The following is a 71,496-nucleotide window of genomic DNA, read 5'->3' as shown; positions in this document are numbered from 1 at the left end:
CGTGAATACCGTGCAAGATATTGAGGCAACGGTTAGAGTCGGCCTTTAGTGAGTGAGTCTATAACGTGAATACCGTGCGCAGCGATGACGGGCGCGGCGCCGGTGACGCTGCAGGTGGCGGGGCTGACGCTGGCCGGCGCGGGGCCCGCCACCGAGGTGCTGTGCCTGCTCAACATGGTCACGCCCGACGAGCTGCGCGACGAGGAGGAGTATGAGGACATCCTCGAGGACATCAAGTCAGTACATCAACACTTTATACTCATTTTATAGCTCTATCGGTCTGGTACGATATCACGGCTAAACCACTTAGATTCAACAACAACAACAACAGCCTGTAAAATCCCACTACTGGGCTAAAGGCCTCCTTTCCCTTCGAGGAGAAGGCTTGGAACATATTCCACCACGCTGTTCCAATGCGGGTTGGTGGAATACACATGTGGCAGAATTTCTATGAAATTTGTCACATGCAGGTGACAGGTTTTCCTTCACCGCTGAGCACGAGATGAATTATAAAGACAAATTAAGCACATAAATCAGCGGTGCTTGCCTGGGTTTGAACCCGCAATCATCGGTTAAGATGCACGCGTTCTAACCACTGGGCCATCTCGGCTCCTACCATCCATACTACACCATCTACACTTTATACTCATTTTATAGCTCTATCCGTCTGGTACGATATCACGGCTAAACCACTTAGATTAATTTGATGAAATTTGCTTCGAAGCATGCTTACACCGCAAGGTTACGATTTCAAGACGCAAGTTTGTAGGCAAGCATTATTTGCAAGTTCTTCTTTTATAAATATAAAAATGTACAAATACAATTTATGTAATAGTGTTTAGCTATTGAAATAAATACAATAATTCTACTATTCCAAAGGGATAATGTATATTAAGGGCCACATGGTGTTGCTATACTTGGTCAAGAATGAAATATTGACACTAAATTATTAAGTGTTTCGGTACAAATAATAGCCCTCAATCAGGACAAAACTCAAAAAAATTAGTAGTTTCAGTTTTCTAACATACATTTATATAGAAATTCAACAATATTTTTTTTCTTAATAAATTAGAATAATTAAATGTGTCAGTAATCCCAAGCACGGCCATTTTCGTAACACTGGAGCCATAGTCTTCTACACTCGAATAATGTTGCTTCCAAACAATTTTATCTATAATTTAAGTAGGTATGTATTATTATAATGGCATCTGATTTTCGTGAAGAGCAGAATTTTATGCGGCTGAAACCGCAGGTTTAACTATTATAAGTAGTATATTAGCTAGTCAGTCCCATGACTTACAAGCCGTACATCTTGGACCTAATTTCGTTGGTGGGGGAGGGAGTGCGTGGTTGAGTCATGTCCCGAAAATATCACAAAGAAACTATAGGACGGATTTGTTTAAAAATTATAATAGGAATAGTAAGTGTGCAGATTCTCGATAATAGATTCTCATAATTGAAAGTTTCTTCTAATAATATTAAATTTTAGGTTAATTCAAAAACCCTTATAATATATATTTAAAGACTATTTATTTAAATTTTCCTTAATAAATATTTTTTCGTGATTTTCAAGTTTTTTCTAGGTGTTCTTGTATTTTAAGTCAACCAGGCTTCATAGTTAGAACTATACCAGATTATTTTACATGAATTGTACCCAAATTTCAAGAATTATATTAGAATTAGTTTTTTTTTAATTGTGTTAAATAGTTGGTACAACTAAGGTTAGAAGCGCGTTCTATTTTACACAATTTTCGGATGTCATGAAAATTTTCAGTTAATTCGGGTATTCGTCGTATGGGTAACTTAATATTATTAGGCGAATAAATATATTAGTAGTGATTGTAGCAATTCTATGATGTTTGGATTGTTAATTAATACTTATTAACCTTTTATTTGTAATTTCAGGGAGGAATGTAACAAGTATGGCTGTGTGCGCAGTATAGAAATTCCAAGGCCAATTGAGGGCGTAGAAGTCCCTGGATGTGGAAAAGTATATTAAATTTTAATCTTTTAAAATTTTTAGCATTAATAATTATACTTTTTTATAACTTCTAAATTTTGCTTGACAGGTTTTCGTCGAATTCAATAGCATCGCAGATTGCCAGAAAGCGCAACAAACTCTTACAGGTCGAAAATTCAGTAATCGTGTTGTTGTCACCTCATACTTCGATCCCGACAAGTATCACCGCAGAGAGTTTTAAATGACAGCCGTTCTTTAATTAATTCATATTTCACGTATCACAGATTATTAAAAATATCGTAAAAATGACATGATTTTGTTAATGAAGTATCTATTATACTTACATCCAATTGTATTTACAGATAATAAAGATAAATCTAACTTTGAATATTATTTTTATTTCTTAACACAAAAATACAAACAAAATGTTAAAATAATGATTATATTTATAAAATATATTAAACGCTGTTATCGTGTTGCAGAGTAGGCTGGTAAGTATTAAGAGAACCAGTTTCAGATGCAAGCACAATTTTCCTCATGATTCCGTACAGTATGCCTCCAATAACTAACATTCCTATTCCCGCCATCAAACTTATAGCCCATGCAGGTACCGCGTTCCCATCTGTAAAGTGTAAAATTATAATTTTTTGTATGCATGTAACAGGTACTTTTCACAGATTTTTGATTTACCTAAGATCTAGTGGATTCTCATTAGGTATAAGGGCAGGGTAATCGACGACAAAATAGTGTTTTATGAACATGTGCACATTTTAAGTACCTATATAAATTCTAACGTCTACAATATGTTGCCAAAAGCTATACAAAGTTATTGGCTTTAGTAAAAATAAATTGTCAGTAGTTGACTGTTTTTTTTAAAGTCATATTTACAATGTGTATTACATGCCTCGGAAAGCACGTTAAGTTAACGTGTGTTTTCGTTTATACTATAAGTACACTGTTTATTATAATTTTCCTGCGCCATAGCACACAGATACGCCATAGAACATTGTCATTATCTCTTGTCTAATAAATACTTCATATGTTCATTGCTAAGATATTTATATAAAAACAACTAATGACTCACGATAGTAGGTACGAGTCATCACGCGTCTACCCCGAAGAATTTTTCTTCTAGCGTCAGCTTCATGTGTAAGGGTACTTAGAATGACTGAAAATAAATAAAAATTCACATCACTTTTTTGAAAACAATTATGCGGTTTAGGTTATATGTATTTAGCAGGATATTATATACTCTCTCTTAGATTATTTTAATATATATATATATTACGAATAAATCCGAATACATAAATTTCATAAGAATTTTCAATTACAGATAAGTTAACATTGCTTGGTTGATCATGCATTTAACTAAAACGCTTACTAATACTAATAGTACTAAATAGAGTACGCAATACACCACCAATAATAAAAAAAAACGACTGAAAACTGCTTATTTTATTAATTATGTCTAGAAAAGTTATACAGTGATTTCTGACGCACTTACCTAAAACCACAGCGAGATAAAACCAAATTGGTTTCGTTTTTCCCATTTTTAATTTATAATATTCACCACAAACAAGTATCAAAAGGTACACCCAACTCACAATGTAATGCAATGTAGGTGTGTTATTCAGAGGTTGAAGGCTTATCTTTTGAAGATAAGATAATGATTACTAACACACGGTAAGTAGTTCATAGCTCGGAACAAAAGGTACTGTGAATAATCTATAACAATTTTTCAAATTGGTAAAAAATCTACTTTTCAATATCCTGCGGGCGTTTCAATATTATAGATTAAAACAATTAATACAATCCTTTATACTTAGTTGATGCATACTATTCGCTGCCCTGAATAGCTGATATCACGATAGCCTCAGCCTGTTTATGTCAACAAGATAACTAATTTCGCCATCAAATCTGTTAATATCTCATAATAATATAGGTACTTTTCTAAATATTGTTTCAGACAATGCTTATACGCAGATATGCTTATTTACCTATAAGTATTTAGGCGTTATAAGTTATTGATTTATTTCGTAGTACCATGTCCAAAACACAATAAAGAAGATTATTTATTTCTTGACTTTTTCGGAAACAATGCGTCAAGAAAAAAGAACTGCAATATATTTAATTAATATAAACACCTAATTTCTGTTTATTTTTAAAACATTTTTAGCTAGGATTATTCAAATGTTTAAAGTATATCCAGAGAGAGAGTTCCATAAATGTGTGGCAAGAACACTGAATGATTAGAAGAAGTTATAGGAAAAAGGCTGTAATCTCAAGGGATGTATATGAACTTGCGAGTTATTCTCTAAGAAGACGTGCTTGACAGTATTCATATAAAAATATGATTGTCATTATGGTTCCCAAACACAATTAAATAAAGTATAAATTAAAGTCCGCCATAAAACCACTTTTTTATTTTGATAAATCTAGTTTTTAATTATTACAATTTATGTAAAAACAAATAAAATATACACTAACAATCTAAAGGTACCTAATACAAATGCAGACATAGTCATTATCTATTCTTTGAAAATATTTTTAAGATTGGCTTCATTTAAAACTTTGGAGGACACGGAGTCGGGATTCATCGTTGTAATTTTCGTAGCTTCCATTTGTCGCTCACTACCAACAGCTGCGACGCATTTTTCAATTAATTCGTCTTCAGTAATACTCTCAGATTTCAATTGCTCGAACTTTTGTATCAGCTTCTTCGTATATGTTTCATTTAAACTAAACATGTTCGAACTTAATCCATGTCCTTTCGCATGAAATTTCCTTTGTGTAAAGAAATAAGCAGATATCAGTGCATAAATTCAAAACGTATAAAATATTGGGTTAATATTTTTACTATTTAGTATACATACGCTCTGAGGATATCTTCTTTATAAAGAATTTGTTTAATAGGCTTGTTTTCGGGTTTTGGTCTTGCAAATTTTGGTTCCGTTGTAGGTGGAAATGCTTTGTAAATATCGAACCATAATGGTCTATCGTCTGGTTTCATCGCTCCACGTAAAAGTAGGCCCTCAGTTCTGAAAATAAAGAAAGTAGTAGTTAATGATTCTGCAAAACGACCATAGGTAAAAATAATGCAAAGAAATATAAATAAAAAGTGCCTAAAATTTTCATGATCGTATTTTTTTATCCATATTGATTACCTTGTTTTTATAAAACCGTACGCAAGTGAAGCAGCCGAATAACAGCCAGGGGGGTTACTATTCGTAATTTTGAATACGAATATATAATACCTATACTCTAAATTTAGCGGTGTTGAATGTGTAATAGTATATACAATACCTACAGTATGTAAGTACGTAAGTAAGATCTCTTATCTTACCATACCGTAGGTATAATTAGTACCAATGTAATATTTTCCACCAATTTCCAATATTTTATTAATGAGTATGTATCATTTACTTCATAGGACTTCATTAGTTTGTGTAAAGTGTACTGACGGTCTTATTGTAATCGACACTTTCAATAAAATCAATGACATATGCCAATAGATTTGTGGTAGTGTATATACTCGTATCAGACCAAAACCATGCTGCTGCCAGCCCTACCTCTTCCTAGTTTCTTGAAAAATTATACATAGATTAAGCTCTCAAAGATCTTGGACATATAGAAAAAATGGATACAGGTCTATAATTTGCGATACTCATAAAATTTTTATCTTTACATATTGGTACAATCTGCGCTTGTTCCCATTTTTATAGAAACACATACGAGAGTTCAAGGATGTGTTAAATCTGAAACTAAACAGGACGGCCAACGGTTCTAAACTAACCCATCATTACTTAACCGAAGAAGATTTAAAAACTGTTTTACATTTATCTATTGAAGTTAGAAAAAAATGGCTAAAAATGAATTAATGTTCGCCATAATTTCGATGAATAGTGATACCAGAATGCCAGTATCGCGATGATTTCATTGGGTCTGTAGTTCCCTTGACTGGGATGATATGTGAGTATTTTACGAACTAAAGTGAATATATCATTATAAAAATGCCATTTCTTCTAGGTTTAAAATTATTTGATTCTATTTCATTAAAACCGAGTCTGAGTCAAATTAAAGCAAATAAAATGAGGAAATTGAAAAGGATACAAGAAATAATAACAATATAGAATATTTGTACTTAACATTCTTGAGTTTTTATTTATTAAATCTACATTAATCGTGTTCCATTTTGTTTCGTTTTAATTCATTGAAAGCAATATCCAACCTACCCCCCATACAACAATTATATCAAAAACAATGTTTTATTCTGCAAACTTAAATGTTAATAAGACCTTGTTGAAGATGAATTGTACCTCAATTTATGACATAACATCCCTGCAAGAAGTATACCTCACACATTAAACTGAAAAAGTGCATAAGGTGATGAAAGTGTGTAAGATGGTACAGGTGTGCCATCATAAGCTGGAAATGAAATTTTCATTCTATTTATGAAATGTTAAACAACAGCATTTTTAATGTTTGTTTTATTTTTATATAATTAGTAAAAGATAATTTAATTTAAAGTTCAATTCAAAGTACATAACTTATTTTTATCATTAATCAAACAGTAACATTTTATCAAAAGAAACTTTAAAAGTCATTCTGCATAGCTTGGAGGAAAGATCTTCTTAAAGTTTCCCATCCACTACGCTTGGTTTCTGATATTAATTTTTGTTTTAACTTATTAATATCCTCTTCTAATTCATCTCCTAGTTTATCCACTTCAGCTTTTTGTTCTGCTTCCATTTCTTCACATCTAAAATATTAATGCTCAATAAAATTTATAACACATTAAAAAATGATAATTCATAAAAATAAAAACACTTGCTCTTTTTTAAAGGTGGAATGGATTTCTTTAAAAGCTCTTAGTTTTTGTTTATGAGCAGCAGTGGCTTGTTGTATACATTTCATAAATGACCCAGTAAGATGTTCTATCTTCTGCTCATTTTCTTTCAAGGCATTATAATCTGTCTCAAAGTGAGTAAGAACTTCGGACAAACTTTTTAATAAATTTTCATTAATTTGTTTTCTGAAATAAAAAATATTAAAATCAATATGAGTGTGAGAAATATTATTTAAAAAGGAAATATTGTAATAAATTTTATATAGTCTCACCTTGATTCCAGTTGATGACTCATTACATTGAGTATTTTTTGCCTCGACTCTCCACATGCTTCAACGCCTTCATTAATTTTTTTCTTTTTAATAACACTTGCATGAAGACTTAAGTTAGCAGTATCTTTTTCAACAGTTTCATTCCGTTGTCTTTTCTGCTGCTTTTTAGTTTTTGGTGAATCGTTTAAAAATTGAGACTCATTTATAAAATCACTCAAGTCCTCTGATATGAACTTGGATTTCGCGGACTTTTTAAGATTTGACATTTTTAATAGTCAATAATATTCGATATTAGAACTTATGAATGAGTTGTTTTTTAAAAGTTTATATAGTCAGGACGTATTAATAAATAATACAAAAGCATGTATGGAATAAGTTCTATTAACGTTACTAATATTTTCCCGCTTCAAATTATTTTTAAAAAGAGAAACAGTTATTTATAAATTGTAATCGGCCAAGGTAATAACGCATTATTCCTGAATTGTTTTTATAACTTACCTGCTAAAAATAGTCCCAATTCGTTCTAATCGACTGGTTGCCATTGTATGCTGTTATTATTTGTTAACTAATACAGTTAAAACAATAGGTTATATTTTTTGAAGATGAACAATTTATTTCCTAAGTAATGTCATAATATGACAAATGTCAAATAACACTGCATTTTTATATGTCAAAATCGAAATAACATGTGATATTGAGATTTCACACAGAGTATTTATAATATATATAGTACATAACATTTTAAATTAAGGTGTCCTTTTCATGATTAATGAGATTCATTATTTTTTTTATTAATACTCCTATTATATTATCTTAATAAAACGAATAAGAGAATATAATATTGAATAGAGTCTATCTCTTATAAAGATCCATTTTTAACATTTATGTTCTGAAATTTAATCATAAACAAATTAAGAAGTTCAACTTCCATTCAAAAGCTACATTTTTTTTAAATATTGTAAATCTAACAATATCTAGACATTAATAAAATTGCAAAAATTAACCTACTGCGCATTTCCGATTGTAGCTTAAGCACATTTGTATTCTTCACCCCCATAATTGCTGCCTGGACAATTATTAGACGGACTGGTTTAAGATGGATTACAGGATCAACAGCCTTCCAAGCAAAAGCACAATACTTCTGCAACATACAGGGACTGAAATGCAATTTGAACTCCATTCGGCGGCGTTATACTTAACAAGGCTTAAATTTTGTAGTACTGTTGTCTACTGTAGTGGGATTTCCCCAGTAGCAGCTTCATCCGACTAACCACCTCCAAAGTATAGCGGTACAAATTGTAGACATTCAAGCTCTTTCCTCTTCTTTCCAAATTCTATCTGGAAATATAATGGAAATACACAATAGCTAGACAACTTATTTTTTGGCGGTTTTTCTGAACCGATATGGATTGGGCTCATCAAAGCTTACTCATGCCGCAAAGCCAACGCAGAGCTTGTACGCAACTAACAACAAGCTCTCCGTTGTTGAGCGTGTTAGTGGATGTTTTATTATAGGTGATGGTATTCACATTCCATCAAGTGAGCCTTCAAAAACAACCATAGCTTTATCAAGCTTCTCCGTGATGTAACTGAAGCTATAAAATTAAAAGTCCAATAACTTTTAATTTGGTTTAAGATATTTTTCAGATAGTTTCATTTAATTTAAGTGAATAATATGAGTATTATTCACTTAAATTAAATGAAACTGAAGACTTATTAAAAAAATCGATTTCAACATCTATTTGCTGTTGAAATCGAATTTTATAAAACATTCGAAATTATTCTTTACTTGCTGTTGTAATAGAAAATAATAAAGTAGAAACAAATAAATAATATTAACTAGCGACTTCGACTTCGCACTGGTGCGACGCTGATACTAAATACAGGGTTACAGGTTAAGTCGACCGAAATCCTTTAAGAGAGGATAGATTCCATCATTCCTAACCGATTTGACTATGGAACCCCATATCCTAAACCTAACCCTTCTCAAGTTATTGGCCTTTGAATTTTTTTTATAAAAATTACAGATTTTTTGTCGATTGCCCCTTTATTTTTGTTTTGTGTCCCAATTTTGTATTCTTTTTGCTAGTTTTGAGTAGAGGGTTAGTTGCTTTATTATTTTAAGCTACAAAACTGCCAGTAACTATACCAAATGAGTCGTAGTAGACAGTCAATTGTTAAAAAAAATAATTACATTTTAAAAAAATATTTTTTATTTGTAAGATATCTTTAAAAAAGTCTATGACAGATGTACTGCAGATGTGCTAAAAAATATCTACGGCTCTTCAGCTTTTCGATAAGGTATAATAACATAAGGTATTATTAGAATTCTTGGAAAACATCTTTAAACAAAGACGCCCGAGTAACAAACGTTAAGCCGCTCGCAGCGTCTATCGTCCTGCAATGATTGCGAGCGGGACATTTTTTAATGTAAATAGGTACGAGAGGAATAGGCAAAAAATATTTTGTTGTTATTGTGTGTGCTTTTTGGTAATTCCTTAATTCCTTATTCAGTCTGCTTACGCGATTCGTCCGTGGTAGATGCGATACATAGTGCTCTTGGTTTTTTACTCGATTTGGCTTGTTTTCTGGACCGTTTCTTCCTATTCGTGACTATGCTTGTAAACTGGACCTTGATTTGTGCTTCTGATTTGGAACTGTTGAAAATAATGACCTTTACAAATTAAAAATATGCTGATATTCTGATTTGTTATGGGTACTGCAACTGTGTATCTTCACGAGCCCGTGAAGAATACATAGCACTTTATCCTGGCCGCCGTATACCGAATATTTGTGTCTTTGACAGAGTTTATCGGCGAATTAGAGAGACTGGCTCTGTTTCAAGACGACGAACAGACGTAGGTAGACCACGAATTCATGATGAAGACGAAGAGCAAGATAATGAGATAATTCGACGATTTCGACAGGATCCCACTACGTCAACTAATGTTGTTTCTCGAGAACTTGGACTCTCACAGTGGATAGTGTGTTTTACAGTGCATACTGCTGATATCTACTCCTGCCATTACACGCCAGTACATATCATCAAAGAAGGAGATCCTGCGAGGAGACTACACTTCTGTAAATTTATGCTCAACGCAGATTTAGAAGATCCGTTGTTATTTAGAAGAAACTTGTGGACTGATGAGTCAAAATTCGACCGTTCCAAATCAGAAGCACAAATCAAGGTCCAGTTAACAAGCATAGTCACGAATAGGAAGAAACGGTCCAGAAAACAAGCCAAATCGAGTAAAAAACCAAGAGCACTATGTATCGCATCTACCACGGACGAATCGCGTAAGCAGACTGAATAAGGAATTAAGGAATTGCCAAAAAGCACACACAATAACAACAAAATATTTTTTGCCTATCCCTCTCGTACCTATTTACATTAAAAAATGTCCCGCTCGCAATCATTGCAGGACGATAGACGCTGCGAGCGGCTTAACGTTTGTTACTCGGGCGTCTTTGTTTAAAGATTTTTTCCAAGAATTCTAATAATACCCTATGTTATTATACCTTATCGGAAAGCTGAAGAGCCGTAGATATTTTTTAGCACATCTGCAGTACATCTGTCATAGACTTTTTTAAAGATATCTTATAAATAAAAAATATTTTTTTAAATTGCAATTATTTTTTTAACAATTGACTGTCTACTACGACTCATTTGGTATAGTTACTGGCAGTTTTGAAGTTTAAAATAATAAAGCAACTAACCTTCTACTCTAAACTACCAAAAAGAATACAAAATTGGGACACAAAACAAAAATAAAGGGGCAATCGACAAAAAATCTGTAATTTTTATAAAAAAAATTCAAAGGCCAATAACTTGAGAAGGGTTAGGTTTAGGATATGGGGTTCCATAGTCAAATCGGTTAGGAATGATGGAATCTATCCTCTCTTAAAGGATTTCGGTCGACTTAACCTGTAACCCTGTATACAACAGAATTTTTATTTACAATATCATGTTAGAAACTTCTAAAACTACCAATGTTTCTTTAACATATTGTCCATGTATTATATACAAAAAACTTTCCTCTCGAATCATTCTATCTATTAAAAATCCGTATCAAAGTCCACTGTGTAATTTTAAAGATCTAAGCATACAGGACACAACACACAACACCATACATAAGGACAGACAGGGGTAAGCGTTAAACGTTTTATTTTGAAGTTGTTATTTGTTGTTAGGTTAATTCTTTGGCATATGGTAGCCTGCCCATGTAGGTCAACTAAAGACAAAAGATACTACATCATCTTAATTACCAAGGACGATTAACGATGCAAGAATTGGTTAATATTTCATATAGTGATGATGTCTATAATCAATGGTAGCCCACTTACATCATCAGATTCAATATTTAAACAATACATATTACAAAAAAAGAAAAATATTTAAAAAATACATGGGAAATAATAAAACAACATATATTCTATCAATCAATATTATATTACATACGAAATAAGTATTATAACATCACAACACAAATTACATATCATTCAAGGCATTTTTCAAAAATAGAAAAGTCTGACATTATTTTATCTTCATTAAATGATATATATCTTTACACTATTTACAGACAATAAATTTACCTATTTTTAAAGACTACATTAAATGTATTCAACAACCACAATAGACTCAACTATTTATTAGTTATTAGGTTCACAATTCACATCAATCAGAATTGAATGTAACATATGATGTAAACAATAATCTCTGTAATTTCATATTTTGATATGAAATTACGATCGTTTTACTTTATGTTTGTGGTTTCTTCTATGTTTCTGCTATGACTGTGATCGATGTTTCCTAAAACATCTCTTGTCAGCTTGACGAGTGAGAATATCGGATACGAAATTCCTGTGTTTGAATACGCGGAGGATGTCTTCTCGTGCTTCTTGAATACCTTCACATACTATGTTACTGCGTTGTTTGTTGCCCTGGAAATTAAATAACAGGTTATATTGTAGTTTTTTACCAGAATATACGATTCAACAGTAAGATACAAACGAAGATATTTGTTTGTGTCTGTTTGTTTTGTACTAAATAACAGGATGGTTTAATTTTATAGTTATATCGGTAAATTGATATATATATTTTTTAACTTAACATCAATTATGCGTTCGAGTTTCAGATACTTGATGCATGTGGTTTTGTATATTACAATTTAATAATAATAAATATGAGACAACATCACATACATTACTCTGATCCCAATGTAAGTAGCTGAAGCACTTGTGTTATGGAAATCAGAAGTAACGACGGTACCACAAACACCCAGACCCAAGACAACATAGAAAACTAATGGTAATCTACATCAACCGGGATTCGAACCCGGGACCTCAGAGTGGCGTACCCATGAAAACCGGTGTACACACCACTCGACCATGGAGGTCGTCAGTTCGTCGGTCGTCGTCATTTCTATACATGATTCATGATATTCCAAAATATATGTGAAAAAGTGTCGATTTTTAGTATTTTCAATGATTGCTAAGTTGCTAACCTTAACGAGTTCTAGCAGCGTGTGCTGCAGGCTGTGTATGGGCGAGTGAGCGCGCGAGGCGGCCGCCTCCAGCGCGCGCAGTACTCCCAGCAGCTGCTCGCCCACGTCCGCCTCCAAAGACACCTGACACGTTCAAATATTAGATATATAATGTTGTCTTAAATTTTCGAGATTATTACACATTGTTGGGTTGTCTGGAAGAGATGGCTAAAAAGCCATAAGTCCGCCCATTGTACAACACTTTTAATGTACTTCTTTTGTTTTGTTTTTTTTTTTTTTTTTTTATTCTTTTTTTGTATTTTATTAATTTTATGTTACTTTCTTTTTTGTTTCTGTTTGTGGTGTGCAATAAAGAATTATGAAAAAAAAAATAAAAAAAAATAAATAAATAAAAAAAAATAAAAATAAAACTAGTTATAACGGATTTGAATCGCGTATATTAATTATTTTTGACATCCCGACGTTTCGAGCACTTTACAGCGTTCGTGGTCACGGGTAGACTACAGTCAAAAATAATTAATATACGCGATTCAAATACGTTATAACTAGTTTTATTAGAAATATAATGTTCTAATTTAATATGTAAAGCCTATTCCAATGGAAGTAGGAAAACGATAAACATTGCTTATAACTCAGGTATATTGTGCACTACTAAGAATTTGTGATTTAGATATCTTTGATTATAATATAACACAATCATTAAACTTAACTACTGATTTTCACTTTAATTTTACTTCCAAAACTCCGATAACAGTTTTGTCGACTATAAAACTCCATAATCAAGCAATTATATCGACAAACATAAAATATTTATTCATTGTTTAATTGTGGATCATTTTTTTAAGGTGTTATATCAATTGCCAAAAAATTCAAAGAGAAATAATTTAGAAATACAAACAGTAATTTTAGAGATAAGGTAACTTGGAACAAACACAGTTATAATGATATACTGACCAGGTCATCCATCTGAGCTGTTAAGTGATGAACTTTCCAGCCCTCTGCGCTAGTGAGCACATGCTTCTGGCTGGCGATGGCTACAATGTCCCTGGTGCGCGGCTCCTTGCGTCGGACGTCGGCCGGTCGCGTGAAGTGACGATCCGTGCTACGCCAACCGCATACGTATGTGGAGCTCAGTGATGGACCTGGCATACCAAAAAAAAACTTTCGAACATGTTCATTTTTTAAATTTAAATCGAAACGTTATTACGTCTCAAGACTCAATGACATATTACAATAAATTTTGACGATGACCATCGAGGCCAATAGCAAAAACATGATGGTAGGGCTTTGTGCAAGCCCGCCTCAGTAGGTACCACCCACTCATCAGATATTCTACCGCTAAACAACAATACGCAGTATTGTTGTGTTCCGGTTTGAAGGGTGAATGAGCTAGTGTAACTACAGACACAAGGGACATAGCATCTTAGTTCCCAAGGTTGGTGGCGCATTGACGATGTAAGGAATAGTTAATATTTCTTACAATGTCATTGTCTATGGGTGATGATGACCACTTACCATCAGGTGGCTCATATGCTCGTCCACCAACCTATTCCATAAAAAAAAAGGAAGTGACTTTAGATGTACATTATTGATTGACAAAAATTTAAATTTTTGATTGTTGAAGTCCAAGAATGTGTTAATATTGTTTAAGATGAATTAGATTCTGGTTCAAATGAGAAAAATATATTTGAAAATGTAATATATCGTTTCTTACTTAGAGAAAAAAAAACATTCAGCATTTTTATTCACCCATTCAAGTCTAATACCATGTCAACTCATGTATACATAAATATATCTTTTTTTAAAGTGGTATTTTCTTTATGGCTATACATATAGACAAACATACGTTTTGGTAAAGGTGTTACAGATGCTGCCGGTGGTGGTGAAGGAGGAACATCTTCTGAAGGATAATCACATTGCCTTACTTCACTACTTAGTCTGCAAAGAAAAGAAACATGCAATCATGAAACATATATATTTTACTGTTACTTATTTATTTGGTTAACCCGATAGCTTGTATATATCTGCTACGCTACTTATTTGAAATAAAGTGTATTTTATATTTTTAAAAAGAACTTGAGCATGTAAAAATTTATCTCATTGATCTGTCAGTTTGTGAGATACATAGATCGGGTAGATTTTAAATTCTTGTTATAAATTTTTCATGCATGTTCAAAGATAGGGCAATCTAAATGGGACTAACATTTGCTTCCTTGGCTTCTTCCTGGGCGAGAGGTCCTGCTCCGGCGTTGGAGGGTCGGGGTCGAGGTCTGGCGCCGGCGAAGAGGGCGCAGAGATGGTCGTGGAACCGGAACCTGCGCCGGTTGGTACGTCCTCCCAACCCGTACCTTCTGAGCGGTACACTTGCCCAACCATGTTGCTGATATTGCCGATACTTCCGACACTACCGACACTTCCGATCGTGCTGACAATTGTGGTCACATTGTTTAATGTCGTCTGTGACAGACTCTTAGTAGGAGACCTGAGTAGAAAAAAGTGTTTTTAATGGCACCTGTTTCTATTATCTAAGTTCATACAACGATAATTTTATTTTTTAAATAAATATAACAATTTTTTAAAACATCACTAACAAAATATTAGCATGCTTAATAACTGAAATAAACACAATTTCGTCGTCTTATTTCCAGGATTTAAAAAAAATATTTTAAAATAACTTATAATATCTACACTGTATTCCTACTAATAGCAAAAGGATGAAAGATAAATAAATATATTTGGTTAGGTTGATATCATAAGGTATTTTAGTATAAAAATTAGGATTTTTTTTAATCATTATTACCCGTCAACATCCCGTTTCCTCAATATAGAAGGTCGGGGCAAGATAGAAGAATTCTGGACGGATGCCGGCGTTTGACGTGTCTCGGGAAGACTTTGAGCAGTATTCACAACACTCACTGTTAAAATAAAGGAAGACAATATTCGTATAAAAAAATTGTACATAAAATATTGATTAATATAAAGTTGTACTACAAAAAATTATATAAAAGTATATGTTCTTAATAAAGTAAAATAATGTTGAACATTTTATATATTAAAAAAAAGACCTGTTACGAAAACATTGTTGATGGACATTCTATATCCTTTATTTACTTTTATGAATTAAACCAAAATTATTACTTAAAACACAATATCACATAATTTACCTTGCGCGGGCTGTGTATGCACATGTGCGTAAGGTGTTAAAGGTCGAGGATGCTGGTGTGGAATTTGCTGTTGCTGCTGGAGTGCTGGCTGATGTTGCTGAGGCTGCTGCTGTGATGATATGCTGTGGGGCGCCGGACGGGGTACTTCATAATAAAGCTGGGGCGGTGCACTGTTGCCTACACCCCGGACCCCTACACTAGCAACTCCCACAACCTACGACATATAAATAAATAAATATTAGACAACATCACACACATTACTCTGATCCCAATGTTAGTAGCTAAAGCACTTGTGTTATGGAAAATCAGAAGTAACGACGGTACCACAAACACCCAGACCCGAGACAACATAGAAAACTAATGATAATCTACATCGACTCACGACCGGGAATCGAACCCAGGACCTCGGAGTGGCGTACCCATGAAAACCGGTGTACATACCACTGGACCACGGAGGTCGTCAATATAAGAATCTTATTAAAATAATGTTTTTAAATTTAATCTATTAAAGTAAACAATAAAAAGAAATTACCTTGGCCGGTTGATAATTTCTCTGAAGCAGCGGCAAGGGCCGAGGTGCGGTCGTCACTGGCGGCGTCGGCGTCGGCGTCCGAGGTGATGGCCCGCGGACTGTACTCGATATCACTCCACTAGCTAATTGTATTTTTAATTTACTATTCAAAATATTTAATTTAAAATAAATACTTCTAATTTGAATAATTTTTTTTTCATGTTATAAGTTGGCGGACGAGCATATGGGCCACCTGATGGTAAGTGGTCACCATCACCCATAGACAATGACGCTGTAAGAAATATTAACTGTTCCTTACATCGTCAATGTGCCACCAACCTTGGAAACTAAGATGTTATGTCCCTTGTGCCTGTAGTTACACTGGCTCACTCAACCTTCAAAGCGGAACACAACAATACTGAGTACTGTTATTTGGCGGTAGAATAACTGATGAGTGGGTGGTACCTACCCAGACGGGCTTGCACAAAGCCCTACCACCAAGTATATTTATAATTGTCACAAAGCAGTGAGGGCCCTAGACAAACAGAAGCGTGAACACCCTAATAATTATATTTTTATGAATTAATTAGTTTTTTTTATTTCAATCAGTAGGCTATGAATTGTTTCGTATTTGTATCGTTAACTTTTAAAATATTAAATGGTAACATTATTATAATTTGACTATATCTCAGTATTTGTTAACTTGCTGAAAACTGTGGCCCCCTCTCATGTGGAGGCCCCAGGGCAGTTGCCCCGGTTGCCGTCCCCTAAATACGTTCCTGATTGTCACTAATATCATTTTGTACATGTAATATGTCTAGGCTATATATATGTATAAACTTACAGGTGAGCACAGTGGTAGTGGGCAGGGTGGCGAGCGCAGTCTGCGGCGGGGGCGCGGGCGGCGCGGCGCGGGGCGCGGGCGAGCGCGCGCGGCAGCCGTACACGAGCGCGCGACCGCGGCCGCCGCGCGTGCCGCTCGACCACGCACCTCCTTTAATAACACCTTTTTGACATTATTTCACTGACAATAATGGCTTTTTTTTTTAACAACATCCACAGGCTCGCAGATGCCCATGCCTTTTTTTACATTTTATATTAAAGATGAAATTATATATAACCAAAATGTAATTTCATTTTGTCGTTTTATATTTTATACTAAACATCAGCAGATCTTCGCTGGAAATCATTTTTGTCGTCTTCTTGGGAGACGTGACCCACACTGATATTTTTTTTTTTTTAAATAATATATAAAACAATTGGACATGAAAAGTACTATCTTTAAAAAATCAAATTCAGCCAGATTACATTTATGACTTCACCGATGTTTTGCACAAAACTAGTTTCTAAAACTAAGGAAGCAATAAAAAAAATTACCAAATACAATTGAAAAATTTAACATTAAATTATTGTATCTTTTTTGTCTAATAATAAGTAACTATATTTACATAGAAGTAACTGACTTGTTATTTTATTGCAACTTATACTATACAAATCTGTAATTTATTTATGTTTAATATTGTGGCATAAACCTTGACTTGCTGCCGGTTGCGGATTAGTGACAGGTCTCACTGCAAGAGAAGCACCAGCTGCAAGGCCACGTGGAACATGGCTCGTCACTCCTTTGTTGACCAATACTCCACCGGTATTGTTCACATTTATGTTAGACAAGACTGCAAGTATAATGTTAAGATTAAACTTAATTAAAGTAATAATGTCATTAAAGTAAAAAAAGCTTTAATATTTTAATTTTAGCTTATTGTAAAACTGTATTTTTAGCTTCAATAATAGATTACAAAAATTACAGATATATAAAATGTAATAATTAATCAATTTTTACATACATATATCCCAAATGTTTTTTTTTCTAATATTAAGTTTTTATCTACTGCTAAATATCTATGTCATTGGTTTAGCGTATACTAAAAAATTTAGTATTTTATATTATTTGCTCTCTTAAAAATATTTAACAATATCATGAGGAACTGAGACAAGCATATATATAGTATAACATATCTCACCTGGTCGATTATTTTGTTGTGGCATAGGGGGCAATACCCTTACACTAGGAGGTATGGTACGTACTGAAGAACTTACTACGAGATTACCAGATCCACTAACTAAACTGCCTACATTCAATAATTGTGCACCATTTCCAGAAGATACATTGCTTGATTGAACATTGGTTGCTACTGTATTACTAGCATTTGTCACTTGAGCTGATAATTGGGTCCCCTGACTGATTATCTGGGTACCTGGACTTAGGATTTGGCCACTAGGTATTAACTGAGACTGAGGTATAATTTGTGAGCTTTGCCCTATCAGTTGTGATCCTTGGCTAACAATTTGCGTTCCTTGTATCAATGGTGAGCCGCTTACAATCATCTGTGGCTGAAAAATGAAATAAATATCATTCATAAATATTATAGCACACTAAAATACTGGAGTCCATAATATTGAATAATGGGCAAAAATTTTGAAATTATTTATAAAATAATAAGTAATTTTTTTCTTTAAGAAACTGAAATATTAACTTGGCATATTATAAAGAAATAAATTACAAATTAAATTAAATTATTTGGTCATTTTGTATATTTCATCGATTATCTTGTTAGGACACATTATTAATTCCCCTGTTTATTGATAAATTAATTGAAATTAATGCATATTATGATAATCAAACCATTATAAAAATTTGTGTTATTATGTACACCTAACCTGGTAGACATTTGTGCAAGCCTGCCTGGGTAGATACTAACCACACCTCACATAATCACAGGCACAAGGAACATAACAACTTTGTGTTTGTATGTTATGTATGGATTTAAGGAATGGCAATAATTTGCTACGCCAATGATTATGGATTGCGGTGACCACTTAATTTCAGGTGGTCCATATGCAGCTTCACTTACCAATTTATATAATAATAAAAACTTAAAAAAAAATGAAAATATTAAATTTTTTTTTTTTTTTTAATTAGTAATGCTTCGATAGCTTACAATTATTCTTTTATATTGAATTGTGACTTGCATGGATTCTAAATTAAAAAAAATAAGCAAATGCCAGTACCTGCGATGCAACGCCAGGAGATATAATTTGAGCAGCAGTACGCATCAAGCCCATAGATCCAGTACTGCTAGTTGTTTTAGGCTGCCCCGATATCAGATGAGCCATTTTTACTTCAGAATTCGTCATACTCTTGACGATAGTTATTTTTTGGGGAGCTAAATCGATTGGATACATTTTTCCAGTTGTGACTGTTCTATCAGTCTCGATATTATTGCTCATTTTGTTACTTCGAAGTATAACTATTATTAAATTAACATTTTATCAAAGCAAATTGCTTAAGTGTTCTTATTTCTCTAACAAAATATGAGTATTCTGAAAAGAAATTTTAGCAATTCGTAAAAATTCGAACTTTCTTGACGGACACAAATCACAAAATAAAGCCTTTCAATTTTTTTAAAGATTAAAAATAAACTATTTGTAGTCTATGGGAAAGCGGAGTTAACCAAAGATATATTGTCATAGACAAATAACTATTACAAAATTTGAAACTTCTGTTCCTTGTTCCACTACGGAATTTATTTCCCACATGATATTGTTACTTAAAATGTTTTTTTTTTTATTGAACTCATTCCTTTCTAAAGAGCTTCGTTTATACATTTTCAATTTATATTAAAATCATCAATAAAATTATATGAATACACATAATTTTATATAAAATTGGCTTATTTGTATTTTACATTTTAAGTATTTAAACTAAATCTCCTTTAAACAAAACTTTAGGAATATATACAAATGAGCTCTGTTATAAAGTAGGTCTATCGAAAGTTGCCTAATAACCATGAGTAACGAAAAAAATAGTTCATACTTTCAACTGGCAACCAGTTACGAAATTGCTTTAGCGTAATAAAACTTAGATTATTTTTTCTATCGGTAAAGAATATTAATTTCTCCTTTGCGTATAGACGAAAAATCACGTTTCCACAAATATGCAGTGCTGCAGAGTTATAACAGCAGTACCTAACAAACGTTAATAAACAAAACAAAGTTTAGTGTCTATGATATCATAACCATGGCGGGTTACGTAGGAGATGATGATTTTTCTAAAGAAAATATACAAAAATTTAATAATGAAAGACGAAGTAGTAAGCAATGGGTAAAATTAAATGTTGGAGGAACTTATTTCTTATCAACTAAAACTACACTTTGTAGGGACCCAAATTCATTTCTTTATCGATTAGTTCAAGAGGACAGTGACTTAATTTCAGACAGGGTGAGTATAACATCACGTTATTCATTGTGTTCCTATTTTGGAATCATTTTGAAGTCAACTAGTTGTGTACACGAATATGCGTGATTATTTTGCAGGATGAAACAGGCGCTTATTTAATAGATAGAGATCCTACGTACTTCTCACCAGTGCTCAATTACCTTCGTCATGGTAAACTTGTGATTAATAATGATATAGCAGAAGAAGGAGTATTAGAAGAAGCAGAGTTTTATAATATTACAGAGCTTATAAGGTTAGTTAAAGAAAGAATATGTTTAAGAGAAAGAAGGCCACTTAAAGATTCTAAAAAGCATGTTTATAGAGTATTACAATTTCATGAAGAAGAACTTACACAGATGGTGTCCAATATGTCGGATGGTTGGAAATTTGAGCAACTGATCAATATTGGTTCTCAATATAATTATGGCACAGAGGAACATGCAGAATTTCTATGTGTTGTAAGTAGAGAATGTGGCAGCTCTTTGAACAGTAATGATATAGAACCCACAGACCGTGCTAAGGTATTGCAACAGAAAGGATCGAGAATGTGAATGTATCTCAATTTTTTTCAGCTGATGGTCTTAGACATTGTGTGGAATGTGTATATACATCATGTAGAGTGAAGTTTGTTGTTCAGTTTTATGATTCCAAGTTAAATGTAATTATTAAACAAGTTTAAAATTAGTCCTGTTAGGCCAATGAAATGGCAATTGATATTTTGATTTCTTGTTTATCTGGAATTTGTTTGTGAATACTCAGATTTTTAATAGGAAAGTGCTAGTTTTCATTTTTAATGTGTATTTGAAACCTCAATGGAGGATAATAAGAACCTTTTGTAATAGTGACAAAATACAAACTATAATATACTAATGTATTTTATTTTTAAGAGAATATTTTATACTAAACAACATTTTTTTAAATTTCAATAAGGTATTAAAATTTCGATAAAGCTGTATTTGTTATTCCTTCCAATTGGTTAAGGTTATATTATATTAAAAGTACAATTTGTTCTTGATACCTTTATTTCACTGATAAAGAATTGACTGAAAACAATGATTTATTTGACACGCTTTTCTTAATAGTTACTAACTTCTATGTTAATTCCATAACTACATAATATATAAATCTGTAACACAATGTTTTTAAAAAAATAAAGATTAGAGCTATTTAAAACTTATGTTATTAAATTACACAATTTATTATAAAATATTGCATTCAACTGCATTAAATACAAGTTAACATGCGAGTATCTATATAAGATACCCTTCTGTATAGATTAGATTAATTATCAAAATACAGATTTTTCACTCACACATGTAAGGCAATGGGGTTTTTATTATTATTAAGAATTATACTAACTTTAAATATAATAATAAATGTATTGAATTCTTTATTTTTAGCACCAGTCTGCCATATATGTAAAGTCTGTGAAAAGTTTATGGTCTGCATTGCTGAGAGGACGGGGCTCCTTAGGTGGCGTCAGAACTGCTGCTTCCGATGTAAACTCACTATCAAAGTTACTCACATCTTCAAGATTATTTATCGTTGGCACAAAGGGTGGTTTCACTTTACGTAGAAGTAACTGCTCCCAATCAACATTGCGGAAAAATGCTTGTTTTTTCACATCTTCAGCATCTCTTTCAGAAGAGCCTAAACGGCGTTCAGGATTTTTTCTAAGCAATCGACGCATTAAAGCAATTGATTCCAAAGATAGAGTTCTAGGATAACGAACTTCATCATTAACAATAGAATCAAAGACTTCACCTTCATCCTCACCGGGGAATGGAGATTCTCCTACTAGCATTTCAAAAATAAGGACACCTAGACCCCACCAGTCAACTGCTCTAGTGTATGAAGTCTCAGTCAAAACTTCAGGAGCTAGAAATTCAGGAGTGCCACAAAATGTTCCTGTGCGATCACCCCAGCCCATTCCTTCTTTACAAAGGCCAAAATCAGCTATTTTAACATACCCATCTGTGTCAAGTAATAAGTTATCTAGTTTTAAATCCCTATAAATTATATTATTTTCATGTAAATACTGTAAACCTAATACTACACAAGCTGCATAAAATACTGCCCTCGGTTCAGTAAATACATCAGCATGTATGTGCATCATAAGATCGCCCCCAGCTGCATACTCCATGACAAAACAAACATGTTGTTCAGTTTGAAAACATGCAAAAAGATTTACCAAAAATGGATGTCTGATTGCATTAGCTACCTCAAAAATTCGCTTTTCGGACAGTAAAGAGTCTACTTCATCTCTGGCGATTATATCACCTTTCTTTAAAGCTTTAATTGCAAAATATTCATTAGTTGGTCTATATTGGGCTAAAATTACTTTGCCAAAATGACCTCGACCTAAAACACTTAAAAGCCTGAAACTTTCCATTGACATTTCTCCCGACTGCCGCCTTGAATCTAATTCTTTGCCCAGAGTTTCTATAACTGAAGAAGATCGTGATGAAGAAATACGCATGTTACTTGTATAGTCAACTATCTGGTCTTCATTACTTGGAAATTCAAGGACTAATTTAGGGGATGGTGATGGTGGATACTCTACAAGGGGAGTGTTACATGATGAAGTCTGTGGTTCCTTTGCAATATAACTATCCCTGTTATAAGAATCTTCTAAAAATGCAAATGCTTCTTGTAATTCTTTTTCCATTCTAAGAGTAGACACATTGGGTGGTGGTTGCAATGGTAAAGTTGGTTTAGGAGGAGGTGCAATAGGTACCTGTGGTGTTGTTGGAGCAGAGGGCAAACCCAAGGGTCGTACACCGGCCATTCCAATAAGTGTGGCGTGTGGATTTTCAACATCTTTATTGTCAGGTTCAAAGTTATGTTGCTGAGATTGAATATGGGCACTCTGGATATTTTGAATTGAAGGTGAAGAACGTTTCAAAAGTCTTCCTAAGACTACAGCAGGTATATGCATTTCTCCATAAGAAGGTCGAGGAATATTCTTGCCCTGTTGTTTAAAAATCTTTCTTTGTCGCTGTAGTTTTGGTTTCCTTGAAATAATAGGATTTAAAAATTTAATTTCAGCAAATAAAAGACCCTGAGGTTCGAGTTCAAGTGCCATTCCATGTCGGATATCGTCAATAAATTCTTCCAATCTTAGAAATTTTATAGCACATAGTCCGCGCCAATCTTTCCAATGAATACCAATCTCAAGTTCTCTGGATTTATCCAATTTAATTGTGAATCTGTAATAAAATTTTGAAATATAATTAATTTAAAAAAGTAATCTTTAAATAAATAGTTAAATAAATCAAAACTTTTAGTAAAAAGTAGTAGTTTAAAGTTAAATTATGAAAAGAAACACTATTATCATTAAACAACATGTCATTAAGCATTTTTCAATATAGAGTTAGATATATGTTAGATATATGAGATACTAGTTTGCTGTAATGTAGAAGTGCTTAGCAATTTTTTTTTCAACCATCTTAGTCACATTATAAATATGTGACCATGTCCTACTGATAAGATAGTATGAGTAATCACACATAAAGAAGTCATAAAGATTAAAATTCAAGGAATGGATTGATATTTTCATAAATTAATGGTTAATTAAATAGATTAGTTCATAAAGTAATCTCTATCTCAAATGCATTACATAAATAAGAATGGTAATTGTAAAGTGCATAATCTTTGGATTTGTTTATGTTTGATTAATTAAATATTTTTTAATTAAATTAATTATACATATTTGCACTTATGAAATACCTTTGATCCCAGGCTTGTTGAGAGCATGGTCTCCAACTGGTTTGGGCTACTGTATGGTTATCCAATTTCATAACAGCCATGATTTCATTACTTGTATCCTCTTTAATGCTGTATGTATATTTCATTGAGTTACGAATGGTTACACCTTTAACAAAAGATTTTAAATCTGAAGGGCTAGCGAGAGGATCTCTTCTACTACGACCCGGCACGTCTTCTAATAAATCTTGACATCCCATCAATCTAACCTCTAAGGTGCCAGTTACTTGAACACAAGGGCTGATCATAGGAGCAGGAGATATAAAATGACTGCGATGTCCACTTGCCCCAGACAAACTAACATAACCAGGGCTGGAACCAGTGCTACGTAATTCATGTCCTAACTCTATAAATGCAGCACTCTCAGTAGGTAATTCTTGTCGGCGCATATCAAGTGACTTACGCAGCAAATCTAATTTTTGTGTTGACTCAAGAAGACTTGTTTGAGCTTCTTGTAATGCTTTCTTGTCTGTTACTTTTTTATCAGTTTGTAATAATCTTATAGCATTTTTGGAACCTTCCACTACTGCTGCTTCTATACGAAGGCGGTTTCTAATTTCGGCAATCCTTTCATCCAGCAAGGCATCAACACCACTGATATCAGTTCCTCTTCCATCACCATTTGCTCCTGCATTGTCACCCTTTTGTTGTTTGCTTAGCTTAGAAATACGCAATTTAAGATATTCAATTTTATCTTTTGAATCTGCAAGCATTTGATGTACTTGAGCAAGTAGTTTCTTGTCTCGAGATTGGTTACTACTGCTTATGCTTTGTATCATATTCTCAGCGCCCTGTTTTACTTTCAATTCAATATTAAGTTGTTTTTCCAATGATGCCAACTTGCGATCAGTCGTACCCTCACCCAACTGACGTTGTTGTTGCGCAGCTTCTGAAGCCAAAATAATTTCTTCATCGTAAGATAAATCTTCTGGTGAAGTTGGAATTGATTGACCGCGTGACAAAAGAAGCTGCGATTCAAGTTCTTGCAGATCAGATTTAAGTTCATTTAGTTTTATATTCGCCTCTTTTACAAGATTCGCTACATTTGCGAGCGATTTTCGATCGGTAGCGACTTCGCGAATCTTTTCGGCACCTTCTTTTATTTTGAGTTCTTTACGTATCTCTTTACGTATGACATCCTTGAGTTCTTCCAACTTAGACGGCAATGCTATTTCTGGAATACATTCCGTTTTAATTCCATACTTGACGCCCAGCTCAGACAGGACACTTGGTCGAATATAATCACTGTGGTAATAACCTGGGTCTGCCATAATTGAGGATGCACAGTCTAACGTCAGTTAACCATAATTATGTGAGAAAATATCACTACTATTGCTTTTTGATCACAATTCGAAATTGCAAATATAATTTACTGCGATACAAAATAGTTTTGAAGCGTTATAGGAAATCATTATGTAAAAACATAGAATATACACTTACTTAATAAATTAAATTACAAAACAATTTATAAACAAGTTGATCGGTCAACGAAACCAACGAGACGATGAAATTCTACCATATCTACAAATTCTACAGTGTCATAGACTAAACAGAATTCTACTGCCTGCTACAAATTTATGTTATTTACATTTTGAGGAAGAAAATTCAAGAAATAACAGAATATATGTAAAACCACAACATTAAATTCATTTTGTTTGTTGTTTTGATTTCAATAATAGCTTAAATTATATTTGCCGTTTAAAATCCTAAAAAATCGCTATTTGTCGCGGAGCAAAAAAAAACGATAAACAACGTTCAACGCGAACACAATCTATTAAAATATATTTTATTTTTTCTCGTAGCTTTTGATTTGAATGTTATGTCGACCTGAACATATAACGTGTCTTTTTAATTAGTGTATTGTTATCTTAAAATGAATTTTCACGATATCAGCCTCAAGATAAAAAATTTAAAAGGAAAGTATATGTATATTAAGTTTTATGATGTTTTACGAAACCTTTTTCAATAATTGGGTGGATACACCATTATTTTACTTTGGGTTTTCTTCTAGAAGAAAAACCTATAAATTAATTGCTGCAATTTGAAGAAAGAGCAGAACAGTAATATTCTGAGAATTATTGTTTGAAAAGATTATTTAAACTCCCGTGCGCTCTATTTCTTACAATAAAATAATGAATATTACTTAATACAGTAAATGGTATCTGGTTTATATATTGGACATTAATTCTTAAATATTAAAATAGTATTTAATCTATTTCATTATAATTATAAAAACAACGTTTATATAGTCTGTCGAAAGTGTGTATAGCTTTCACTTCTAGCAATAAAATTCCAGTAAAATTTAAGTTAACCATTTAAAACTAATTAAAATTACGAAAGTGGAAGACCTATTAGCCCCCTTCAATTATTATGATATAAAGAAATGGAAATAATATCTCACGTAGTTTCAAATCGAATATACTGGAAAGAAACAAATCCAACTGTCATCAGTTTTGAGGTTTACTTGGCTGTGTGCCCAGTATCAATTGTCTGTCAATAACATACTTTTATCATACACAAGCTGGGTCATCGTTTTGATGGATAATAATGCCCGTTAAAGTTGATATTACTCCACCACCACCAGCTAATTCAAAACAACCTGGCGTAACAAAGTCTCTTCTTTACAACGGCTCAAAATTTCAAGGGCATCAAAAGTCTAAGGGAAATTCTTACGAAGTAGAAGTTGTATTGCAGGTTAGTGTTAAAAACAAATACGCAAAAACTGAAAATTAATAAATGACGTGATGTTTGAAAATTTATTAAAGTTCTGGAGAGTGCTTACATAGCAGTTATTATTTAGATAATGTATTAAGCGGTAAAAGTAAAATGGTACAAATATATTGTGATGCGTTCATGGTTGAATGTATTCGTGATATGTGTTACTGTTTTTGATTAAGATTTAGCTATTAATTACAGCATGTCGATGAAGAAAATTCGTACCTTTGTGGATATTTAAAAATAAAAGGTTTAACAGAAGAATTTCCAACTTTAACGACATTTTTTGATGGCGAAATTATATCAGCAAAATATCCTTTTTTGACAAGAAAGTGGGATGCAGATGAAGATGTTGATAGAAAACACTGGGTATATTTACTATAATTGTTATTTAGTTGAAAATCATTAGTCAATAATTATAAATAAACATTATACTACTGAGACAATCAATGTTATCTTTACAGAGCAAGTTTGACCTATTTGTACCATATTTAAAGACATTCAACTCGGACTCATTTGATTATGATTCTCTTGAAAAGGCTGACTATGTGTTTATGAGATGGAAGGAACACTTTTTAGTGCCAGATCATACAATAAAGGATATAAATGGTGCTTCCTTTGCTGGGTTCTATTACATATGCTTTCACAAATCGGCAGCTACTATAGAAGGCTATTATTATCACAGAAGCTCTGAGTGGTAAGTAATATTTATGTATTTATGGAAAAACATTATAATTGAATAGATTAAGTAATTTAACTTTTCATTTATCACAAATATATAGATATAGTAGGAGAATGGCAAATGCTCTATTTGCTGGTAACTGGGGACCCTGGGACTGGTGCTATTAGAAATATTACCATTCCTTATGTTGCCAATACACCACCAACCTCAAAAATTAATTTTTTTTTTGTTCCTTTGATTACAGTAAATTTACATAATTAATCTATAGTTTCCTATAAATAGTATTTTGTTTCTAGTTCCAGAATTAGAAAGATTAGATTAGGTTATTAATTTAATACTGTTGTTACACTGAATTTTATTTCAATAAAAAAAAATCTTTACAGGTTTCAATCACTGACTTTAAGTCATGTTCCAGAACACAGCATCCAAATTTATGAATTCAGATGAAAATGCAGTAGGGATACTGAAATTGGATTGATATTTGTTTCTTATAGTACTTACGTGTTCTTTGAGTCATTATTTTATTTAATATCCTTTACAATGACTATGTCGAGTATCTTTGAGAGATCTCATTATATTATCTGATACCATGATCAATGTTTTATGAACAATAATGTTTGTTTGGCCTGTCTTTGCATATACTTACATGTAATATAACTCATTAAATAGTATGTAAATACTTCATCAATTAATTTAGTCTATTCCTTAACTTTTAATGTCAATAAATTTGTTTAGAAATCATCTTCATTTGTATGATTTTTCTGCACTGCTAATTCTATTGTTGTGATATATTGTACAAATTTCTTGTGTAAGTAGTTTTTTGTTAAATTTGAATGGTTTTTGACATTTTATGTGTTCCTTATTATGTTTAGTTACCCATTACTCATTTTTGGTATAAGTATGTGCAAGCTCAGGTTATATTGTTTAATTAAACAATATTATGTTAATTTGACTACCTGTAGGAAATATCAATTTAAACAGTGTTATTAAGAAAATTTAATATTTTTTTTCAATAAAATCTTGAATGCGAAAAATATTTGTTTTATTTACAATATGTTTAAAGAAATAAAATGAGTAGTTTAATTTCATTTTAAATATTTTATTAACACATTTATATTTACAATAAAATACTGGCATTGATAATTTTCTATGTTTGTTTTTCATCAAATGGAATATTAAGCACATTTGGATATTAATATTTAATAGCTATGTAAGTTAAGTATTCTCTACATATAACTTTATTTATTTTATTCTTACAGCTATTATTTGTACAGTACAGATTTGACACAATATTTTATGAGTAATATTTGAGGACCTTTGCTTATTTATTTTTTTGTCTAGTTAGTATATTTTTAAGTTTTTAATTTGATGAAGGCCCTAAATATTGATGATAATTATATATCAAATATTTGAATACAAAAAGTTTAAATTGTAATAAATACATTACACACAGACGCCGTTTTTGTATTTATTAATTTAAAATGCAATAACACTGGTTAAGAATTAGATATGAGTAATAAAATATTTATGGCAAGTATTTTTTATCACCATGCATCTAAAAAGTCAATAATCATCACTAAATATTTTAAAATATTTTTATCATAAATTATTTACGTGCCTCTTTATATTAATAAGATTTGATTAATCATTTAGCATACAATATTGAGTAAAAAAATACACAAGAATACATTTATCATACTAAAACCCTACGAAAATAGTAGCATTCAATAATAATGTTTCGCGGTTATATATCTAACACTTAAACTAAGCTTTGGTGGGATCAATATATGAGTAATAGTTCGGTAGTAGCATAACAAATAAGAGAAGATAATTTGCTTTAAATAAACCATTTTAAGGTACAGTATACCAGTAGATGTTACAGACCCAATGATAAGTGAAACGAAATATGTGTACCATTGTGATTATATTAGGATTATAGCTGGTTATAAGTTGCAATATTTAAGGTACTGAAGATTCGTATATTCACTTTCTCATTATTTCTTGTAATGCTTGTATTGATTGTAGGTGGGCTTAAAATGTCCGAAATTTGAATTAATTTACTTTCTTGATAAATAAAATGGTCTAGTAAGATATTCTAAATCTAAGTATACTCAAAACAACTTAGGTCAGCTGATTTATCTACATAAGTACTTAAATATAATAAACATCCACATAATCATTATTTAAACAGGCAAACCAGTGCCATGAATTCGTATGGTGTCTCCAGAACCATAAATTTGCAATACGTATGACTATCTCAAGAGTCACGACAACAAGAAATATACATCAAATAAACATAAATTAGTAATACAACAATTTACATAATACAAAACAACGATAATACTAATTGATAAAAATTAAAATTTCAGGAGCAAAAGTTATTAAACGCTTAGGTATAGTGCAAGAATATTTACAAGAACTTAAAACAGCTAACAAAAAATTTTACAAAACTATGACTGTAATATTTGGCTTTAAAATAAATAGGCTATATATATTGAAAGCTATGGCAGATATGACTAACATTTATATTAAGTTATAATATTAGTAGACACGAAATCCAATAAGGGTATAAAGTTTGAATGTGCGTAGAGTACAATTTCCCATAGCTTCCATTATATGACGTCGGGTAACATCCAATTGTCTAAATCATAGCAAAACAAACTATCTTTTCGATGCTCCTTCACTACTAAACCAATGCCTTAAGCCTAGCAGGCTGTACAAGTCTTGGTTGTTAGCGTGAGATCTTATTGGACTAGGATTACGTTCAGCAATCTTGTGTGGATATCGCCGAAGTCCAGGGTAAGTCTCTTGAAGTCCAAGATGAGTTTCAGGATAATCCGCATATGTAGAACCACGGGGTCGAAAATAATGAGGATATGAATGATGATGTCGTCTCGGATTTTCATGCATTGTGTTATATACTCCTCCAATTTGACTACGTCCGGGCCAATAGTCTTGTAGATGTCGAAAAGGATAGTTAGGTGGTGGTGAATCAGCATTTTCACTTGGCCAAGGATATCTGTAGTATACAATATTTTTCGGAAATATTTTTTCAACTGTCGCGTCTCCCTTTAGGATTATATCTGAAGCATGAGTCTCCGGATCTTTTAAATTATCTGATACCTTTGGCTTGTTGCGTCTATATTGTAATTTTGTACGTGTCCCTAATACGCTGTCTTCTTCTGTTGAAGAAAGTTTCTTATCGTCTTTGGCAAAATTATCGTCTGTTGAAACTTCGGCGTATCTGCTTATTAGTTTAATAGCTTCACCAATATCAGAATAATCATTTTCAGGGCTTAATTTTGTATCTTCTGAGTCCTTTTTTAAGACTAATACAGTTGAATTAGATAAGTCCAAATTTGTAGGCGATTTTTTATTATTATCAGCTTTCTCCTTGTCTAATTTTCCTGCGTCTGCCTTATTCGTTTCGGATTCCAAGATAAGATCCTGATTATTCTGAGTTTCTGTATCATAAATTACAGGATCAATATTTACATGGCCAAACACTAGTTCTTTCTGGCCTTCGTCCGTGTTATTTAACTGTGTTTCAATCTCAGTGGAATTAACCATAGGACTATCTCTCTTAGGCTTATCTGAATAAGAGAGCAAATTGTGTAATACGTTATGGGATAGAATATTACTGCCGTCTTGTGAAATAGTATTGTTTAGTTTAGCTTGCTGTAGTTTTAAAAGTTCTAATTCAGCCTCAATGCTACTATCAGTATTATCGCCTTTTTTGTCGACTTTTACGAAGTTCGGCTGTATATCTTGGGCCTGCAATATAAAATATAATGTATAATATTTTATTTAATTTTAAGTTTTAAAAAAGTACAAACTTCTAATATAAGATTGATATTTTTTAAAAAGCAATAAAATGTTTATTTTTGAAAACAAATAGTATCGCGTTACGGTACCTGTATAGACGGATCTTGCGGTGAGCTTTGCGGATCTAGGCCAATCGGTATGGACAATTGCAGGGGTCCCGGATCTTCGTCGCCATAGTCATAGAGTACATCGCCGTTGTTGGGAGCCGTAGTAAAAAGAGCATTTAATTGCTCTAATAAGATGCGTTCATGGTCAGCTTTGTTTACTGTCACCACCTTAAAATGACAAATATTTGTTAAAATTTTATTCTCGAGTAGTGTAAAAAAGCAAAAGATGATAGTTTGATTAAATAATGAATCCTTTGCATTTAAATGTATTTTTACCTGGACGCAAGCAGTTCCATCGAGTCGGTGTCCTTTTGGGCAAACTAGTGGAGTGATGAAAAGAGACTTCGTAGTTATTCTTCTAGGTGGAGCATTTTGATTTCCATCTTCAGGGCTTTGGAGCCAGGTGCGCCAAGCTAGTTCACCCGCTTGCCTGTCGAGAGTGCGCGGCGGTGCGCGGGTGGTAGTGGCCACCGGCTCCTCAGTCTGCTCCCCTCCCACCAGTGCACACGACACCAGCAACGTGATCCACGGAAACCACATCGCAAACACCTGAAAAGACACAAAGAATATAAAGTAAAATATATTTTTGTACCTAACATCAATTGAGTAAGAAGAACGACCCGAAATTACAGACTTTTTATTATGCTTACAATTTTTAAATAAAAATGTGAACGAAATCCAGATGTAAAAATGTAACTAAAAATATAATTTGTATGTAATGTATACACAAATATTAATCGCTTTATTCGAATATGAATCAAATTATTAATTATAAAAAGGTATATAATAAATACAAAACGTAATTCAAATGTAATTTAATAGTACATATTTATTTTCAAAGAACAGTTATTTATTGCACGCAACTCAGGAGGTAAGAGATAGCGAATAATCCAGAACTTATCAAGTGGTGAACTGGATCAAGGTATGGCCTTTTCCATTAACTCAATAGCTTCATGACAAACGATGCGGTTAGGCTAATGAGTTACGTATATTTTATATATATATGTGATTTGTGTTATTGAGAAATTGATGATATAATTTGGAATTAGTGAGCATTATTGTTGGGACTATGATATTGAGTTGACCTTTTTGCGGTTATTACTTTTATTCAAATTTAAAGGCGAAAATCATGTTACGTTCAGTCAAATAAAAACATAAGTACAACTAGATACACTAAAATTTCCAAGTGCTAAGTGCACTGCGAAAATCTATTCTAAGCATCACTACATAGTATAAAACAAAGTCGCTTCACGCGCTCTGTCAGTCCCTGTGAATGCTTAGATCTATAAAACTACGCAACGGATTTTGATTTTTTTTCATATGTAGATGGAGTGATTCAAGAGGAAGCTTTATATGTATAATACAGCATAATATAGTAGGATAAACAATGATAATTTTAGAGGTTTCTAATGTGATGTCGTATATAAACACTTTTTTTTCGCTTATATTGCAAACACTGGCTGAACTCTACGCTGTAGGTCAAAATAATGTAATATAGTTTTGTACACTTTAAAAACGCCTACAAAAGTTAGCGCGGGGCTAATGTGTATTTCTTAGGGATAACCCACAATTACCATTTTTAACCCTTTACTTTTTAAGAGAAATAATACCTTATTAAAGAAACGATTTTAAGCAACAATATATTAATTCTTATCCTTATAATATGATCAATAAAAAGGTGAAAGTTTTATATAAAGACATTCTGTAGCATATTTAGTATCAGCACTGAAAGCTTGCGGAGTTGGTCGCTAGTTTTAAATATAAAGAATTAACATTATGAAACTTATGTAATTTGAGTTATGTTATGAATTCGAATGGGATAAACATAGCCACTAAACTTTAAACTAGTTTTACTCAAACATTTACGCACTTTAGGAGAATTTTCGCACAACTTCGGTGGCGGTTTAAATTTTGATCTTACAAGAAATAGAATTATATTTATTTTTTCATTAATAAAAAAAAGATTAACAGTTACGATTGGAAGGAAAAGTTTTATTATCTTAAAACAGGTGCATTTTTTTTATTCGAAATTTTATATTGTATTTATTAGTAACATTGATACAATTTAAGAAGAGAATAATTGAATACGAGCGGCCATGTGAGCGTGAGGTCTTATCGAATTACGGCTTTTTAGGATTGGAATGCTTTTCATTGGTTCTTAAGTGCTTTCAAGGGTGAGCTAAGGGTACATGCGAAATCATTTGACAAAAAATTAAACATGTGTGTTTTAAAATGTTCTGTCATCATGGCGCCATTTACCTTTGGCTTTAAAGAAATTTAGGTATTCATTTATTTTTATGTACAAACTGTTATATGTTATTTTGGTTTAGCATTTAATTATATTTAATAAAACTGAATATAACAGTTTTTTATGTTAGAAATATCTTAGGAATATATAAACGAATTGTTTTTAATTAAAATGTGTCTAAGATTTAATAATTATAGCTCACCATGGGATGAAAAAAAATCTGATAATATCGCTTGGAAAAATTTTAAACAATGTAATTTACTTTGACCCCTGACTCGTGGGAAATGCAAAACTAATGCCAGTTTGGTATATTTGAGTTATTAATTTAGTGCGCAAAACAAGGGCAGTGGCTGTTGACCCCGTCGCGATCTATTGGCAGCATCTGGCAATGATCTCTCCAGGCGCCGACGTTGTGGCCGAGCACACGGAAGCGCCTCGCGGGATTTAACCGTGTTTCAATGGGTGCTTGATTGAAGATTACTTATTTTAGACATGTTATTTGCCAGAGAGCTTAATTTGCAGACAGTTGAGAGTTTTTTAATTATATCAATCTTTAAAGCATCATGTGTCATGTCTCAAGATCGTTGCTGCTGTGACCTAATGAAAATCATATATCAGTTAATATAAACCAGACTCATGATGGGTATTCCGTTGGGATATATTATTATCTGCGCGAACCAAATCTTCGATTATTGAACCCTACCTTGACACGTATGCGAGAGAGAGACGAAAGTCGCGGAACAGAGGTGCGCGAGCGCAGGGTTGCACACAAATAGCTTCCCAGTGAGAATACAAGTCGAGTGATTCCGAGAACATTCAGTGAACCTCGTACATTTTAAAACTGCATTAAAGCATTGATGATAAGCATTCGGTTAATTATATCCACGTAGTGAAGACGGTTCTGTTGATTGACACGCACTAACAACTGTCCATAAAGCGTCACGTTATCCTCAATACACTCTAACGCTCCTACCTATTTAGATATGTGTCTACTTCCTTTAATTAATACGAATGCGTGAATCAACAACATTGAACATGTAGGGGAACGTGCGTTGCTAACTTTCTATAGTCACGCTTGGCCTGCATTACTACGCCCTCACGAGGACTGACAGCTGTTATGTAAATGGATAAAGGATCAAGGATATGTGAACGTATTCTTATTTAACGTTTATATTTTTTTAATATTCATATCCTAGTAGAATGCAGGTACTCCGTCAACGTATTACTATTTAAATGAATAAACCTTTGCTTTGTAGGAGGGTATACAAATAAAAAGATATAGATGGATATCTTAATTTAAGAAACAAATACTTTTGTTATGTGGGATCATTTTATTTCTTAAATTATTGAGAAGTTTTTTATGTATGTAAATTTTTGACCGAAGTAATAATTTCTATTGAAGGTGTGGCTATCATATCCATTAACGTTCATTGTATGATAATCAAGTGGACAGCGTGGTGAGAAAGTGTAGTCCATTTGCTATCGCTGGCTGGACAAGTACGATGTCGACCGAATATGCATATTAGGTAACTACTCTGCTTGCTTCACGGACAGGATATTGATTATTTACACAATGAATAACTCGTCAAATTGCTTTCAAATAACGAACGAATTAACACGGTCCAAATTATTGCTAAATAACATTTCATAACAATTGATTCCAATTGATCAAACGGTTATTATATTAATTTGCTTTTTAATAAGTTTAACTATTTAATGCAATATTGTTAAATCTACAAATCAGTTTAAAACCCAAATAAACATAGTTCAAAACAAAACAATGTAACGGGAACGTTCAACAGAACTGTGATGCTAATTGAAGCTTTCATTGAGAGCTATTACACTAATTAGTTAAATTCCAACAGTAAACACTAGTATGCGGTACGTTTGTCTTATGTTGCAGTCTATAAAAGTTAATACTAATTTATCATAAGTTAGATACATATTTCTCAAAAAAGTATGAAGTATATTTGTTTAAACTTTTTAGTATTTATTGATTTGTCAATGTCAATCTATAATTTACGAAAACGTGACGATAGTCGTTGTTTTTTTTAGGAATGTTATAAAAGTAGTTTTATAATATTACTGCACTAGTGTTTGCTCACACAGTAACACCCTATTCCCTGTTATAAAAATCTCATAATAAGACGCTACGGCAGTTTGAAAACATCGCGAGTTAAGGCGGAGGACCAATGGCATTACGTGCTTTCTATGGCACAAGAGTATAAAACTAACAATTTACTCCGGACTGTTAATGAGAATTCTTTAGCTGTAATGCAAAAAAGTATTTATTGGCCCTCCGCAGAGGTTTAATAAATAAGGACAAATAAAGAACATACTGCGACTTATAGTTTTTTCAATCAATGATGGTATAAATGAGGTAATATTTACTTTTTTTTTTAAATGTTGCCAAACACAACATAGGCTTTTACTCTCCTATTGTTAAAATGACTGTGATGCATCAGAAATAAATTTGGATTTTGTAAGCGATTATGTTAATATCTTTAACAAATATATTTGATTAATTATAAATATAGGGTTGAGATAATTATGATAACAAATGGAATTATTTCTCATAACATTATGTGCAAGTACTGCGTTCTAGGTTTTCACGGACGGTTCTTTCACCCTAATCCAATTTTAGTTCCAATGAGTACGTGATCGAATGTTTGTTAGAATTTTAAACCAGCTTCAATAAGTTTATCAGTTGAAAAGTACGGGTAAGTTTATTTTTGTCTACAATCTTCCATCATATTCGTGGCTTAATAAAAACATTTTATGAATGTTGAACTCCAAAAGCAGTTTTTACATCGTAATATGCTCAAAATATATTTTTTTAATGAGATTAGTTTTTTATTCAAGTATTTTGTCACTCTTCGTTAAGTGTGTCGGTGACTGCCAAGAGCAGTTGTCGACCCAGTGAATGAATGTTGAACATGTGTGACATTTCACTATCGTTTCAATATTTTGTGATAGCTTTCGTATCGTGCAAACTTGATTATTTTTTAGCGCGAAAAAAATGTTCTCTACGCACGGAGAAAACAAGTGCCTACTTTATTATTGAATGGAAATCGTATTTCACGATAGAAAAATTTAGTAATTACATATTCTTAACATGTACAATTTTAGCAGAATTAGCGCTTTTAAGTATTATATAACATTATACACATTTAAAAATACACAAAAAATATATATTTGATCGTGCTCGTTATGGAGATAAATGGCTTAAAAAAATTTTAAATATATGTGCGTACATAAATGAATTCGTACATTCATGAGGGCTAATCGACTCAAAATAATGTATTTAAATATGGAGTGATGAGTGAACGTTGAAACACATTAATGGAAGATATATAAAGCATTGTAACAAATGCGCGGCATCAATGTCCAAAACAAAAGCAAACAAATCCTAATCAGTGAAGTGCGTAGTGGGATGTCGGCCTCCGACGCCCGACGCGACGCATGGAACGGTCGGTAAAGTGTGTTTATTTATAAAAATAATCCATTCATCTCCCTTTATAATCCAAGTCTCCCTGATTTAAAACGCTCTACTTATAAGCAATTTATACAAAAGTACGTACAATTTGTAAAAGTTTTGTTTAATTTAACGATTTGAAATTAGTTTTCATAATGTTTTAAAATATTGTCGGTCGTCGGTCTTTGTATGTAACACTGGAAATATTAAAAAAAAGGGAATACACTATAAATTTCTACGGGCGAGTTGAATGTATAAATAAGTTTTTTTACTATATCTATGAAAAGTTGTTTAAAAGACTTTTAAGGATTATTACATAGAGTTATCTCAGTAACGGTACAGAACAATGTGTTTCATATGAAATAGTTTTATACTTTTGGTATTATATCCGGGAAGGGAGACATAATGACTTTAGATTTTGTTTTGGCCGCAACACGTTTTGTATTAGTGTGAAAAATATTCTATTTTTAATGAGATTTAGTTCCTTAATTTACAAAAAATAAATCTTATAACGACACATATACTGTATTCACAACGGTTATTTTTGTGTGGGTAATTTCGAACCTGTTTTTATTTTATTGGTCGTTAGCGCAATTTTATTATAAATCTGTTACCCACTGCAACTATTCTGATTAGGTGATTCGACAACTGGATATGACAAGCGTACACCTAAATATAACAGTTATTTTTCTGTAGCAACGTTTTAACAATTAGTAAAACCGTTATACTCCATTGGACTGATTTCTACTTCATTGAAATAATTTAATTGCTTTAAAAAAAACCATTTGCAAAATTTTAGATAACTTTGTTAATTCGATCGAGTAAAGCCACGTTCCATATTTAAAAGTAATATCATATAAAGTATTTTATAAGATAAAGAAAATCATGCTTTGTATTAAGCATGATTTTCAACTGTGACAGTATGTAGTATGTAGTTAGTGTCCAGTAACGGCCTTCTTTATTTAGATAAAATCAAGATAAATGAGACGTGTATTACACGGACTTTGATTGTATAACGATAAGAAGTAAAATAACATTTCTTAACATTTTTTTAAGAATAATGTAAACAATATAACATACGCATTTAATAAATGCCGTATCATGTCAGCGTTATCAACATTAGCAATGACATGCCTTTGGACAATTTTCTAATGGTTTAGCCTCCCAGTTTACTTAGCTGTAGAGCTGGTTAGGAGGTTGCTGATTTTCTGACTAGGTACCATCTATTCAATTTCTATATATCTTATATAGTACTGTTACATATATATAACAGTGTTCTAGTTGGAAGGGTGAGTGAAATAGTAGTATAGTAAGGGTAGCGGCAATTTGGGCACTTGCTATCAATTGCCAATTAGTTAATATTATAAAAAAAAAGGTCCAACATAAGTTTGGACCCGATGAACAATAACTATTGCAAGATATGTTAAAATATAAATTTTTACTTTAAATTGTTAAGTTGTTTTCGTGCCTTAATGCGACGTGTTTATTTGGTCACAAATACACCGCGATTCATGGCCGCGTCGCGCCCTGCTCGATGAATATGCAGACATCGTCTGTAAAGGTTACCTGAACGTGCTACCCTTTAATCTAAATACTTTTCCGGTTTGGGCCAGTTACCCAAGATTTTTTTTTTAATTTAACCACGAAGCAAGAAAAAAGAAGGTATTAGGTAATTGCGATATTGTTATTTTTATCTACACAATTAATTTACCTATATATCTATGCAGCATTCGGGTCACGTGATCTTGTGTTAAAATATGCGTATTTTATTTATATCAAAAACCAATTAACGAGCTATGGATCGTTATTTTATAAAATAAAATTTAGTGTATAGAAATAAATCATATTTAACAACTATTATTTCACTGCGTACTATTTGTAACTTAATGTGTGATGGACATTATCATAGTTATTGGTTATCATTTAGATTTTATTTCTTGTGATAGTATATAATATTGTATATCAGTTTCATTAAAATGACTAACTAAGTTACACTTTAAACATGACCTCAAAAATAACTATAACATTAAACAGCGCAATACGCTTATACCCAAATCATTTTAAAAATTATTAATCTGTAGTGTAATTTAATAATGTCTAAATTTAATACGAAAATAATGATCACTAAAGAAAGAAATGTTATGTCCACGCACAATTACTCCACGTATATAGAACGCGTATAATCCCAAGTCCGTAAAATCCTTGAGCGCTTTTACTTTTATAAGCAAAGAGGCTTACCTTGAAGGAAAACGCACGTTGTCCTGCGCCGCTTACATTATAGCGGGCCCGGCACCGGCTCGGTCCTGCAATCAGGAAACAAATTATATAGCAACAACACGTAAATATTCTTCTATTGAGGAATATTTGGACTTTACCACGCTGTTACACTAAGAGCCCGTGGGTATGATTTCTTCCGAAGTATGCGGGATTCCTCACGACTTTTTCTTTCATCATAGATCGCAGGATATTAAATTATAAAATACTATTAAAATACATGGGTATTTATTCGATTTTTTGTTAATATCTACTTGCTCTATTCATTGCGCTTTGGCTCTACTAAATTTTAATTATTATGGTTCAATTAACGTTGAAAAAATAGCCATCGTTAGCTATCTAAAAATACATCGTTCAATTTTTCATTATATTTTTTTATGCAACAGCGAAAATCATTAATTGGGAATATATTTTATCTATATACCATACATTCACAATTTATCAAAATGACATTTATGAAAATAGTATTCGTATAGAAAATTCTGGACAAAATTTCTGAATTATTCTGCAAGTCCATTGAGCTAGCTTCAAATTGATCTCGTAACCAGGAAGCGGTTTAATTAATATGCTTCAGTAGCTTGATAAGTATGATAAATAGTGTGCATCTAGAGACCATGAACCAATTTAAGGATTACAATGTGTTTTTCTAGATTGTCTTTGAGTATGTTCTTAATTTGTAACAATTACACAACAGAAATTTATTTATTAATGATCTTGGCAAATAATTTAACGTCTATGATATTGGCAAATGTCTTTAGAGTTAGGCATAATATTATTACATAAATTATATACATATATTTTATGAGATCTAAGTGTCTCTAAGTCATAAAGCAGAAAATCAACAAAGACGTTTTCTAAACATCCGGGCGTGGCGAAATTGTTAGCTTTTCTAACTAAGTTTGACTTGTCGTGGGAATTAACTTACAAAGTTACGGTATCTTACAAAGTATACTGCAATTAATTTATATTGATTAGCAAATCATAAACTCTCATACGAAGTTTCGCTGACCTCACGAAAAGTAGGCAACAATATTTGTTCGACAAAGAAAGTTACCAACTTTAGACATCTGTGTCACATTAAACTTTGCTCTTCTCGTTAAAAAATGTCATCACGAAATTAATTTAAATATAAATATAATAATAACATTCAGATATGTGTTCTTAAGCTGTGTTTACTTGTGTTACAGTCTTGTAAAGTTATTAATTTTATAAAATGTCAAACAAGGCGAAAGTAAATATTACATTGTGGAATAAGTATAAAGTTGTATGGTACACAATGTGCCGCTTACCCTCTATAAAATTCCCTGTAAACATAAGATGCCTTTCAAGAACTTGAAGGTCTCGCATTAACCGAGTGGAAATTTCCTACAATATAATATTAAGATCTAGTTAAGAACTTTATAAAGTTCCTACTTGGTGGCCCAGAGACATGATTCGTCTGGAACGCTTTCTAGTAATATCTATGTGATGTACGCGCCTCACAGAATGTTGCAGCGCAACATTGTCAATACGCGGGCGATGGCATACAAACTGCATGAAAGTGGACCGGCCCAGCCTGCAGTCAAGGCCGAAAATGTCACCGATAGTAGAGGAGCATGTGGTGATATTGACCCAAGTCGATGAAGGTCCTAACTTAAGGTATAATATATAACTCAAAGTTAGAAATAATAAAGCAAAACATCAATCAAAATTAGTTGATCAAGTTCGTTTTCTAAAATAAATACAAATGTTTGTATAAGTATAGAAATTGTAATACATATATGAAATTTGTGCGTTATACCAGATTTTTTTGGAGGTATAACTTAGAACTAAACTCGTAACTTTAATCATATTTGAATATGATATTATATTTCTGACTATAAATGATTATATTTGTTGAGAAAATATCGAATGTGTTAAAAGCATTTTTCAAGTCAACTTCGATATCTGTAAGCATTTTAATAACGGCAGAGGAATGTAAATGTCACGGTAGACTAAAGGACACAAAAGAACATCCAGCACAAAGAGATTAGTCGTCAGTTAGTAGACAAAGAGAATGTCAATATTGGTTTGTATGGTGAACAGTAGACCGAAACGCGGGTATATATCTAATTTATACTGCTCAAATGTAGGGTAAAATGATCAAAGTGAGCATGTGTTTGTCGTTTATATTTTATCTAATAATATGATATTTTGAAGAAACCAAAATCACATATATAGTTAGTATATACATAAGTAGAAGAATTGTACCGTAAATGTGAGTGTAATACGAAGCTTAATGTATCTTTCGTGTTGTAAACGTATTTGGCAGAAATTCACTAGGAGAGTTTTGTCTCGTCAACGTTTAAATACCTTAAATATGTTCTCTTGTATACCTAAAAAAACCTTAGTATTCGTTAGTGTACTTGAAACATTTTACTTTGCTCTTAATATTTTATTTTGAATCGAAAAAAGTTTGGAATGTAAAAAGATTACATAGATTCGTCATGTAAATATTTTTACAGTTAAAACTCTATTGCTCATTATACACATATTCCTTGCATATTTTAATTTTTATGATTATTATAAAATGTATGCTTCCATTGTAAATATTAACATATGCATTGATTTATCCTCAATAGACGTGTTCATTGTCAAAATAAAGAATAGATTTATCGATATAAGCAATAACAGTTTTGTTCCCAGACGGCGCAAGAGCAGGCGCGAGGCAGAAAGCAAAACATCGGCACCGTTTGTTTCTAAACATTGTGTGCAAATCGTTGCCGATAAAACCATATATGCAAATACAAGTTTATTGTTTGTTGTCTTGTATAAATTACATTCGGCCTTCCCACCTACTAGATAAAGTTCATTTACACAATAGGTATGTAACTTACGGAATTTGAAGTTGGTGAAAAAAGAGGGATTGTAGTTCGACTTTGGAAGTATTGTTGTATGAGAATGAATAATAGGATAATAATAACAATATCTAAGAATACAAAACATTTACTGTCAATGAATTTTATCTCGTGTCCTGTTATTTTGTTACAAAACAAACTGTATCTGACATCAATTCATAATTTTGTTGTTGTATTTATTACATATTATTATTAACTGATAGAGGATTGATGATCCAGTTGATGAAGTACTTGGATTTTAAACAAATGTCCAAGATTTTTGGAATACATAATTGATATGGTGAGAATTTCATTTTTCAGTAGAAAATCGGACATATGAATATTCGCTACCCTCTATCTTTTTAAGTCTTTCTTCTCAACAGGAAATATGGCCTTTGCTAGACAGTGGGACATTTGTGGCCTGACACTACTGCTACTAGAATTCTTATTCCAAAGTATTTATAAATGAAATTTAGTTGAAATAGTATAAAATAAAACATTTCAGCTTTCATCAGAAAGTCAGGTGTGGACATTTTAAAGACAAATACATATTTTCGACGATCTAAGAAAATTATTCCGATGAATCGTATTGAGGTTGAGTGTTATTATTTTGAAAATTGTTTTGTGATTTAATTTACAACTCTTTCATTCCGCGGGTGTACGTTTTTTATACGTCTGTTTGTCAGTGTCAGGTCGTGACCACGACAGATGTAATTCTGTCGTTGCTTCGAGCAAAATCGCGTTTGAAAAGCGAGTGATACATGTGTAAGAATAACATACGTCGCGAATACTTTATAGCGTATAAAAAGTGATTTAGTATCGGCGTCAAGTAAAATAGATTTATATAAGATAGACCACAAAAAAAAGTACATAAAAATAGGGTCAATTTCTGTTTCTCACAGCGTAAGTCTCAGTAAAGATTTTTCAATAAACGGGCTATATATCTAACATAAAAATATTCCCAAATTCTTCTTATACTTTTTTATAATATTTATTTGTTATATTATATTATGTTTTACTTGTAGTTAAAGAAATAATTTAAAATATGTATTACCTTTATATAAATAATAAAGATGTTTGATTAAAAGCATTTTTGCGTATTTTTCGTAAACTTGACACAGTTATACTCCACGTTTTATTTATTTGTTTTAAATACACGTAAAAGCACATAACAGTTTGTTCCATTACAACTGCCAAATGATAACTGAGCATTCATTTAAATAAAACATCACAATTTAACATTATAGAATTAATAGATATGTTGTATTTTTCATAACATTTGTATTATGTTCCAATATTTTAATATGTTAATAGTTAATTAATTGATAACATGTTATGAGGGCCAGAGGTTACCTGATAATTATTAAAAAATAAAATAGTACAGATAGTAAGATCCAGTACAATCATAAGCATACGACGTACAAGCTATTAAATAGCTTTATTAAATAAGCCGATAGGTTTCGAAGCAATTAGTTCTTCCACGTTGATAAGGTAAAGAAATGCCACATTTATTGAAATTATTCCTTAGAACTTGTTTAAATATAGAAGATCTGGTGTTGCTTTAAATATATTTTAAATCCATAAAAAATTGAAATTATTCATTTATTAGTATGCTAAACAAATAGGAAGTTTCTTAATGTATGAGTCATTGATGATGAACAGATTTTTTTTGCAGAAAAATGAACATTTTATTTAATAGCTTTACAAGTATAGAGTTTTAGATATACTGGTGCATAAAAAGCATGCATTTAAAGTTAAATTATGAATGCCAGATTTATACACGAGATGATTATTTTAACTAAAAACAAGTTAACTAAACTAAGTAATAAACAAGTATATTTCCTGATCGAAATAGTTTAAACATCCTAAAAAATATTTTTTTATCTTAAAATCGACTACTTAGCTCTCGTAACTAGTGCTTTTAACCTAATAGATTCTTCAGGCAGAAATATAGTATATATTAAACGATACAAATATGTATTATTAATTATTATATTATATATATCATGCTAAAATTTTCCAAGCACTTACGCAGATTGTGATACAGTAAAATAATTTATTGATGATATCCTGAACCTTATCATATAATATAAACATAACACATAAATACGTACACGTTTTATAATGATTTCATGGACGTGAAATAAAATTATTATAATAAAGTCAACGTATAGCATTGTTTACACACGCTTTTTTAAATTATTAATAATAGTATAACAAGATTTTTCAAATTGACAGTTTATTAATTATTAAGCGACTTTAAAAAAAAGAGTGTTCTCAATTCAAGCGGTATATATATTTTTTTTGTTAGTTCGTCGATTACTTCGCCATTTACGAACCGATTTTGATGATTTTTTTTTAGTTAGAAAGAAGATACTCCTGCCGCATTATTTACATACGATCGGCCGATTTCAATAATATGTGTTTAAATCACATTATTACTTTTTAGTTATCACTTTGAAGTCTGTGTTATTTTTTAGAAAAAAATATTTTATATTTATTGTATGTCTCGTGTAAATGGTCCTGCGTAAAACTAGTTTGTGTAATATAATTTTTTTCATAACCTTTTATAAAAAAAACCTCATTTAATTAAATATAGCACACTACCAGTCTCCTGCTGCTTCGGTCGCGTTTTGGAGTATTGGTTGTCAGATGTCAGGTAAAAAAAGTAGCCTTGTCTTCTTTTGGAGTTCAAGGTCATACCAAATTTCATCAAATTCGGTTCAGCGCTTTTTCTTGAAAGAGAGAAAGAGTTACTTTCATATTTATAATTTTAATATAGATTAAGTATATACGAGTTCGTAATTGAAATGTACTTTAAGATTTATTGGTTCTATTAAAGTTGACCGGATCAAATGGAGCTCGACTCTATTTTTTGTTTTTTGCTGATGCGAACAGCGAAGACCACAGAATTGGATTATTGGATTTCCTACAGTTTTTATTTTGTTTGGATTTTATTTTACCAATTAATATAAAATGTGAAAACTACCATTAAAGACAGTAAAAAACAGTTATACCCTTTGTTAAAGACTTTTTAAATAATACCCTTGAATAACCTTGAGTTAAATTTAAAGATTACAACATCAACAGCATGTAAATTCCCATTGCTGGGCTAAAGGCCTCCTCTCCTTTTGAGGAGAAGGTTTGGAACATATTCCACCAAGCTGTTCCAATGCGGGTTGGTGGAATACACATGTGGCAGAATTTCTATGAAATTTGTCACATGCAGGTTTCCCCACGATGTTTTCCCTCACCGCTGAGCACGAGATGAATTATAAAGACAAATTAAGCACATGAATCAGCGGTGCTTGCCTGGGTTTGAACCCGCAATCATCGGTTAAGATGCACGGATTCTAACCAATGGGCCATTTCGACTCCTAAGAATAAAATATACCTATTTATTTTGATAGTATACAACAGTTGTTGAAAAATGAAGCTGCTAAGTGGTATTCAATAAAGATTTTGTGTAATATGTATAAAATAAAACCTTTATCTTGGTTGAAATATTAAAAAAAAAAGACATTCACACTTGCACAGAAAGCTGCAAATATAAAGTGTTAAGTAACACTTTCCTTTACGTAAAAATTAAAGTTATACCAGTTTTAGCAGTCGTACAACAGCGTCGTAAATTAATCGTATTGTCAATTTAGCTCTTATATTTTATTGAACGGGCCAGTTACCTTCATGAAAGTTGATCCGTAACGAGAATAACGACTGGCGCCGGCGCACGTTAGATTGCAAACCATTGGTTAAATAGAGATTTTATACTATTTATTACTAGAAAAACGATAACAACTTAATTAATCAATACTGAAGTTGTTTTATATTATCCAGAGCAATCAAAGTCCAGACAGCGAAATACACTATGAAGATAAATGCTTCTCATGTTTACATCTTATGTCTCAGTCTTAAATACAGCAATATTTTGTTAGAATAAAACAATTTCAAAACCAATTTATAAATCTAATAGATACCCGCGTCGAAAATACAATATTTTGATATCTGCTAGATTAACTTTGGTAATATTTAAACAATCGTTGTACCAAACAAACATCAAATATTTGTTTGTGTTGATTGAAAATCAATAGATTATTTTTTTATTATAACAAATTAATATTAAACATTTTAAATATTTCTTTACAATATTAAAATATTGTAAAAAAATAGTTAATAATTACAAGAATCGTCTAGTGTACGTTATGTAAGATATAATTTGGACGTTTTTTAAAATAATAAAAGGAATTAAGTACATATCCTATTTACCCCTCCTAAAGCGCGTGCCACATGTGATGACCGCAATAACCAAGGGGTAATGATCAACCTTGTGACTTTATACATCACTAGGCGGCCCGTTAATCATTGCACTGTTGACGTTTAAGTAACTAATGAGGTAGGTATAATCCATAGACAATATTTAAAAAGTAAAAAAAAAAATGTGTATTATCTGTTACTAATGGTTGAGATTTATAGAGATTAAAAAAACTTACAATCAAATCTTAATCGATATTTTGATAAAATTAATAAATAAAAAATATTGTCGAAAGGATTCGTAAATGCGTGATGCTAATTGTTACGTATTATTGTGGGGGTAATAAAAACAAATTAGAATAAGTCATGCGTCCAAGTCATGAATTAGCGTAACGATTCATAACTGAGCTCGTTGCATACATCCCATACAATATGCGCTTCACTTTTACTATTTCATATTGCGACACTCAATATGTAATATGCTATTTTGCATTTGAATGGAGACTACGGAGCAAGATGTAATCGATGACGGTTGTGGTACGCGGATATCGCATACTTAATAGTTTTATTAATGAAATATAGCGAAATTTCATTTTATTAGTTTAAATAAAACTAGTATACCTTTTTGTAATATCTTGTATGTTTTATTTGAGAAAACCTATATATTTAGAAATTAAACAGTTTGCTTGATAGCGCTAATTGCATGATAGTATAGTAAAAATCAGGCACAGAAAAATATTTGCTTATGTTCTATAGCCTGTTAATTGAGAACGACTTGACATATCGATAGAAATATTTAAGATATCACGTTACGACCCACGTGGGTGGAACAGTAACGATTAACGCGATAACCCGCGAAGCAGTTATTTGCTAATAAAATGTACCTTTCTTATAAGTTATATTCGTATTATTAACTTACGTTTTTTTTATACCCATTACTTTTAAGCCACTAACAGTCTCATAATGATGAATTAAAATAACAATGTACACAGAAATTTGTTTTGTTATGTTCATTGTTACTGTGAATGTTTTACTATTCAGAGGCATAAATACAGATACACAATAGCCGTATAGTATCAGACGTTTACCATTGAATTGTATCCAGTAGCAGTTTTCACTTTCGTCAGTAATGATAAATGAGACTATTAACAATTCCGCCTGCGGCCAGGACGTCACGTCGCAGCTTCCGCATTTGCAGCGTGTCCCTTTACAAATACAAGACAGGGCCAGCGTAGACACGTCTTAACTTTCTCAATAAAATGTTACTGGCTCTTTATGCGATATCTTGAGTGTGCACTTGCCTTATGACTCCTATAGTACTATATGTAAACTTTTTTAAGTTGAATTATTAAAAATAAATGTAATTAATATTTTATACTTAGAATTTACTTTAAGACCGTATCCTTCTTGTGGTAGACAGCTAACTCAAGCGACTGAGTTTAATTTTGTTTAATCCTCATTATACTTTAAGATTTCACAAATTGCGAATAATTTACGTGGGTGGATGACGCATGATTCGCTTTCACTAGCTTGTCAATATTATGGTCCTCAGAAAGAATCATCTCTTGATTTAATTTGTATAAATATGCACACAACTATGTGTGTATAACGTTTAACGTTGTAAAATAATAATGTTTTATCACTTTTTGGTACTTTGTCTTAATTATTTAAGTATATTTAAGTAAAACCAGTAAGCAATTTGTATTACTACAGTAATACAAATTGCTTACTGGTTTAAGCGATGTCATATTATCTCATTAAATCACCGTTGATGTTAAAACTACTACAAGCGATTTAAACATATATATTTTAGCAAAGCGATTTTAATCATTTATATTAATTTTTAAGACATTACATGTTTTATTATATTTTTCATCTTTTAATATCTGACTTTTTGCGTTTGCAGGGCGGTGTTCGTATTAATGATTAGTATAATATTTCAGTGAATTAATTACGGAAATCGTTGGTGTGTTTGTGACTCTTGGTCATTAGTAGAAATTGCTTCTTAGAAGCTAACTACAAGCCAAGAATAGAATAACGAATCACAGAATCGAATTTCTCGAAAGCGGTAGCTAATTATGTTTGGATAAATCCTATAGACAGTATTACTAATAGAAGTTTCGAAAAAAAGATTAAGTAAAGATTTTTGAATTAATCCGTTTAAGTATATGATTTTTGGAACAGAGATATATAAGCTATTTTTTGCCCATGTTATCGTAATTAGTGATTTATCATATTGCAAGTTAATAAGTTTAGCGGAAATATCGAATTATATTCATTGGGTGCTTAGGTATTTTTTTCATGATCACATGGTCATTGATTAAACACGATTCCGTTGAGCTGATAGCGTTAAATAAAACCGGATTCTGACCTACAATTTGGAAATTACGAATAACGATAAGCCTTTAAATAGATTTACATATAAAAAGTTTAGGTGTTAATAGACAAATTAGAACTGATTAAACAAAACCCATTAGGCATACCATAATATTTAGTAATATCAACTAAAATTCAATTTGGGTAATGTTGATCGATTTTTGTCTACTTTCCTTCCACTTCCTTATACCTTGTTTGAACTAGTTCATTGGAGTTTAAACTTTGTTCTTACATGTGTATATAGGCTTTTTTCGATGGACAAAGCCAACTGCTATGCTATGCTATGCTATATACATACTGCTATGCTATGCTATGCTATATACATACAATCATGTCCAGTAGTTCTCAAATTGACTTATTCCGGTACTGACTTAAGGTATTGCCAAATTTCAGATTATATTTCTTTATTAAAAAGACGGCCACATGTTATATTCAAAATACGTATATGTCTTTCCTATTTTTTATTGAATATACATTGTTAAATAAATTAAAATTGTAATCAAGTATGACTACGTGCCAGCACATATTTTACCAGGTAATCCGTTTCAACTAAATAGGCTAAATACTTAAGATAACAGTAAGTGTCATGTCTGAAGATACACTAATGAAGGTAGTTGGACAAGCATATTGCGTTTAGGTTTTTAAAAACGCATAATGAAGGTTTATCGACATAACGCTGTGAATAAATTATTATTATATTATATTAGCCCAATAAAAATTGTTTAGAAATACTAAAAATAGTAAAATAACATTAATTATTTTTCGAGTGTTTCTTAGGTAAGCTTAAGTTTTATAAAATATTGTTTCAAATCGTTTAAGGCTTGGAATTTTAAGAGAAAACATTTAAAATTCATTCATCATCAGTTTCTACTCGATTACCAATATAAAACTTCTGCAAACTGCAATCCAATTATTCTTATTAATCTGCGAGAATATTTATGTTCATGGAGCAGAGTTACTTTGGTCTAAAATTGGAAGTTTCACGCTAAGTAGCGTGCCTGGCGGTCTTCTACACGTCATATAAGAGAGTACACCTGATAATCTGACAAATAGGGTCCCTGAGTATCTATCTAGCAGAAACGCATGAAGCACTATCCTTTCTCAATTGTCATGAAATCAGCGAATGAGAGGTATGTTTTGACGTCTGTTTGCTGATCATTATTATCTAGGATACCACGAGGCAGGAGTAAAAAGAAATATTTTAAGCGAGAGTGCTTTATCTATTTCTGCTTCAGTATTGACAATCAGGATTGCAAATAATAAAATAATAAAAATAAAAGTTAACTGCTGAGCTTTGATTAGATAGGTGACTGATTGTGACTGTTGAGTATTAAATGGAAAGGTATTTTTTTATAATTCTCAGTTTCCATGGACGCAGGTGTCCTAACAGGTTTATAAAGCAAAGAGGTAAGAATGCATTTCATTTATTAATACAGCGATTAACATTTAGTTTAATGAGCATGTATCCATGTATAAATTGATAAATATAACGTAACTGATATTATCGCTATATTTTATTACGTTTAAAATGGTTGACAGTTTATAACAGATGTTGGCGAATAAAACTAAACATTCGGTGCCAAGTTTATTCATTTATCTTCACAATGTAAAGTAAAATATATTAATTCGTTTGATGATAAGTATGTAGGCTATTTTTCATTCAGTTATATAAATATTTATATTGATAGATGGCCAACAAAATGTATGTGCCATTAATTTGGTTAAATTAATTTTGATGATTCTATTGAATCAAAATTAAAATACATATATTGAATCTATATACTACAATACAATCTTTTTAATATGATTTTGATTAAAACTCAGTTATAGATAAAGCTGATCAAGTATCCAATCAGAAAAGAATAGAGGCGAAGAAGAAATGAATTGAATTGACGAATGCGTCATTTATGAAATCAATGTCGGCATTAGAGTTGATAAATCAACCTTTTATATCCGTAAAATAATTCGACCCACTTGAGAACTATATATCAACAAACAATTGATTATCATAGCAACACCAAACCTTACAAACATTTTCATTTTGAGTTTTAATTTTACAATATTATGTTTTCATGGTTTAACATTTTATACGTATTATTAGAAGTTTGACGCAGATATCGGATAAATTATATTTCTGGCATGACGCCATGCTAATGAGGACGTCGTTATATCTCATTTATACGGAAAACACTAATACGCACATGTTACTATATTTAATTTATCTTGTTAAAATTGCAAATTATAGATTTTTGTTTCTATGAAAAAAGACAACTTTAAAAAATGGTTAATCAATAACTTTAAATATTTACCTGCTAAACTGAATCACGTTCATAATTACGTATGTATTTATATCTGACTAATCGAATGGAATGACTTTTAAATTATTGTTTTATTCAATATATTCTATATTCTTATCTTTGTATAACATTTTCGTAGTTGTATAATGAAATTTCATTAGAAATTAAATAAGAGTAAAGGCTACGAGTACGTATTTTATGTAAATGAAATATTTATCCTGTTCCGGAATCATATTGTCCAGCGGAAATATCGTTGAAAGGCGAATCACGTGTAAATCGGATTTTGATATCCGTATATACGAGGTTTCATCCTTCGATTGTAATACATAAGCTCCGTTTGAATGAACGATATGAAAGTTGTAGAATTTATTGCTTAGTTTAAAATAATACTCGTATAATAACAAATAAAACAGTAATAATTCTTAGAATACTCCAGAATAATCTTTCATCGTAGTAAAAGAAATATCGTAATATAATAAATTTATTTGTCAATGAAAGAATGTCTAGCTTCTAATATGTCTGGATTACATGCGTTTATGGGTTTCTTATAAATGTTATCTATCTGCTGTCGGAAAAAATGATAATAGGGAAAGCTGAATCAAAAAGGCTTCGGTTCCATTGTTTGCTTTTGCTTCGAGAAACGAGTCTGTCGTTATTGTCTGGTCCAGCTTGGTCATCGCTGTCTTCAAACAATGCCCGATATTGTTTGGATTTGTACCTTTTGATAGACAATAAGAAGAAGATCTAATAGACGCCTATCGATGAAGTTGATAAGGTATGTGTATATATCTTGACATTCTTTGTAATAGACTGTACAATAAGTATAAAATATTGTGAAGTTAAGTATGTATGTGTGACATCAATTTAATCTAATTTTATAATCTTTTTAGGCTGACTGGCTTGATATATTTCAGTTGTTATACAATGAGATTATAGTATATACATTATTAATATTCTTAAAAAAAAAAGAAATAAATATTTAAATTTTATCTGATAAATATGATTTTACAAATAACTAGGTTATAATTTATGAGTAACGTTAGTTTAAAATAAATGTGAAATGCAATCTGCGGATTGCAAACTGACAAAATTTGTGAACGAAACAAAACTCATTAAAATTTCGATAACATATTTAGGGTTCGGTTAATGTATTTGTAATGAAACTAAATATTGTTAAATTGTGTGTAAAATATTTGAATAGTTTACATTCTGTTTATTTTGTAAAATAATATTATTTAATTTGTAATATTTATATTGAAAAAAAAACAACAATATATATACTACTGCTATACTGTAATTATTAGTGTTAGGTTTTTAGAAAATGTGAATAAATTTCATTCACAATTTATTAAGATTGAAACAGTAATCATTTTTTTACATCTTAGATTCGACTCATTGGTATACAATAATACGCGCACGATGTCATTTACAGTCATGTTTAAAGACTCTTCAAGGCTTTCATTCGCTGCTCATACTTATGGACAATTGACAAATCTGTTTGCGGAAAAGCGGTTGCGTGTAGCACTGAATATTTATCGATGATAGACGTGATCTGACGACACGATATAATAAACGATAACCTTTTTTTTAAATGTCCTGTTATTTACAAATCACCTTTATATAGAATACTTTGTCAATTTTAATATCAATATAAGAAATATGTTGTTTTATAACGTACCGGACGTTATAAAATTTTAGCGTATTTTATAGTCGAACTCATATTTCCATGTATTTATAATTATTTTGTATTATCGTTATGACATAGATTATATACTTACAATATCTTCGTATTTCTATATGTCATGGATGTTAATTTAGGTCATACCTTGACCTAGGCTACTACGTTACGTATAATATATATGAAGTTTAGTTTATTGAATACAAAACATGGATGGATTATGCAATAAAATGTATAATGTGTTCACTGATAGGAATTTAATCAACAAAATTTCATCGTTGATGAAACATTACCTTTCGCTTAATGAAATGTGATAGAATAGTTGGCATAAACGACTATTGCCGGCGCAGGATATTTGCAATTCCGGTGTAAATTCAATTAGCACGGTTAATTATTGTAAGCCGCTTAAAGTAGAATACTTAAGTCTGCGATATATTTATGTACATGGTTTGCCACAATTAATTTAAAATAAATTTTATAATTATGTATGGACATCATTTTAAGTTATAGTTGCCAGTGCATACGACTAACACTTGTTTGTATTAGAATTAAATATAAATATTAATGATATATGTATTGTCTGTAATTTTGTAAAACTTGGACTACGTTCAAACAATAGTATTTGTGTCCGTAACTTAGCGGATTCAATTTCGTATGAAAAAATGTTAGTATAAACTGTGAAAGAATAAAAAAAAACCAGCGTTTTTTTGTTATAATCGTAGTTGCGGGGGTGGTCGTTCACCTCGCAGCCTTCCTGTCTCGCTCTTAGCCCATTAAGTACAAGTAAACAAACCAGGGGTTTGAAATTATCCCCGAGAGAGCACGCAGGGAAATACTCAGGTTCTTGTTGCGTTTTCTTGTTACAATGAAGACACAAGTTTCGTTTTCCCAAAATGTTTATTTAATTCTTGAAAAATCTTATAGGGTAATATATAATATATATATAAGGCATTTTTGTTATGATTTTTATGTATGGTTCCGATACGTATTTTGTTTTATGTTTCAACGTCGCATTCTGTTTACAATTCTCACATTTGTTATTGTTATTGAACCTGGCTGAAAAATAACAGTTCAATATTCAATCTGTTATAATATGGAATTTTAAAAGAACATTCCAACGTTCAAATTTTCATTAGTGCCGAAGATAGTACGAATAAGCGTTAAACAGTCATTCAAATGCAAAGCTTACCACGGACAAGTGTATCTCTATTTCTGTTGAACTGAACTCCCCACTTGAAGTCACTTATTGCGATTTGCACCTTTCGGTATTAAGAAAAACTGATTTAAAGTCTTATTTCCTTCGTTTAAGGCTGAAATACGGATGGCTTGAATTTTGAAAAGACTCACGTAGAACGATTTACGACAAACGAAGTTCCCCTAAATAATGTATGGTTGTAGGTTTGTGAGGGGAAGAGCCGTTTGGATGCACAAGGATTAATTTTCGATTGCTTCCAATAGTCTACAGATATAAGTGCATCTATAACATACTGCTAGAAAAATACATGTTATTTTATTTCGGATTTATGTGTGTAACATGATAATTCTTATTGTATAATGTATTCTAAATTCCATTGTTTACATTCCAGTTCCGAAGAGACTTAAAATGAATGACGATTTTTTAAAATATTGTTTTTCTGTCGGTATATGTAACACACACACCATTGATACATTGGATAAAATTCGTCATAGGAGCGGTAACTACCAAAATGCTTACTTTGGGATGCTACCTTATCTGAAAACCTGCATAACTTTTAATCGGGCCGGTCCAGAATTCGAACTGAGTCTATTATATGAACGAGGTTGGTGTTTGTTTGTGCTTTGTAAATAATATATTATGAAGGGGTCTAAGAGCTAGCTGTCACGGATGTTGAGAATGTTATATCAGTCAATAGAAGGGCTGGAAGGAAGGAAGGTGCATTGTGTTCGTTTTGTAAAGACAAGAATAATTCAAGTGAAGAATTAATAAAATAATAAGAAAATATATAATTAATAACCATAAAATCAAGGAAGCATCAATTTTACTTAAATTCTGAAAATACAATTTTCCAATCACAGTATATTTATTCGATACAGTTATTTTATCCTTCGTAGGAAGTAAGTAAAAATCTCGAACTGCTCTAATCGTAATATTCAATTTTATTACAATAATTGTATTTATTTTTTATTGATTTTTTCTTTCAGTTCATTATTATCAGGTGATTGATTCTTTTAATGAGTTCAAATTTAAAGGAACATGCTATAGAAACAAATTAATAGGATAATGTTTCGGAATTACGTAAATAAAATTATCTAATGTTAAAACATGTATGTTTATATTTATATTAGTATTTTACGATTGATATCGATTTGACATTCATGTTACAGCGTACGCAAAACTGAAAAAAACATAAAATAATTTCAAAACGTTCAAGTTTTTAATAATAATTTTGAATTATCAACGTTGTATCTTAAATTCATTTATAACATTATATATAATGAAAAGTTACCTTTTGTTTTATAGTAATAAATTTTAGTTGTTTTAACGAGGTGTGAAAAGTTGGATCACCTTCGGTCTAATTAGAATAGTTCTACTAGAATTAGACTTGATTTATGTATGATAACGTTGCGCGGTTATGTATTAAAATAATAATGTATTCATACATGTTTTTCGTTTTAGTATACAATTTTACAGGATAGGTTGAAATGATTAAATTTTTCATTATAACGAATAACATATTTTGGTTTTGCACTTGTAATATATAAAATAGGTTAAACTTAAGATTACGAGAAAAATTACACATTTTGTTACGGCTTCGAAGATATTGTGTTAAGACAATCAATTATTGCCCAACTGGTTCCGTTGTTAAACGTTAGCAGCTCGTTAACATACCTACAGTTGATATCAAAATAGTCTTACTTTCTATAAAAGGAAATCGAAATTATCTCACTACATGGACACATTCCATTTCTCTCTCGGTAGTTTTGATAATTGAACCTCGCCAGTTTTTACTTTTATCGCGCGATTGCCGTAACAGAAATATATTGCAATCGACATTCTATACGTTATATGGAATGTCGTTTCGTCGTTGTTGACAGTTCTACTAGTTGGTTATAGGAGACGCGTGTGGACATGTCATATGCCTTGATTCACTATAATTAGATTTATATTGTTTTATTTTCTTTAATGATATCTGCTACTTTACAATGTATGAGGTATTCGGACGAGTATTACTCAATTGAAAAGCATTTTACCAGACGTCAAGTCGCGTATTTTGCGGAGAGAGTTGTGTTAACTTGTCTTTACGAGATCGCTGCCTCGCTAGCCCTACGCAGCAGGAACGTGATGCTTTATTGAATTGTTCATTCTATGACAGGCAGAACATAAACTAAGTCGTACATTCGATTTCCTGCTTTTATATATAAGCGACGGAAAAAATGAAATACTGATTACACATACTAAGTTGACAGACATAGCTACAGTGTAGGTACTTTTTTTCTCAGTTGCAATTACTGTGCAACTCTATTTATTCAAACAATGTGCTATACTACTTAACAACAAAACAAAGGGCTTTAAGGCGTAGTTCGTTGACCTCGTGTAAAAAGTAAGTAGCTATGACGCGACAACAGACAGGTAGGAAGGCTGTAATCGGCTATTCATTTGAACAAAGAAAGCGAGTAAACCGTATCAATGTGATGAACACGTAGTTAATTGACTTTGGGTGCGCAGAACAAATTCTAGTTTGCCGTAGAAGGAGGCAGATCTTCGTCCGTAGTGATATAAATAGCGAAGCGGGCTGGGCCACAGATGTAAAGTGGACACCAGTTTTAGAAGTGCCCGTGTCTATTTCGAACAAGTGTAAATAAATCTAGCTAGTCACTTTCGTCCGCGGTTGTCACTTTCATTGCCCACCGCCGCTCGCCTTGTCCCGTCGCATGATATTAAATCCGACCTTATAAGGCGTGGTATCGCTTCTAATATAATATAAGTAATAAATCCCAACACAGAATTTCATTTCAATGGAACGCCAGGTATTAATTGTGCTTCTACATAAAAATAAGGCTGATTATTTAAACAAGCTTACGTATTCCAATACACCGATAACCTTGTTAAAATAAAAAAATATTATGATATGAAAACAGTTCTGATAACTAAAAATGTACCTTTCCATTTCAATTTAATTTACTCAATCAATATAGTTTTTATATAAAAACACTTAAAATTCCGATGACATTTAATAGTCTCTCTATTGGAAGGCATCCACGTGTTGTCGGTCTCGTCATATTACAATGTTATGTCGACAGATTCCACGCTATAATCGTTTCTCACGATTTTTTAAAAATATTTTTTGCTACCTTATACGCTACATAAAGAAGTTCTTGCTTGAGTATTTTGCATCATTGGCGCCGAATATCTGACTGTTACATAACAGCGCTGCCGTTAAGTACATGACATATGGTGACAGACTTTGAAGCGCAATTTGTGACGAACCAAAACAAATGAACGCAACACCGTTACAGCACTTCGCGGAATTAAATGAAGAAAAAAAAATGTCGGCGCGCAACGGTAATCTTTGTTCGGTGCGTAAGGTCGAAACACAGTCTTCAAAGTAAGGCACCAAAGCGAGCAATCGAGTTACACGATAGGATAATTGCATCGCAATTAAAATCGGTACAAAAAAACTATTTTGATAATTTCATTGTCCGCGAACACAAAGTTAAATTTAATAATTCCGTGTGCGAAAACAATTTGCAAAACATCGTTTATGAAAAATAGGAACAAAAACGTTTAGGGTCGGTATGTTTTAAAAGGGTAATAAATACAGAGAACTCGGTCGGTTGTCACCTTAACTGCACCCAGATGGCACAGTTCCCAGTGAAAACAGTTTTGGCTTCTATATACATTCAAAGTTGAGACGAAACACGGCGCCTCCGTCGTTGTAAATTTTAATTGTGCATTGCGTTTGTTAATGTAGTTAACTATCTGCACTTTAGTACGTCGTCTGATTGCCACGCGGAAAATGATTATTCAAGGCATACCTGAGTAAGATACACCATTAAAACAAGGAAGCATCGCGAAGCCCGTTAAAGTAGCTTTATTAGATCATCGCGATATAAAGTGTACTTGCGCAGATACATCAGATCGTTCGGCTAATATAATAGACTATATTCAAATTATGTGTTCCAGTTTAGAATTAAATCAGGCCGGCAATCACTTTTAAAGACTGGATCGGCGACATGAGATGTAAAAAGTTGTAACGCGGAAGAAATCTTGATTCTATAAAACAAGAAAGATTGAAGTCTCGCTTCGAGGAAATATTGACGAACGATAACAAGTAATATACAAGAATAATGGAGAAAAAGTGTGCAGTAATGTTGCCATTGTAAGTCCACGAGGTGTAGACGGAAGGCGGCGTGGGAGTGAGGCGGCCGACCTGCTCCGCCGCGGGAAAATCTCACTCCTATATTTTGTTCACATGGACGAGTGGTAAGAAAAACTCGAAATCTCAATAACAAATAGCGATCGTAGATACGAAGAGAGACAATATCAATATTATTATATGCGGTCGATTAATGTAATAGTAAACAAGGAAAATAATTATACAATTAGGTACATAAGATAATGATGTAGTATCTCACTATGAAAATATAATAATCAAGTTAAAAAATAATATTTTGTCACACAAATCTTTGTTCCGAAAAACCTAATGAAAACTCGAAGAGTTGCATTTCATTCTATTTAGTGAAGACAACACCAGAACTATGTTGTATTTTTTGGCCATTTAGTTAATTAAACTATAAAAATAAACGCAAGTCGATTCGCAGCACGACAACTGACACGGCTTTCTCAGACTGCTTTGATGTCGTATTGGTTAACTAGATTTATTTTTAATCTTTATTTACCGGTTCGAACTGCGGAAATACTTAAATATAAATACCATTCAATGTATAAAGAAATAAAATAATGATTAACAACCAAATTTATAAATTATTAAAACAGATTATCATTCAAAAATATGGAGACAAGTTAGTAATAGATTTTTGTTTAGAAAAATATTAATATTTTGTGTACTTTATTAAACTAAAACGACTTCTAATAATATCGACATAGGAGTCATTTATGATATAGCACCAGAAATAATTCATAATTATAATTACTAAAATTAAATTTTAGCCGAACAAAGCGAGCGATGTTGTTATTAACTAATATCGCTTAAGTAATATAGGTTAAAGTTTAAATGACTAGTTAATCGAAATATCGAAATTGACAAAATGATTAACTCGAATCAAAATTAATGTAATTTTCAATCGACTTTCTTTTTTGTACCAAGAAATTATTCAGGTTTAACGCCTAAATCGCCCCCATATTTTGTTAATTTATGATAACGCGTTTGAACAGAGCTAATATCGGCCAGATATGTTCGGTTTCAATTTCACCAACACTAAAGAGCAATAAATGTTGAATGATCATCGATGTTGATCGACAGGTTTCTTGGCCGCGGGCTCTTGTGCCAATGTCAATGCGGCTACCTCATAAAAGGGTATTGTACTTTTATTTAGAACACCGAATCGCCTTCGCAGCTATAAATTATATCCAAACTTATTAAATATATCGATGATTTATCTTATATTGGAAAATGTATAACAATCGGTGAAAATTCTAATCTTTACTGATATAATTTCATAAAATTAGCATATCTTAATAATCTGGCGCGTAGATAGCAAAACAAGGTATTTATTCAACAGTGCGCTAATCCACTATATTGTCGAAGTGGCACGAACTCTTAAGTTTACAACATGGCTGCGCCGTACACACCATTGTGTTGCGAATTGTACTACTTATTACTGGAAAAATGTGTTCCACCCAACATCAATTAATAAAAGCAACAATACAACGAGAATCGACAATATTAATTTACAAAGACACTCTTCTTGCTGTATACAAAGAATGATTGGTGAAATAGTTACTGCAACTTTGGCAGCCAGTACGACCTTTGCTTTGACAAATATTTGCATAAGGCATAGTCACTTGTTGCAGTCAGGACGTTTTTGTTTTGCTAGCCTAAGTAATTTAGTGGAATTATTATTGTTTAAATACTGATTCACTCATTTCTATTAATTTAACATTTAAAAAAATCGCAAAAATGTTTCGAAGAGTTGCAATGATAAGAATCGAACATACATATATATCGATATATTACCGATGTTACGTTATATATGTTTTTGTTATTTTTTGGAGATAACTTGCTATAATATATAATAATATCAAATCCCTATTTAAATCATGACATCAATGTTCGATATAGTTCGAAAATCATATTGAATATCGAATAAGAGGGATTATATCGAATATATATAATCGAATAAATTTGTTGCATCAGTATAATATGTAGGTCAAATCCTATTAAAAGCGTTAAAAGGAACGTGTATTATACAAAGTAAGGTAACTAATGTACTGCGGGTTGAGCGCGTGAACCCTGTCCTTTTAACTTAACGATTATGTGAGCGCAGTCAAATTTATCATTCGGCTTACATAAATACATACATACCTACTTCAAATTATTGTGAACATTATCTTAATTAGAGCTTATTAAATCACACGTTACTAATTTAAAACAATTTAACAAAGGCAAAGGCAAAACAATTATCATTGTTTTTTTTATGTTTCCGAATGTAGGCGATAATGGAATTACGATATTATAATTAATAAGAGCGCTTACGAAGGTATGTATTTACATTGTTTATATTTAAGATTTCATATTAAAATATCTGTGTGAAAACACTTGGCGTATAAATTTGGTCCTTATGTATTGTTGCTATGTAACTAAAACCTTTAGATATTCGGAACTAATGACCATTATACAAGTATATGAAGATCATCGTACAATTATTTATATACATACATACATTTGCAGTATTTGAAAGATTTATTTTATTATACGTTTCAAAATGATACGTATAATAATTAACATCGTATCGATGCAGTGTTTCGAAGTAGCGTCAGGTTAAAGTTTATTTTTTTTTACTTATATCAATGCGATATACTGTAAATGTCAAATTGTTGTTGTTGGCGACGGAAACTAAGAAACCTCATACATGCCGATGCTTTAGTTGATGGAATGTCAGTTTCATATTACGCAATGGGTACCTATACATATCATGCTTCGGATATAATAAGATTTTTACGGAAAAAATAGATATACAAGTTTGAAATGTGTTATAAAATATATCATGGTAGAAATTAAAATTTTACTGTGTTTAGAATTTGATAATAATGATTAGTTCTGAAATAAAGAGTACAAACGTGGAATGTTTTCGAAGACCGGTTATTAAAATGTGATTTTTATTGATTAGTGACCTTAAAATGTTGGGTAACGATTAATAACGATGTAGAAAGATTAAAAGAGGTCTGTTTATTTATTTATAATTAACTTGACTGGTCAATTATCATTGCGATTATTATTACAATTAAGCGCGTGATACAGTTCAAGAGAGTTTCTCTACAAAAGATAATTTGTAAATAAAACTCATTTCTTATTTAATTTAGATATTAATAATTTGTTTGTGATAGTTTTTTTTTCATAATCTTTATTAATATATGTAAAAAATAAAGATTTAAAGATCAAGGTTAAGAAACATGTTTGCACAAAGATGTATTTACAAAAAAAAAAAGTTCTGATTACTAAAGTTGTGGATTACTGGTTATAACAATACAAATATATCTTAATTTTTTGTCGCTATATTTTGGAAAACGAGCTAGTTATTATGATGATTTTACAATGCAATTGTTACAGACATTACAACCGAAACTTTACAATCAATTGGATTGGCAAATTAGAATATTATTTATTAAGATCATAGATATTAGTATATAGAATAATTCACAACTTGTTTTGCTATGATGCGATTTTTTTAATAAGTTGGTATATTAATTAATTAGTATCCAATCTTATTCTTTGTTTTGCCTTCAAATTTGAATTTTACAAAAACATTTAATTTGTATAATAAATAATGATTAATAAACACTTTAACGACATCAAGGGCTAATTGGGTAACTATGTACATAATTAAGCGGGCCAAGTCATAAGTTACAAGTGCAAGACAAGTAAATATGCACTAGTCACAATATTTACTAACTATTTTATTTATCGCTATTGTTGGCAAACCTACCGTTATCAAAAGAGAAACAGTATTAACAACAGGGTCTTAACATTATTGAGTATTTAATTACTGCTATGTCTTCAATAAATTATATTTAGTTATTGGAAATATGTGAAATTCATAATAAATTATTTTTCAATGGCATTAGAAAAGCCTAGAAAAGAGTTCAACGCACTCCTTTAAATGACAAATTGGAGTAAAGTGGTCGATTGCCGGTACGAAAACAAAAATTCCTAATATTTATACATATTTAAAGATTCGCAATCGAAAGTTTCTGAATCATTTAAATGCATAAACACTAAATCATCGTATTTAATAGTTGATTTCAACTTAACGTTATAGATCTATTGTTGTTATAGATGGCATTTTGTGTTTGTAGAATTGAAAATGTGTAACGAATACGAATCAGTGTGCCAAAGACACCGATTAGATTGCGAGGAAACGTATGACCTTCGATCTGTAATGCAGTTCATGGCGCGATCTCTTCTCGTCCGCATAAATCAGCTGGACAAGATTCCTATATAAATATAAATTGAAATTCAACACGTACTTACCGTAAACAGACGGCCGTAATGAAAATAAACCGTACACCTCCAATGTGCAAAGTCACAGAACAAGGTAAACAACACAAAGTAAAACTGTCCGAACGTAAATTAAATGAAAGTATCGGCGAACTCAAAAACTGATCTTCCAAATACACCACTTTTACGAATTATCGAACGCAACGAGTCAAGTTTCGCTTGCTGGAGCGTAAGCAGCACGTGTCCGGTGCGCTCGGCCGAGTCGAGACGAATGGAACCGATTGGAACCAATGGCAGTGCCTGGCGTTCGCGGGAGCCGGAGTGCGCGCGAATTCGTGCATGGCTTGGACGCGCTGCCAGACAGGCCGTTTCCGTACCGGCGACGCAACGCTAAAGAAAATTGACTGCATTATACACTAATATGCATATAATCGGAAATCTCCCGACATCCGCTTGGGAAGAGTCCCTTGAAGGACTAACTCCTGACAGACTGCACGTTTCGCATTTCATACTTATAAGGATAAATTACTGACATTTCATTCAAAATTAAAACAAAAATATAAAACTAAAACCTGGTTAAGTATATTCTGAGTACACTAATGCGCTATAAAATTAATATATTGTTATTTCGCATATATTTATCTTCTAAACAATCTTTATTATCCCACGAGGCTGTAATTATGGAACTTATCTCTGAAGTAAATGGTGTCTTGTGATTTGCAAATTGCTATTTTAAGACACGAATAAAAGCCTTCATTTTAGCGTTGAAATGAGGGTAAAAATGAAACCCTCTCACTCACTATTTGGGACACCATAAAATTTCCTCTTTTGTAATATGACGATGATATATAAGAAAGTACAAGGTTTTGCTTTCGAGTATTTTTTAGTTATGTTTACATTTGTAGAAAAAAGCCGCTTACCTGAAAGTAGAACATTTTTTTAATGAATTCAAGTTAAATTAATTGCATGGAGTGCGTATAAAAACAAGTTGTAACCAATTAAGAACATACGACTATTTAAATATAGAAGATAATATGTAAAAAAAGATGTTAATTCAGAAAATCATCAACAGAAAGATTGGGAAATAGTTAATGCAAAGATGCGTGCAAATCGCCGTGCCATAAGATTTTTTCTGAATCAAGATTGTAATGGTAACCTCTCAAAATTGTAAATTATAATAAAAAATATTTCCTAGTTACACAATTACTTTATTTTAGCGTAAATGCTTTCAATCTTTTCCAATTATATATGAACTACAGATTAAAAATAAAATATATTAAATTAAGTCAAATATCACAAGCATACGACGATATTTTACAATACTAAAAATAGAGTAAGAACAAGTTTAATAAATTTATGGCGATCCATATATTCTAACAACATTTAATAATGATGGGATGAGTAATTTTACATTTATAATATTAGATAAATATTCATATGTTACAAACTTGTTTCTACATTGTGGTTGTTCCATTATTATTATTATTATTATTATATATTTACAACACATACTTTATTCAAGAAGGATGTATCTACTTGCTTGTTTAAATATCGCCAGAAGAACTGACTTAAAGATACTGTTACTTTTATCTACATTACATTAAATATATGTAATTAATTCTTTAATTGGAAGTCCATATCGATTGTTTTTATATCACGTATTATGACATTGTTTACTTTATTTAAAGCAGAAAATAAATTATCCGTAAAGCAATGAGAAAATAACGTGCTGTGTATTTTTTCCGTTTATGACCACGCCATAAAATACAATGTTTTGTTGTTTAAGAGAGCTTGCTTTTTTCTCATTTGGACTAGCCACTTCTATTCGATACATTTGATGATTAATTATGAATATTATGAATACTGTTAAAAAGTTTTCATTCGTTTTAAAAATATAATAATTTTATTAGAATGTCATATCTCTGGTTCTTAAAACTAAGTATTTATTAGGGGTATAAAAATATAATCATGAATGTCATAAATATAAAAAATGAGTAAAATTATAATAATTTGTACGGCTACCCTATAACTCAGTAATATTTCCTCACTAATGGACCTTTGAATGGGAACAATTCTTGTATGATTATTCCCAGGGAAGAGTTGCTTTGCATTGTTGTGAATATTAAGTAATAATGGTGTGGAAAATTTGAAAAATTGTTTTATATTAAATTTTCATGGGAATTCAGTACAATAAAAAGAGGAAATAGTTCTTTTGAACTCAATTAAAAGTCCGTCATTTAGAAGATACAACAGTTTTTTATGATAAACTAAAATTGATTTTTAATTTGTTATCAGAATTTCTAAGTTTAGAGGATCATTGCAGAGAAGGAAGAAAATGTCACCTAAAAGGTTATCACCAAAAGAGCAAAGCTTTCAAATCATATATTTTGCCATAAACTTGATATAAGTCGTTACCGAAATATTACGATGTACATTTAATGACCACAAGCATAATTTCCTGTTACCATGTGAAAGTGAAAAGAGTCGCGATTGTCCTGCTCTAATGACGATTATAAATGCGGACGCAATAAGCAATAACGCCACATAATGCCTGATACAATAATTTCGGACAGTAGAAAGCCTGTAGTTTCGCCGGTAATCCGACGAGAGCGACTACAGATGTCACGAACATACTTTCTTTAAACAGGAGCAGTACCTTTACACTTACTGGTTTCATTAAAACCACCTATGGCGTCAACAATATGTATTTATAATAAATACGTAACGAAGCCGAACAATAAATATTTTTTTAAATATCTTATTCGTATAGTTATAATTAAACAATATTTAATAAGTATATATTTTTACAATATTTTATGTCCATCTGACAGTCCGTCACGCGTAAACCAAAATAATCATTCTGAAATAGTAAACATTATAAATGGGTTCGATGATAGAATTTTAGATTTTTTAAATTGTTAAATTTATAATACAAATTGTACCAGGTAGAGAACGGTTCCGCTTAATTGTATATATTATAATTATTTTGATTAAACATTCTCAATGGTAAGTTAATAATATGAATAGGTTTTGTTACAATTCATGTAAATTTTTTGATCACGGAGTGAATATATTTCAATAAAAAGTTAGTCAATTTTTCAAATACCTCAGACACAATGTCAATAGAGGTTAATAAATAAGGAAATTATAAAATACTTTATTATTTGGCTTAACGGCGAATATATTAGACAAAAAATATTTACCTTAAAGTAAGAATAATATAATTTATTAATATAAATTATTCTGATATTGTTAATATTACTACTACTTTTTAAGTGAACGTTTTTTACCGTTTATAAAATCGGAAAGTTTAAATCTTGTTATCGAGTTAAATGTATTTGCTTAATTGAATAAATTGGACTTCATTTTAAATTTCATACAACGTTTGTTGGAAATGTTAAATGTCACTATAAATAAATTATTAAACAAACGTACGTTAAGCTTTGTTAAGCTGTAAAGTTCAGGTCTAGCACATATTTTAATTAATACCACCCGACCACCAGGACACAATGCATACTTCCTCGTTGACTCCACCGAGCACGTGACGTGAGTATTCCAATTATCCGCTTATAAGCACATATACAAGTTTCCTTTTATGATTTTTATGATAGTACATTCAATAGATTAATGTGAAAAAAAAAACAAAGAAAATATAATGTGCTAAGGTGTTTTATCAGAACATTTTGTTTGATAAAAATTTTTTACAAAAAGATGCAATCATGTATCAAATGACTTTTATGAACTCGTTACAATTTATTTATTTTTAAGTTGGATATGTCATCATGGTTTTTACATTTTAGTTGCATTTCACAATTAAGTATGCTCAAGATAAGTACGTAACAATATTTATATGACATTCAATCATTTAGTTCCACTTGGATAATTATGACATGCTATGAATCACTTTCAATTTCAGACCTTGTACACGTAATGCAGATTCTAAAATTAAGAAAAAAGCTATTGTTTCCACCCTTCGGTTTGGATTGTTTTAAATAAATTTGACGGATTATAACCCAATACATCTAGTTTTATATACGATGTCGCTCAAAACGCGATTAATTATTATTATAAATCCAAGTTTACTTACATGAAGAAAAAGTCTTGCTTGCTTGTTTTTACCGATATCGGAGCTTTTTAGCCATTTTCTTCTTCTTTATATATTTAGTAATAATGAAATATTTTCCGAATTTTATATACACATAATAAAATATAACCCAAAACATCGCTGTGAAATATTTTTGATTAATTCGATTAAAGTTATTTTCGTTTGATAATATAAACAAAGTTTTAATTTATTTCGAACATTTATATAAATATATTAGTTTTATTTTATTTATTTTAAATTGTGTGTACACGAGTCTTAAGTACAAGGACAATATCGATTCAGTATTGCGTTTCAACTGTCACTGGTAACAACTCACGAGTTTATCATATTTTATGCGAAATCCATTTATGACAAAGCTTTTCGTAATCATATCGTTTTTGGTTTCAAATATCAAAAGTAATTAAACTCAAGGATATATAATATCGTTGAAGATGAAAATACGGAAGTTTTTTTGCCCGTAATCGATATTTCTAGATTTTTTTTAATATATAGGTATATTACATATGACTATAATCATTTCAAGTTATTATTATGTTATGTTATTTTTATGGCTTATATTTTACCTTATACAACATTGATTTCAAATTGAAAAAGTAATTAACGTAATGAAACTCGATGTGTATTTGACGAATCTGATATTGTCACACTATATAATAAATAGTTGTAATACATGCAAGTATTTGACTTTAGTATAGAAAAAAACCAAACAATTTGCATACCAAAACATCACTTAATTGCACTTTGATCCCACGCATTATATAGAGTAGTTGTTTGTCAACCTGACACTGCGTAGTCAAACGATAGGGTGTCAATAATTCTAAAAATATAGTGATATTATATTTATTGCAAATTAAAGTATATACTACGACTATTTCGATTTTACATCATCTTTGATATATTATTTCTTGTGTAAAAATATCTGTTGTTATTTTTAATAGTAAAAATAGCCATTATTTAGCATCTCATAAACATTCGGCGGTAAAGGAAAACATCGTGAGGAAACCTGCATGTGTCTAATTTCATCGAAAATTTGCCACATGTACATTCCACCAACTCGTATTGGAACAGTGTGGTGGACTATGTTCCAAACCCTCTTTAATGAAAGAGGAGGCCTTAACCCAGCAGTGGGTTCTTTACTTAACATTTTTAAGGTATTATATTCGACAGGGAAGCAAGAACTTTTTTGGCATTTCTATTCCAACATTTACATTACGTTCAAGTCCTAAAATAAACCCTGATTTTGCACCGCGGCGCGTCGACATGTAGGTATTTATTTTAAACCTATACCCGGCTACCTGTTCACAGGTGGTCCACTGCGTATAACTGTACTTTAAGGATATCAATTTGTCAATGTCATACTTCACTTAAGTGATAATTAGTAAAAGCACAATGTATTAATTTCTGTTATCAGGTCGCTGTAAGCGTAGATAACAGATAAAATATTTGATACAAAGTGTATCGAGCTCTTATATTTATTAAAATGTACCACTACTACTAGGTATTTGTTTTTTGTTACAAAATATTTACAAACAAGCGATGCTAAAGCGCATAAAATAAAAGTATTTTTAAATGTATATTGTGTGAATATTATGTAATTCTTTTTTATGTGAAATTGCGATTGTTTGGGTAAGTCTAATACGAAAACAATCAGACAAGAAAAATATAAGGCACCTTTCAAGCTTACAATATTGTTTCCTTGTCAGAAGTTGACCAGAAGGAAAGTCGAGAGCAAGGTTCGGCTAGCCCTATGTATCATTTAGGTTCATTAGAATTTATTATTAGTGTAGCATAGCAGAGAAGCGGAAAAACCTTCAATAATTTTTTACCAAAGCGCTGATTGCGATTTTTCAAATCGATGTTTCTATTACCTCTTTACAGTATCAGAAAATTAATTAATCATTTCAATAAAACAATGCAATAACCTTATCCCCTTATGACAATATATACAGACATGATTAATTGCTAAATGAATAATCGAGTAAATGCATTCATGTGTAAAATGATTGAAGGTGAAATGCGAAATCAATTAAATTCTCCGTACGATGACTCCATATAAAGTTATCACTTAAACAGCAATTCAATTGCATTTCAACCTGATAATACAATTGTTGTCACACTAATATCCTTAAAAGCTTATGGTGGTGATACACTTTTACAACCGAAACTTGATTTGTTTCATATGATAATGATTACTTGCATAAAGAGTCATTATGGTATTCGTAAATCGGAGAACTGTTATTGTCCCCTGCTGGAAGGATTTCAGCAGTAAAAATGAAAACCCAAGGGACATAACACCTTCATTTCCAGTGGTTTGCCAGACTCCGTGGTGTTGTGATCACTTAATAACGGTGTTTCTTTTATAATAGGTAAATCAATAATAATTTACTTAATATATTAGTTATGCAATTTAACTTTTAGTTATTTTTCTGTTTTCAAACTGTTCACAGCGAAGTATTTCTAAGTGAGTCCGCAAATAGCTCGCTATACGATATCGGACAACATAGTACTGTTCAAACTTTTCATTCAATTAACTATCTGGTGGTCTGGCTGTTTAGTTTGCAGGCTTCGTTCGAGTTAATGGAATACTATGACAATATATTTCTATAATGAGACGTGGTCGAGGACGACGATTTGAATTTAAAATATTTGAACGTTGACAGATTCTTCCTTATGTCCGTGAGTCCGGAAGTCTCTCTAATCAGTACGCAGTGCAGCTAGCATGGGGAACAGGGGCGATTCGATGGCAATTGACGCACACATCATCTGTCTGCTTTTTCTTTGTTCCTTTTGATTTTATTACATATATTACTTGGTGGTAGGGCTTTGTGCAAGCCCATCTGGAAAGGTACCACCCACTCATCAGTTATTCTACCGCCAAATAACAGTACTCAGTATTGTTGTGTTCCGGTTTGAAGGGTGAGTGAGCCAGTGTAACTACAGGCACAAGGGACATGATATCTTAGTTTCCAAGGTTGGTGGCACATTGACGATGTAAGGAATTGTTATATTTCTTACAGCGTCATTATCTATGGGTGATGGTGACCACTTACCATTAGGTGGCCCATATGCTCGTCCGCCAAACTATATCATAAAAAATCAAAAAAGAAAATATCATCTCTATATATTCATATTTAATGTTCCTAAATAAATGTAAAATTTTAATCAAAGGGGCCTGAATTGACTTAACTAATCGCCAATCAATTACTCGAACAAAACATATAGGTATATATTAGTATAGTGCGCAATACCGTTCATATTTGAAAGACATCTTCTTTTGTTTCAGTTGGTATATATGCAAATGAAAGGGATGTAATTTTTTTTTATCCATTATTTCCGATGCATTACTTAGACAAGCGGAGTAAGCTTTACCATCAGGTAACCTCATTACGCGCCTTTCCCTTTCCCTTTTATTAATTGAACAAAAATGTATCGCATAGTGTTAATAATGTTATAAAGTTACGTTATTAAATTAAACATCAAATAAAATTAAGAAATGTAAATTAAATTTGATTATAGTAACACAGACGTATAGAGCTGAGATGGCCCCGTGATTAGAACGCGTGCATCTTAACCGATGTTTGCGGGTTCAAACCAAGGTTCAACCAGGCAAGCACCACTATATATATGTGCTTAGTTTATGTTGATAATTCATCTAGTGCTCGGCGGTGAAGGAAAATATCGTGAGGAAACCTGCGTGGGCCAATTTCATCGAAATTCTGCCACATGTGCATTCCACCAACCCGCACTGGAACAGTGTGATGGAATATGTTCCAAACCCTCTCCTTAATGGAAGAGGAGATCTTATCTCAGCAATGGGAAATGTACAGGCTGTTACTTTACTTACTTTACTTTACTACAGACGTATATTTATTGTAATTTAACCAGATTGACGTTTCCCTATCAGAGTTATCTTAGTATTGAATTGGAGATGTTAATACGTCATCCTCCGCGATGAAGTTTCAGAGAACATTCTGGAAGCTCTATATGTAAAGGTCAAATGTGAGTTTCTCTACATTGAACCGCTCGTAACGAAATTACGCCACAGTTTCAAATGGCAAATATAACATTGCGATGCAACGGATCAATTAACTGAAATAATAGATCATTGACGATTCATTTAATTACACTCATATATATTTTTCAGTATTAAGGAATTATTTGTGAAATTAAATTAAAAAATCTATAATTGGTACGGATTAATTTAACGCTAATTTTACCATTGTGTAATTTAATTTTACAACTATATAATGCTGCTAGCATTCTTGCCACCATTCCACGCGGTCAAGATTTATACAGTAACTAGTTTTAGTTCATATTTGTATATATATATATATTTAAGCATTTAATAATAAATAAAAATAAAAAAAAATTTACAACTGACATATAAGTTTAAATAGCCTGAAAACAAATTTTTGATTAAAAGAAAAATAAATATTATTTACATTTACTTATTTTGGTTTTTATTCTAAGCGCTTATATCATAGACATTTAATTGACATAGTTTCATAAATTTTCGAGTGGTGCGAGGATGGTATCAGATAATTTTTAAAAAATTATATATATTAGTAACGCGTGTCAGATATTTACTGCAGAATCACGTAAAACAATATCGAATTAACCAATAAAATATTCAATGGATTGGCCAGTTCAATCA

At 31.6% G+C, this 71,496-nt stretch overlaps 9 protein-coding genes across 11 annotated transcripts in view; 3 read left to right on the top strand and 6 right to left on the bottom strand.

Annotated features, from left to right (window-relative positions):
- Positions 1 to 2,348, top strand: part of LOC124529631 (splicing factor U2AF 50 kDa subunit) — a 6,009-nt gene extending 3,661 nt beyond the window's left edge. The window contains exons 6-8 of the mRNA XM_047103447.1: positions 83 to 236; positions 1,906 to 1,990; positions 2,070 to 2,348. Of these exons, the coding sequence (XP_046959403.1) occupies positions 83 to 236; positions 1,906 to 1,990; positions 2,070 to 2,201 (371 nt within the window). The 3' untranslated portion in view covers positions 2,202 to 2,348. The remainder of the gene's footprint in view (positions 1 to 82; positions 237 to 1,905; positions 1,991 to 2,069) is intronic.
- Positions 2,339 to 3,743, bottom strand: LOC124529632. The gene is made up of 3 exons (XM_047103448.1): positions 3,465 to 3,743; positions 3,045 to 3,128; positions 2,339 to 2,582 (listed from the first exon to the last, which is right to left on the bottom strand). Exons 1-3 carry the CDS (start codon positions 3,508 to 3,510, stop codon positions 2,419 to 2,421), a joined length of 294 nt encoding a protein of 97 aa, XP_046959404.1. The 5' UTR covers positions 3,511 to 3,743; the 3' UTR covers positions 2,339 to 2,418.
- A 618-nt stretch (positions 3,744 to 4,361) lies between these two features.
- On the bottom strand, positions 4,362 to 7,716 carry LOC124530029 (probable 28S ribosomal protein S23, mitochondrial). The gene is made up of 3 exons (XM_047104002.1): positions 7,577 to 7,716; positions 4,834 to 4,998; positions 4,362 to 4,744 (listed from the first exon to the last, which is right to left on the bottom strand). The coding sequence occupies exons 1-3, from the start codon at positions 7,618 to 7,620 to the stop codon at positions 4,489 to 4,491; spliced, it is 465 nt and encodes a 154-aa protein (XP_046959958.1). The 5' UTR covers positions 7,621 to 7,716; the 3' UTR covers positions 4,362 to 4,488.
- Positions 6,308 to 7,570, bottom strand: LOC124530028. The gene is made up of 3 exons (XM_047104001.1): positions 7,079 to 7,570; positions 6,792 to 6,992; positions 6,308 to 6,719 (listed from the first exon to the last, which is right to left on the bottom strand). Exons 1-3 carry the CDS (start codon positions 7,342 to 7,344, stop codon positions 6,554 to 6,556), a joined length of 633 nt encoding a protein of 210 aa, XP_046959957.1. The 5' UTR covers positions 7,345 to 7,570; the 3' UTR covers positions 6,308 to 6,553.
- A 3,762-nt stretch (positions 7,717 to 11,478) lies between the features above and the next one.
- Positions 11,479 to 19,725, bottom strand: LOC124529921 (tyrosine-protein phosphatase non-receptor type 23). 2 transcript variants are annotated; one of them, XM_047103860.1, is made up of 12 exons: positions 19,327 to 19,725; positions 18,279 to 18,648; positions 17,790 to 17,930; positions 17,102 to 17,263; positions 16,279 to 16,400; positions 15,747 to 15,960; positions 15,383 to 15,497; positions 14,786 to 15,064; positions 14,429 to 14,520; positions 13,537 to 13,724; positions 12,583 to 12,705; positions 11,479 to 12,019 (listed from the first exon to the last, which is right to left on the bottom strand). In XM_047103860.1, the coding sequence occupies exons 1-12, from the start codon at positions 19,543 to 19,545 to the stop codon at positions 11,867 to 11,869; spliced, it is 2,178 nt and encodes a 725-aa protein (XP_046959816.1). In that variant the 5' UTR covers positions 19,546 to 19,725; the 3' UTR covers positions 11,479 to 11,866. The 2 variants fall into 2 exon arrangements, with proteins under 2 accessions (XP_046959816.1, XP_046959817.1); XM_047103861.1 differs by having other exon boundaries at positions 17,102 to 17,251.
- Positions 19,726 to 20,154: 429 nt separating this feature from the next.
- LOC124544556 (BTB/POZ domain-containing protein KCTD5) lies at positions 20,155 to 21,399 on the top strand. The gene is made up of 2 exons (XM_047123151.1): positions 20,155 to 20,536; positions 20,632 to 21,399. Exons 1-2 carry the CDS (start codon positions 20,336 to 20,338, stop codon positions 21,082 to 21,084), a joined length of 654 nt encoding a protein of 217 aa, XP_046979107.1. The 5' UTR covers positions 20,155 to 20,335; the 3' UTR covers positions 21,085 to 21,399.
- A 138-nt stretch (positions 21,400 to 21,537) lies between these two features.
- Positions 21,538 to 25,828, bottom strand: LOC124544555 (serine/threonine-protein kinase N). The gene is made up of 2 exons (XM_047123150.1): positions 24,263 to 25,828; positions 21,538 to 23,742 (listed from the first exon to the last, which is right to left on the bottom strand). Exons 1-2 carry the CDS (start codon positions 25,567 to 25,569, stop codon positions 21,930 to 21,932), a joined length of 3,120 nt encoding a protein of 1,039 aa, XP_046979106.1. The 5' UTR covers positions 25,570 to 25,828; the 3' UTR covers positions 21,538 to 21,929.
- Positions 25,829 to 26,542: 714 nt separating this feature from the next.
- Positions 26,543 to 28,622, top strand: LOC124529670 (glucose-induced degradation protein 4 homolog). The gene is made up of 4 exons (XM_047103514.1): positions 26,543 to 26,992; positions 27,215 to 27,382; positions 27,478 to 27,710; positions 28,079 to 28,622. The coding sequence occupies exons 1-4, from the start codon at positions 26,846 to 26,848 to the stop codon at positions 28,140 to 28,142; spliced, it is 612 nt and encodes a 203-aa protein (XP_046959470.1). The 5' UTR covers positions 26,543 to 26,845; the 3' UTR covers positions 28,143 to 28,622.
- Positions 28,623 to 28,820: 198 nt separating this feature from the next.
- LOC124529669 lies at positions 28,821 to 63,028 on the bottom strand. Of its 2 annotated transcripts, none has more exons than XM_047103511.1 (5): positions 43,534 to 43,662; positions 39,589 to 39,653; positions 31,904 to 32,176; positions 31,610 to 31,795; positions 28,821 to 31,469 (listed from the first exon to the last, which is right to left on the bottom strand). In XM_047103511.1, the coding sequence occupies exons 1-5, from the start codon at positions 43,568 to 43,570 to the stop codon at positions 30,357 to 30,359; spliced, it is 1,674 nt and encodes a 557-aa protein (XP_046959467.1). In that variant the 5' UTR covers positions 43,571 to 43,662; the 3' UTR covers positions 28,821 to 30,356. The 2 variants fall into 2 exon arrangements, with proteins under 2 accessions (XP_046959467.1, XP_046959468.1); XM_047103512.1 differs by lacking the exon at positions 43,534 to 43,662 and adding an exon at positions 62,771 to 63,028 and having other exon boundaries at positions 28,823 to 31,469.
- Positions 63,029 to 71,496: the final 8,468 nt, after the last annotated feature.

Source organism: Vanessa cardui, chromosome 5 (genome assembly GCF_905220365.1).
Source record: "Vanessa cardui chromosome 5, ilVanCard2.1, whole genome shotgun sequence".
Lineage (NCBI taxonomy): Eukaryota > Metazoa > Arthropoda > Insecta > Lepidoptera > Nymphalidae > Vanessa > Vanessa cardui.
This window is presented reverse-complemented; position numbering and strand designations above follow the sequence as displayed.

Bases quoted from the DNA above. Each gene is read 5' to 3' on its own strand.
- LOC124529632 (XM_047103448.1), bottom strand. From the start codon at position 3,510: ATGGGAAAAACGAAACCAATTTGGTTTTATCTCGCTGTGGTTTTAG. The intron at 3,129-3,464 runs GTAAGTGCGTCA...ATTTATTTTCAG, and splicing joins TTATCTCGCTGTGGTTTTAG to TCATTCTAAGTACCCTTACA. The intron at 2,583-3,044 runs GTGAGTCATTAG...TACACTTTACAG, and splicing joins GATGACTCGTACCTACTATC to ATGGGAACGCGGTACCTGCA.
- LOC124530028 (XM_047104001.1), bottom strand. From the start codon at position 7,344: ATGTCAAATCTTAAAAAGTCCGCGAAATCCAAGTTCATATCAGAGGAC. The intron at 6,993-7,078 runs GTGAGACTATAT...TTTTTATTTCAG, and splicing joins AGTCATCAACTGGAATCAAG to AAAACAAATTAATGAAAATT. The intron at 6,720-6,791 runs GCAAGTGTTTTT...TTAATATTTTAG, and splicing joins CATTCCACCTTTAAAAAAGA to ATGTGAAGAAATGGAAGCAG.
- LOC124530029 (XM_047104002.1), bottom strand. From the start codon at position 7,620: ATGGCAACCAGTCGATTAGAACGAATTGGGACTATTTTTAGCAG. The intron at 4,999-7,576 runs GTAAGTTATAAA...CTTTATTTTCAG, and splicing joins ATTGGGACTATTTTTAGCAG to AACTGAGGGCCTACTTTTAC. The intron at 4,745-4,833 runs GTATGTATACTA...CTTTACACAAAG, and splicing joins AAAGAAGATATCCTCAGAGC to GAAATTTCATGCGAAAGGAC.
- LOC124529921 (XM_047103860.1), bottom strand. From the start codon at position 19,545: ATGAGCAATAATATCGAGACTGATAGAACAGTCACAACTGGAAAAATG. The intron at 17,931-18,278 runs GTGAGATATGTT...TTATACTTGCAG, and splicing joins ACAACAAAATAATCGACCAG to TCTTGTCTAACATAAATGTG. The intron at 12,706-13,536 runs GTCAGTATATCA...TGAACGTGTCAG, and splicing joins CAGCTCAGATGGATGACCTG to GTGTCTTTGGAGGCGGACGT.
- LOC124544556 (XM_047123151.1), top strand. From the start codon at position 20,336: ATGGCGGGTTACGTAGGAGATGATGATTTTTCTAAAGAAAATATACAA. The intron at 20,537-20,631 runs GTGAGTATAACA...ATTATTTTGCAG, and splicing joins GTGACTTAATTTCAGACAGG to GATGAAACAGGCGCTTATTT.
- LOC124544555 (XM_047123150.1), bottom strand. From the start codon at position 25,569: ATGGCAGACCCAGGTTATTACCACAGTGATTATATTCGACCAAGTGTC. The intron at 23,743-24,262 runs GTATTTCATAAG...ATTTTATTACAG, and splicing joins CAACAAGCCTGGGATCAAAG to ATTCACAATTAAATTGGATA.
- LOC124529670 (XM_047103514.1), top strand. From the start codon at position 26,846: ATGCCCGTTAAAGTTGATATTACTCCACCACCACCAGCTAATTCAAAA. The intron at 27,383-27,477 runs GTATATTTACTA...TTATCTTTACAG, and splicing joins ATGTTGATAGAAAACACTGG to AGCAAGTTTGACCTATTTGT. The intron at 27,711-28,078 runs GTAAGTAATATT...AAATCTTTACAG, and splicing joins TATCACAGAAGCTCTGAGTG to GTTTCAATCACTGACTTTAA.
- LOC124529669 (XM_047103511.1), bottom strand. From the start codon at position 43,570: ATGCTTTTAATCAAACATCTTTATTATTTATATAAAG. The intron at 39,654-43,533 runs GTAATACATATT...TCCTGATTGCAG, and splicing joins TCTTTATTATTTATATAAAG to GACCGAGCCGGTGCCGGGCC. The intron at 32,177-39,588 runs GTAAGCCTCTTT...GTGTCTTTTCAG, and splicing joins AACGTGCGTTTTCCTTCAAG to GTGTTTGCGATGTGGTTTCC.